This window comes from Protopterus annectens, chromosome 5.part0, assembly GCF_019279795.1.
Source record: "Protopterus annectens isolate FY-2018-M chromosome 5.part0, PAN1.0, whole genome shotgun sequence".
Taxonomy (NCBI): domain Eukaryota; kingdom Metazoa; phylum Chordata; order Ceratodontiformes; family Protopteridae; genus Protopterus; species Protopterus annectens.
The window spans coordinates 1,562,682,666-1,562,754,754 of record NC_056735.1 but is presented as its reverse complement, the minus strand read 5'-3'; positions in this window follow the sequence as shown (position 1 = coordinate 1,562,754,754).

The window sequence follows — 72,089 nt, the reverse complement described above, 5'->3', positions numbered from 1 at the left end:
GCGGACTGTTCTAATCATTGGTAGGGTGCCACCTTTTCCTATGTCCAGAATGGGATATATTCCAGACATGTATCCAAATGTACTAGACAGCACGGACCCACAGTCAATGGTACGGATAATACTGTTCCTTTCAGCCTACATGTTGCCTTATTGTTGTAGCAGTTTATATGCTCCTTCTGTTTTGTTTACATGCTTATTCTATTTCCTGTCACATTTGGTATGTGAAATACGGACATACCTTTTGTATGTGGCTATTACATGCCTTGTGAGATATGATTCGGTCATATGGTCGCTAGATATGTACATTTATCGTGTATTTTGTTATGGACACATCTGCCCAGCTGTGTACCCTCCCTCACATTATGGGTCAGCTGGTGACCCTAACCATTGGGCTCGACGTACCTACTGACGGCACACTAACATATGATGCATTTCACTTCCACTTGGTATAGCTATCTACACTGCGTTGGACTACGGGCACACGGTTTTCCATGTCATTTGTTCACAGGATAGGGACCCATTATTCCCTACCATGCATTTGTGTTTGCTTCTTCATTTTGTGTTCGCGGGAACTATCTTGCATGCTTTGCATACGTTTCAGTATCCATGGACACTGACAGATGTGATTACTATCTTGCAAGTTGTTATATGCAAGTATTTTAGGTTGCACGTCAACAGCTGGCATTTTCACGCCTCCGTGCGGCACTTCGACACGCCCTATGCACTCGCGCTCCTTTCCTATGCACGTGGCTGTGGCGGCAGCGCGCCTTCATTAATATGCATTTCACGCCGCACTGTTGGCGCAAGCCTACCGCCGGCCTTGCGCCGAGCTTCATGAATCCCGGGGATAATCTTTTAAGAAATTGCTCTACCTCAGGATACTGTAATTTATCTATTTATTAATTTACATTTGTTGAATGGATCATTCTGACTGGTCAGAAATAAAGCTTCTTTTCAACAAAGATCTAGGGAAAAAAGCTCCAAGTAAAGAAATAACAAATAGATAATTACAGAAAGTTCTGGAAAATAACAGTTTACAACTATATACATGAATACATAAATTTGCAAATACATTAAATGATAAATTACATCATGCACAATCACGTAGAGAAATTATGAAATCCCATAGCTGCAGAAAGTGCTGTTTGTAATTACATTTTTGTTCTAGGTCACTGTTATATAAAATGACTGAAATAAAAAAGAAAAAAAGTAGCTAAAGGTGTTTGTGTGTTGTTGCTAAAAGCAAGTATTCGCAGTTGGCTAAGAAGTTATAATTATCAGGTTAGTGAAGGGTAAAGAGAGAAAGAGGATGTTTGACATTAAGGGGCTAAGTGAGAGGAGCTATATTAGGGATTTAGTTTTTTTTTTTTTTTTTTTTTTTTGAAGGGTTTTAGTTTGTTTGATTATCCAGGTGTAGTAAAAAGAATGTCATAATGGCTGAATTATATTTCATACAGAAGATAAATCCTGAAAAAAAAGATAGCAAAGGTAAAAACAAAGTCAGGGAGTGATTCTTCAAAGATAAAGAAAATTCCAGACGCAATATTCTTCCAGAGATACTGATTCACTGAGATTTAGCGATATTCATTTGTTTTAGACATAAGGACATTCTGTCAATACTCTTCTGAACATGGTTTCATAGGTTCATAGGTGTGGAATAGGCTAATGGCCCTGGTGCCTTTACAGGCCTAGCCCATAGAAGTGCCCTGGCATTGTGCCCCCCGACGTTAGTTCCCAGTGCTTCTATCAAGTAGAGCCACTGGAGTGATCCCCAGGATGAACTTTCTATTTCCCATCCACTCAAGATTTCTCTTGAAGAGGGCCAGTGAAGTGCTCTGCTTGACATGTATGAGAAGTCTATTCCAGAGCATGGGCAGTCTCTGGGTTATGAACCTGTCCCTCTAGCATGTTGTGTTGATTGTGGCAATGAGGTTGAAGTCTCTGGAGCATGTGGTGTGGAGGAATTGGGATTTCTTTAGATGTACCATTTCTGACAGAGCTGGGTCAGATATGGCTTTGCATGTCAAGCAGAGATTGCCTCTTAGTAGATGATATGAGACAGATTAGCTGGAGTTTTTTTGAGAGTGTCCATGTAGGACATGTGTTTAAGGTCTAGGATCCTCTTTATGAGTACTTTTATGGCCTTTCCAGCTGTTGCATGTGTCTAGTGAGGTACATGCCAAATGGGGCATTATACTCAATGATTGGCCTAATGAGAGAAGAGTAGACCGAGATGATGACCTCTTTCTTCCTGGATGCAAAACCCTTAGTAATGAGATGTGCCACCTAGAAGGACTTTCTGAGCACAATGGCAATGTGGTGGTCGAAGGAGAGGTTGCTATCAACCTGTGTCCCCAGATCTCTTATAATGTCTTCAGTGTTCAGTGGCTTCCCATCAATGTGTAATTAGTAGGAACTGAGTTTTTCCCAATGGGGTTGACGATGCATTTTTTGGCATTAAGCTTAAGGCCACGGTTTTGACACCCGTCATTAGTCCCGGTAAGGCCTTTCTGTAGGATGTCTACATCACTTGGGGAGTTAATAATGTCTCCCAGCTTGCAGTTGTCTGTGAACCTGGTCAGCCAGAGTCCCTCTGTGTTGGCCTGGACTTCTGAGAAGTAGATGCCAAACAGGAGAGGACCCAGGGCACATCCCTGTGGGACTTCACTCGTGACTGGTCAACAGTCTGACTTGGAGTTCACTACTTTCACACTATAGGTTCTATCTGTGAGCCAATTTGCAACTCACCTAGTGATATAGTGGTTGGTGTCTAGTTTGGTGAGTTTATCAATAATTCTTGAGTGGGGAATGGTATCAAAGGCCTTGGCCAGATTGAGGTAGGCTGTATGAACTGCCATGCTCTCATTAACAGCTCTGGTGACTGACTCAAAGAAGTCAATCAGGATGAGCAGGCATGATCTACCTTTCACAAAACCAAATTACATGAGATCTAGAGTTTGGAAATTCCCTATATCTTTGTTAATTAGGTCCATGATGATGTGCTCCATAGCCTTACATATCAGACTCTTCAGGCTAATGGGGCGATAATTCCCAGGGTCTGTAGCCGCTCCCCTTTATGGGGAGAGATGACTGTAGCAGTGCACCATTCGGTAGGGACAAAGCCTGAGGTGAGGCTGTGATTGAACAGAGCACACAGATGTGGTGCCAGTTCGCTTTGTAGTTCATGCAGAACACATCCAGGGATATTGTTGGGTCCCATGGAAGCTGTATTCTTGGCCTTGGACAATGCAGCTTTAACCTGTGCTGCAGTAATGCTGTATGCCTGGCATTCCTCCAGTATTGTGATTGGTCCTTTGGGGGGGTAAAGTTGGCACTGAATCTGTCAGCCAGTATGGTGGCAATATCTGTTGGCTCAGTATAGGAGGTACCATTGTGCAGTAACTCAGAGCAAACCTGGGTATTGCCACGGAGATTCTTGATATAACTATAGAAGGTTTTGTGGTTGTTTTTAGTGTCTGCCAGAATTCTGCCTTCATAGCTGGCTTTAGCGGTTTTGATCAGGGATCTCAACTTTTTGTTGAGGCTAATAAGGGAGTTTTTCCTGTCTTGGAACTTCACCTTTTTCTGCAACAGTTTCTTCTTTCTGTTGTAGAGTTTATTAATGGCAGGGGAACACCAGATTGACTTCCTTTTTTTGGAGGAGAGCGTCTTAGTTCTGTTGAGTATGGCTAGTTCCATGCATTTATGCACTTGTTTGTACAGTGCATTGGTGTATGATTCAGCACTCATGTATCTATTTTCCATTGACATGGGTGCCGTGAAGTTAGCCACCTCTGTTTTTAGGAGCCCAAAGTCAGCTTTGGAGAAGTTTTTCATGGTGGCTACCTTTGCGGGGGGGGGGTGGATTTCCATGGTGATTAATTTGTGGTTGGATCTAACCAGGGAGGAACTGACTATTGGTGTAGAGAAATGGTTGCCCATTTTTATAATAGCCAGGTCAAGGATGTTGCTTCCTCTAGTGGGGGTAAGAATGAGCTGGTCCAGGGCATTGGAATTTATGAATTCCAGGAAGCGTTGGGCCAATGTATTGGTGCATGAGTAGTTTTCCCAGTTGATGGAGGGGTAGTCGAAGTCACCTAGTATGAGAGTGTTGGATTGGACCCTAATAGTTTCCAGGGTGCTTAGGAATGTGGAGTGAGAGTCTTGGGACATGGTTGGGGACTTATAGCAGGCTACGACCTGAAGCGCTGTCTTATTCACTGTTAGTTGTACCTGAAGTATCTCAAATGCGTTATGCTGGGTTACTAGTCTGGAGGTATGCATATCCTTTATGAATATGGAAACACCACTGCCTTTGGAGGTTTGGTCCATGTTCTGGGGCCAAAAGGTGTGGAATGAGTTATAGCCTGGTAGTGCAGCGGTGCTTTCTGCTGCTTTAAACCAAGTCTCCGTTACAGCACAAATGTCAGTGTTCTCCATTTTGAGGAGTGCTTCAAGCAAGTGCATCTTGAGATTTAGACTTCTAGCACTGAGCAGCATGACCCTCAGATTGCCTTTATTTATAGCTGTTACAGTGGTAATTTGGTCTTTGGAACATCGCCAAAAAAGGCACTATAGGGATGGCAAGAGCCTTAGCCAGTATCCGGAAACCCAGGGGTGACAGATGCAGCACATGTCTGGCAAAGTATTGAGGTCTGTCAGTCATGTCATCCCAAGCAGACAGATACTGGATCCCCTTAGAATGACACCAGAAACTTAGCCTATTATTGAAGTCAATCATTTTCTGCTTGTACCGTGGTATCATTCTGGGCAACGGTAGGATGTTGCTCAGGACTAGGGTCATACCTGCCTGGGCCACATAATCTGAGAGCTCTTCCATGTCTCTTTTCATATAATCCAAGGAGGTGAGTCTCAGGTCATTCACACCCACATGGACAGTGACAGACCCATACTTGTACTTGTTGTGGAGTGACCTGAGTGCGTGTGTTATGTGTTAGATTCTGACTGTTAACTTCTCCTTATTCAACCTAATGAGTGAGTCATCAGTGTGCCTCACTATCGAGTCACCTCTGATTAGTGTATTGGGCAAGCTGTTTTGCCTTAGGGGCTTAGGTTGAGGGGCACACTGTGTAGGTGAGCTATGTGTCTTGTGGTTTGTGCTGTGTTGTGGTGGTCGAGTGCATTTCTGCCTTGGAGGTCTCTGTTGTTTGACAGCTAGGGTCTATTTCACTAGCATTGCTTATTTTGGGCTTTCTTCTTTAAGTACCTATTGTCAGGAGATCAGGAAGAGATGTACTACCTCTTCAACAGGTTACTGACAACAGACATGGGAACTTCAAGATGCATTCCAAAAGAAAGCATTCACTAATATGATACTGTCTAGGACTGGGAAGTACAGTCCCAATGGTCTCTATACTTTTATGGACTGAAGTTCCTTTATGAGTGCTTTAAAAATGGTTACCAGTGTTAACCTACACTGATTATACAAAGCTTTTACAGTAGATAACAGGGAAAACCAACAATACATAGTCAACATGTCTTCTGTTACACACACATTTGCCCTAGCACACTCATGCAAAGATGCACATTCACACATATGCATGCATGCAGTTGTACACACACACACACACACACACACACACACACACACACACACACACACACACACACACACACACACACACACAAGTATGGATCGATAGCTGCTCACTTCTGTGATCCAGTAGTCCAGGATTTCATTTAAAGTGTATGGGGGGGGCTTTCACCCCCCCCCTCTTGCTATATGGTTCTGGCACCTATGGAGGAAACTATGTCTTACTCCTAGATATGCAACTAAATTGGGAACATTTAGAAATCATGCAAGGAAATGTTTAGATAGATATTTCTATACCCCCATGAGGTTTAAAAATGTTCCTAAAGACAAAGGCATATATGGGAGATGTGATAGTTCAGAAAGAGGTTTTTGGAAGCTTATATTTTAGAAATGTACGGAGTTGCTTCAGTACAAAAATAAATTGAACAATATGCTAAATATCATACATGGAAGAGAATTTAACCTCATTATAGAGGCATTTTTGTTGAGTTGGTGTAAAATGGCATGTTCAAAGAGGTGAAAGTATGCTGATTGTGGCTAGAAAACAGAAAACCAAAGCAAAGCCATCAATACGAGAAGGAAAATGGATGATTACATAGATTAAAAACTTGGAACTGAGAACCATTAGAGATCAGAAACAGAAATCCATAGTAAAAAAAAGGGCTGTGTGGGATTATGTAATGGAAATTGAGTCTGAAGTGGACATTAGCATAGAAAAGGCACTTAATGTGATAGGAAGCCACTGCTGCACTTGTGAAGATTTGTAACATAGTGAAACAGAGTGAAAATAAAACATTATGATATCTAGTTAATTCATGATATCAAATTATATTGTAAATAATGAACTTGTGTGTTTATGTGTTTTTCTTAAAGGAATTACCAACAAACCAAAAAGTAGCACTCTGGAAGATGAGAAGGGTCGCACACAACAAATGGCACAGTTGAGGCAGCAAACAATTATTAATAAATTAAATATTAAAAACTGTTTGCTGCTTCAACTGTATCATTTGTTGTGTATAGTTTTGTTAGTAATATATACAGATATAATTCTAAAATGGCTGTGTCAGGAATCAGTGTTTAAATGATAAGTTCAGTATGCATGGGGGTTGCACAGATAGTAAAAATAGAAATGTAGTAATCAGGAAAGTGTTGCTCCATTATAAAAATCTGAAGGACAAAGCAAAAACCAGACATTATAGAAAATGGTTACCTCGGATAACTTATTGGAATGGTAAAGTGTAGCATATCAGGTATTGAGATAATAAGGGACTTTTAAAAGACGTAGATTGATATGAATTCCCAGGTGTCTATCCAGTTACAGCTGATTAAAAGCAAAGTGTTAATTCTATACATTTTGAAATGTCTGCCAGTAAGGTTGGGGGAGTTAATCTGTTACCCTGATAATCCTAAATCCTGTATACATGTGTTATAAAAATAAAATGTAAAAGTACTGGATTTTCTGGTGATTTCTTGCAGTGCCCATGTTAGCTGGTGTACTTGGGCAAGACAAAGAGAATTCTTAGTGAATGCATAATAAAACAGGCAAATCATAGCAGAAAACCAAACCTTAGTTATATTATAAGGATACATTTCCTGTAATTTCATGCATGGAATTACCTTTACTTAAAATGATGTACCTTGTGTCCGATGCTACCTAGTATAAAGCTGAAGATATGGAGGGTTTGATAGAAAAAGAACAGCAGCTATAGACTTTTAATATTCAGACTATTTTAATGCAGAATGAGTTCATAAAACATGGGAATGCAGACCACTTATTAAACAAAGATTTGTTCTTTGAATACGCAGGTGGTTATGACTATTAAAACATTTCAGTCTGTCAAATTAGTTAAAAGGAAATGTCTCGTTTGTAATATAGGAACCATATGTGATGTCATATTTGGCCACAAGGTAGAGCTCTAGTGCAAGAGTCATTGTCTTTTCTGTGGAAAGAAAAATAAGAAGCATTTAAAAATTAATTGTTTACATGCAAAATATAAAATGTGTCTATGAATAATAGTGTGGGTAATATATAATTCTGAAAAAAAAAATATTCATCTAAGTGATACATTTGCATTAAAAGTGAATATTTACAAAGTACTTGAGAAGAAAAAGCTTGTGTTATTTGTGTCTGAATTAATTCACACATCCATAGGCATTTAGTTTATGATCTATAATGTAAATAAAACATTATTCTATGTTCATTCAAATGTTATACTTTAAAAAATAGAGGAGGATGTGCTTTTGCTTTGATATTCCACCCATTCCCATCCCCATTTATGTTGCCTTGCAACTACATATCTTACAAAGTTTCTCCATTGCCTTGTGGCATCACTTCATTTTTTCTGGAGCCATTTTCACAGTTTTCACTAAGGTGAGATATTCCAGGAGGAGCTTTACACTGACGTGGATGTAATTAAGCAGTGTCAGTGACGCAACAGGTAACACGTTGCCTTTGGTGAGAGGGCTGTGTACTCCATTCCTAAACCAAGGAGATGGATTGCTGACACTGGGGTGCTGCCCTGAGTTTATTGTCCTTCAAATGAAATATTACACCGAGGTCTTATCTACTCAAGTCAGTGGTAGCTATCAAAAAGAGCAGAGGAATTTCCCTTGTGTCCTGGTAAAGTTTTCTTTAGAAGTATAAATCACACCTCAGGTCTCCCCTGAAAAGAGGCCACTGGCCTAGAGACACTAACCTGGCCAACAATGGATAAATAACATTTCAAAAGTGCAATGCATCTTTTCTTTAGATCACATAAGTACAGAAATAAGATTTAACACACTATTGATGTTCTCCTTTTCTCCTTGGTTGATCAGGTTTGGAGTTACATTTATAAGTAGCATGGAGTGCTGCAGTACAGCCTTGAAATGGGGGGGGGGTTGAACCCCTCCATAAAAGTATGTTTTGTGTTTGTTTCCTATACAGAACTTAAGTGCTTGCTGTCTTTCTTTTGATGTGCAAAAAACTGGCATTTTTTGTTTTGTGATGTGGAAGAGTTTTGTATTTCAGAGGGGCATAGCCAGGTATACTTCATTAATCTATGCCATGATAATAGAGGAGATAATAAGAGGAGATACACAATAAGAGGAGAAAGCTATTACATGATAGAACAAAATCCATAAAAGGGAAGTCACCCCTGATCATTATTAATAAAAAAATACGAGCACTCATAAAATCAACTAAGGTCAATTTTGAGAGAAAAATTGCCATGGATTCAGAGGACAATCATAAGGCCTTTTTCAGCTATGTTAGGAACCTGGGTGGAAACTCCCAGATATGCTCAGAATTAGTCCAAAATGATACAAAAATCACTGAACCCACAGACATTGCCAACATACTGGCAGACAGGTTCAGTGCAAACTTCACCCCCCTCTCCCCCACTAAAGGAGAGATAACTATCCCAGCTGAGTGTAGCCTCCCAGACATCTCAAATGCGCAAGTGAAAGCTGCTCTCTCTAAAGCTAAAAACACAGCATCAATGGGACCGGATGGTGTCCCCGGCTGTGTGCTACATGAGCTAAATGAGGAATTAAACCTGCACATAAGGCAGCTGTTTAATCTCAGCCTTACCACAGGATACGTGCCCAAGGAGTGGCGTACGGCAACTGTGGTCCCACTCCACAAAGGCGGTGCCTCTACGGACCCTGGTAATTACCGCCCCATAAGCTTAACAAGTCTAGTCTGCAAAGCTATGGAGAGGATCATAATGGAGCTCATAAACAAAGATATAGGGGACTTGCAGACATTGGACCCGACCCAGTTTGGCTTCGTCAAGGGCAGATCATGCATTTTGAACTTGGTCGACTTCTTCGAAACAGTCACCAAGGCCACTGATCAGGGAAAGGCAGTCCATACAGCCTACCTTGACCTTGCAAACACAATACCCCACTTGGGTATTGTAGAAAAACTTACCAGCTTAAATGTAAACCCATATGTCACAAGATGGGTTGCAAGCTGGCTTAAGGACAGAACCCACAGGGTTAGAGTTGCTGGTGCTATGTCAGACTCCAAGCCGGTCACAAGTGGTGTCCCACAGGGCTCGGTACTTGGCCCCCTATTGTTCTGCATCTACTTCTCAGAAGTACAGGCCAACATGGGAGGACTTTGGCTGACAAAGTTTGCAGACAACTGCAAACTGGGCGCCATAGTGGAAAGTGCATCGGACACGGATATCCTTCAGAAGGGACTCACGGAAACAGATAGCTGGTGCCAGAGCCATGGCCTGAAGTTAAACGCCAAAAATGTATAGTCATACCCTTCGGGGAAAAACAAGGTAACCCCAAGCTACCATATAGGTGGCAATCCACTAAGCACAGAAGAGGTTATCGGGGACCTGGGGACCCAGGTTGACAGTGGCCTTTCTTTTGACACTCACGTTGCTAAAGTGGTTAGAAAGACCTTCTACATTGCCCACCTGATCATGAAGGGATTCACATCCAGATCTAGTGAGGTCATTGTTCCCCTGTACTCTTTACTTATCAGACCAATGATCGAGTACAATGCCCCATTCGGGATGTATCTCACCCGACATTTGCAGCAATTGGAGAGACCCCAAAAGTTCCTCACCAAAAGGATAAAGGGACTCCAAAATCTGTCATATGCTGCCAGATTGAAGAAACTCCAGCTCTATTCAGTCGCATACCGTCTGCTCAGAGGTGACATGTGCCTGACATACAAGGCCATGTCCAACCCGGAATTAATGGACATGCTCCACCTCAAAAATCCAAATCCACCAAAACCACTAGAGCAAGCGACTTAAACCTTAGCACGGATATAAATAGGACGTGCTGGAGGATAGATTTATCACTCAGAGTCTCCCTATGCTGTGGAATAAAATCCCGGTCCATGTGAGGCAGAGCACCTCGCTGGCTCTGTTCAAGAGAAATCTTGACCTGTGGATGGGAGATCATAGGTTTACCCCGGGAATCATCTCTGTGTCACTGCTGGACAGAGGCACAACAAACTAATGGGTACAGTATTTTTTCATATAAGGGGTGGCGTAAGCCACAAAACTTTGGGCTAGGCTTATAAATGTCTTAGGGCAGATAGCCTAGTATAAACCTATGAACCTATGAACCTATGAGATACATTGCTTAGAAACATTAATTCATTTTATAAAATAAAATGTGCTAGAATTTAAATTTTAAAAATCCCTGGTATGTTTATCATGTTTTTCTTTTAGTATATTATAGAATTTTGAATGGCATCCTACTATGTTGTAATATTTAGCTGTTTGCAGGTCTGTGTCACAGGTCTTCAGCTGAAGCGAGCCCTGCAGTTATTATGTTGTCCCTTGTCCTTTCAGAATAACAAAGCTGTCCATTGTCTACTCATTCTCCCCCTCTATAGCTGACCCAGATGCTTGAACCCTACTTGTTGATATAGTCAAGAACAAAATCTCCTGTGCCAACAGAGTAACTGAGTGACCCCAAACGTATTAAGAACTTTGCCTATTATTGATGTTATTATTGTGTTTACACGCTGCATTACTTGTCCTGTAATTTGCTCTATATTTATTGTGTCACTGCTATTTATTTATTTATTCATTCATTCATTCATTCATTCATTCATTCATTCATTCATTCATTTAGTTAGGTGGACTGTCACATGGGTCTATTTCCAGCATAAACAAGTTATAATTAAACAGAAAAAAAAAGAACAAAGCTGAGGGTATTACAAAGGATTTTTGACAGAAAGTTTGATGTGTTTTGGTACAAACACATATAAACAACTCTAGGCATATTCATACAGTTATAACAACCTGAAAGAGTTCTAATTAGCTGCAAAAGAAAATAAGGCAAAAAAACACAGATGAGCTTTCTGGTACTGATAATATCAGTAATGACTAAGTAACAGTATCCGTACCTGGAGTTAGTGTGCATATAGTATTAAACTGACAATGAGGTAATTAGTGCGGTGACTGACAGGGTGGAAACAACAGGAGCAAATATATGGGATAATTTTATGCACATGTTGTGTTTGTTGAGTAAAACTAAAAAAGGTACTTCTATTTACTTAGTTTTTCTTAGTTTGAATGATCTTTTGTTGGGAAGTAGCAGACTGGGGCAAGTCTGTGTTGAATTCGGATGGGTAGGGAATGCATTTTATTTGTTGCTAGAGAAATACAATGGTGTTCTACATTAGGGAAAATTAATTAAGTGACAGGCATATTCACAGTTTGTTACTGCTTTTGGCTGAGTTTAACAATATTGGTAAGATGATAGGTGTTATGGAAAAGGTTATCAGATGTTTTTTTAGAATTTTTTTGGAGTTGGTAGAGATTTTTCATTTTGGAATGATACATATTTTAAATAACAGTGTAAATTCTAGCCACAGTCCAAAATATTTAAACTGGTAGATGTATTCTTTGAGAGCTCCTAATAGTGAGAAGGGGGGGGGGGTTGAACCCTGCTTTTGTATACTTAATAGATTAATCTCTGTAGAATGAATTTTGTTTTCATAATGTTAGACTTAAGGAAACAAAGCATTTCGTAGGAAGGACCATGCTGAGTGAGGACTCATTTGCTATTATCTGCATTTGCTATTTGATTACTAGAGGACTAGGTCATCAGCATAAATTGGATGGTTATTAGTAGAGATGTTACTGAAGAAATGAAAGAATAAGAGTGACTGAAGTATTAATAGTACTGGATATTTGCAAAAATGGAAATTACTTTTATCCTTGCTTTTGCCATGTGATCCTAAGCTATGTACCACTGAATGTAATTCATTACACTGTTATTTATCTTTGGATCTGCCTCTATTTATATCCCAGATCATTAGCGGACCGGAGTTCCACTGTGGCGACACCTAACCGGGAAAAGCCGAAAGACACAAACAAAAATCAGGGCTGAAAAGAAATCCAACAGGCATTCTTTTCAGCCATGATCTGGGACATAAGATAGAGCTAGAAAGAAGTCGAAAAGGAATTTTCAAAGGGTAGGTAATGTAAACTTTGAAGAAACTCACACAGTGACCAAGAGCTAAATAAAAGCCACTTTATTGCCAAGCATACACTATTCATATATGCAGTCACATATAAAGAGATGCACAGGCTTTTTTTTTCAGAGCTATATACACAGCTCAGTGCACTACAGTGTCAAACAAATATGTTTTGATTTTATGAATGGGAAGCTGAATGAGAAATGCTGATGTATGTATCCTCAGTTCTGTAAAATTTTTGGTACAGTACCATGTAGGAAACTATTATGACCAGTGGCTTTAATACACTAGTTAGACAGCAGATGTCAAAGAATAGTTCCAAAAGGCATTTGTATTCTGTACATTTCTATTCTGGCAGTGATAACTGGTCCTTGACACATGTTAAATTACCAACATACCAAAAAGTAACACGCTGGAAGATGAGAAGGATCGCACACAACAAACGGCACAGGTGAAGCAGCAAACAATTATTAATAAATTAAATACTGAAAACTGTTTGCTGCTTCAACTGTGTCATTTGTTGTGTATGATCCTTCTTGTTTTCCAGAGCATTACTTTTTGGTTTGGTCAGTTATTTGTGTTGTTTTGTAATGCTCTTACCACCACCTTGATATAGTTGGTCATACTGTACACACAGTGGTGTTACTGGAGCCATACTTCTTTACTCAGGTAACCTCCTGTTCTTGAAGCTGCTAGGCAAATGTGGGGATCTTAAATATAAGGAAGGCAAATTCAGCCATTTGAGTCAAAGAAAGAAGAACGGGAGGATGGTTGCCAGGATATGCATCTGATTGAACAGGTAAGCAGTACAACTTGAGGGATGTGCATGGCACATTTATTGTACACAGCTCCTAAAAGTATAACAGTATCCATGCCATACATACCCTTTAGAGTTCTTCCATTATTTTGAATGGATGCCTGCATGTTTTGTGCATTTTAAAGTTTAAATTCAATAGTTTAAATGAAAAAAATTATACTTCCTGTTGACAAATTATTCCTTCCTCTAAAGGTAAAATGTTGCATCTAAGGTCTTAAAAGATACAGTTTTATGTCATTTCTGCTCACAGATGTTAACACATTCATAACATTATTCAGAAAAAGTTATTTTATTAGTTTTATGAGAACATGTCCAAAAACTTCATAACCTGTAACCTGAATGCACATTCATAATTTGGGAATGTAAATATTTTTTTTCTAACAAAGTGCAGCATAGTTATCTTAAGGTAGTTTGTGAAAGTGTTCAGCACTTTACATAGTTCCATTCTAGGGGATGATTTTTTAGTCATTGAGATTTCACGGTCACTGTAAATCACTGTACTCAAAACCTTTTGTGAAGGGACTGTACAAAGCCAGTGCAATATTTCAAGAGGTGGGTTCCCTTAGCTGGTATGTTAACATATGGACCCAAAATATAGAACACTGGCAAGGTTACAGGCAAACACTACCCAGATTAAATGAAGGTTCATAACTGAGGTAATTGATAACGTTAGATCAGACTTTCAAAAGACTTCTCATAATCTCCTCCTTCTTAAGTGCATTATAGTTATTACACTTTTTGGAAGTCACAGGTGATGTCATAGTTGCCATGCTAAATCATCATTTGAGCTTATACTGTGGAATGAGAGTGCCATAGCTCATGAGGTGGAGATACATAGAAAATATATTGAAAATCTTGAATCAGCTGTTGAGAAGTAAACACGTTATACCCTTTTGTTGAATGTACCATACAAAATAATGCAACAATAAAACATCACTTATCGCATCTCATAGCTATTTCCAACAAAATGAAGATGTTTCTCCAGTCTGTTGAAGAATATGGTCCTGATGGTAGTAGAATCTATATGGGTATGTTCGATTTTAGTGGAATGGTCCACTTGGCGGTATAGGAGATGGTGATGATGCGGTGAGATGTTTTTTACTTGATGTTTTTTGTAATAGCCCAAATGACTGATTTTCTTAATGAAAAGGTCTTGGTGAACAACTTACACTGGAGAAATGGACACCTACCCAGTAGAACTAGAAGGAAGTCAGTTTTTGCTGGGATGAGAAATTATAGTGGGAGAAGGTAGACAGTGTTTGTATTTTTTAAAAGGAGAGAGAATGAAAATGTAAATTATAAAGAAGTAAATTAATTGAGTTATGACAACAATAAAATGAAGGAATTCTTAGCAAGGGGTGGAGTGGTTAAATGTGGAAATGTAACTTTTTAATTCAATAAGTGCTTTGCAATTTTGGGATAATAGTTAATGTTTATGTCAGAAGTCACCATGATATATACATATACAGTGTTTTCTTAGCAAATAATGACTTTTCTTTACTCAGATTCTTCAAGCACCACATACCACAGCCGTTTAGGCTCCCTATTGAAATGTTAGCACTCAAAATGCTGAGTGTCGACAAGCCAAAAATAGACCAAAACACAGGAGACAAGCGAATCTCAATAATAGCTCTTCTCCTTTAAATGCTTTTTGTAGGGGGAGCAAGCATCCCCTGCACATCCATGTGAAGGATAAGCCCCCTCCAACTTATATATACCAACTCTGAGATCAGCATACCTCCGCGAAAACGGAATAGTCTGAGAAATGGCATCTTGGACTTAGTATATGTAAGTCCGTTCTTTCGGCCATCCATTCTCTGTATTTTAGGAGTCACTCTAGTGGGTCTTGATATTTCAAATATTTACCCTCATGGGTGTAGATATCCCTCTGTATCCAGTTACCTCCTGATGCCAAAGTCTGTCTCTACACCAGTTTGGCTTTCCTTGAATATCATGTTACTTCCTTGTGTAGTTCGTCAGATCATTTGCTACATTATTTAGCTAGTTGCTACAAGCTGTGTCATTGTAAGATGCTACTCACAGATGAATGAACAACATTGATATGAATGACAGTGAATTTATAACTTATAGTTTAGACAGTAAGTCAGTGTAGGAAGGGTACTGTTAGCTATGGTATTTGCAGGCTTTACAAAAGCACCACCTAACGCTACTGTTACTAGATAGCTATGTGAAAGGCCATAGATATGGTGACCCAGTAGAAGTATGGTGTCTACCTGCAATACCATTGATCTAAGTGGCATTTGTAGCCCAGGTGCCACAGATACTATTATACTTTGTAGGAGAGGAGTGAGAGACTATAAATGTTTGACTTCAATTGGGAGAGTAGGAGAGTCCTTGAAGAATACTGCCATGTTCTGGAATCTGGAATGTAGAGTGTGGATGGATTCAGATGGGGTGCAAACAAACCAAAGAGGTCATTGCTCCAAGAGGCAAACATTCCGTTCGTGAGCAAACAGTATTCCCACTAGTGAGTCTTCTGCCTGCCCTTTGCATGTTGTACAGTCGGAGCTCTTTTGTGGAGACTGGTAAGGATCAAAATATAAATACCCCTTACCTGTTGAATGATGGTAGTGGGAGCAATTATTTTGACTTTTGTTCCTGTGAAGACTAGATGGGTATGTAGGAGCTCTGCTGTGAGTAAGTTTTGTAGATGCAAGAAAATATTTTACAAAATCATACATATTTACATACATCCATATACACTGCCATCAGATGAGCACTTGTGGTGTATTTCATATCTCTGTTACACCCAGCATCTGACAACTTCCTCTCCTACTTTCTCATCCCTTTTTTTCTATATGCCAATGCTTTCTTAAATGTTTCATTGTGTTTTGCTGTGTGCCATCCTAGTGGAAGTGCATGTCTCCAGTCCACTTTCATTTCTTTAAAGAAATGCCTCCTCGTATCCCGGCTAAATTTTTTTTATTTATTTTTTTTCTGTCTGTAGGCTAATATCTCCATTCCCCTTCCTGTCTTTACATCTCAAATGAATTATTGTTATGCTCCATGTACTGCTTTATATTGTGTGAGTTTAATAGTTTAAAAGCTTTTAAATAACAAAATTAAAGAGAATAGTTAAAAAAATAAAATGAAATTGCAGACACTGTCGCCAAAGACACACCCACAGAAAACACTAATTCAAAGTACTGTCATTCTAAGTTAATGGAGAGAGGACACTGAAAGAACTATAAAAGTAATATAATATCATGTTATGAGGATGCAGTATGTGTATGTGGATCTATACATTTATAACTGCTATTAGAGTACATCCTTTTACCTGTTACATTGTAATGCTCCACTGCATCTTCTGTATCTTACACACATTATTTCCTTGTGTAATTTGTCACAGCATTTGCTACATTATATAGCTAATGGCTACAAGCTGTGTCACCAGGAATATAAAGATTTGTTTCTAACAAAGTCCAGCTTAGTTATCTTTGTTTGGCCACTCAGGCTTCGCCCTCGTGACTAAACCACACCAACCATGGGTAAATCCAGCATTACCCACACCCAGGCGTGGGTTATTGCTTAAATATCTCATACGGCAGTAGCAGTATTCCACTAGTGGGGGACAGAAATAAATGAAATGCACACAAAATGCAAAAGAAGAAGCATTTTGTGGCAGAAAAAGAAAATAATTCAAATACTTAAAAGCAGTCATCAGCTGCAGTGAAAACAACCTGACACAATAAAGCTGATTAAATGGGATCTCAAAAATCCCAATTAATTTATCAGGGAGTAGTTTAAATTGCCCTCAATAACATTACATGATCCCATATTCATGCTAGTGAGCCATTGCTAGTGAAAAATCTTTAGATAGATAGATGATAATGTGGGCCAGGAGAGATTTTTAAATCTTCATGGTGTGTGTGTGTGTGTGTGGGGGGGGGGGGGGTCCATAGGAAGAACACCAGTAGCAAAATTTAAAGTCTTATTATGGGCTAGCTGAGGTTTATATGTACTGATTGTGAGACGGTTACACAGTCCATGCAAAACATCAGAAGGCTGGTTAGCAGGAAAGAATGGAATCTAGCTGGTCATAAAAAACGTTGCTGTTTATAATACTATGCCCTGTTTTTTGTTTTTTTTTTGTTTTGTTTTTTATGATGGACAGGGCATGTGTCATATCTGAGGACCTTGAGGTGGCACATATCATAGCTTCTCACTAAATTTGGTTTGACAAAACATCCCCTGTAGAACATGCATTGGGTGCCCTGCACGCTTGGGATGTACCTTTTTGTATTCACTGTGAAATAGTACACCAGACACGGCACCTCCATTGGCAGAAGGACAGATTACTGAGGAACTTCTTATCTGCATGACTGTTTTCATCAAATCAAAAAGCCACATGTTTTAACTAAAATATTATCTTTCATATTTGGTTGCATATTCAGCAAAGAAAAACAAAATTACTTCAGGCAATAGTAACACTGCTTAATGAATAATGCACAGAGCTTTCTTCTTGTCTATGTTTCAAGGTAATTATCTAATAATCACTTTCACCTTTCAAGCCAATCAAGTGCTTCTAATGATGCTGTATGAGAAAGAATGAACCATTGAAGCTATTCTGTAAAATCAACATTTTAAAAGTGTTTTGATATTGTACTACAATCAGATAAAATCAAATTCATGAGATTCAGCCACTGGGTGGCTTTCTCTCATTTATCTTAATTTTAAAAATAATTTTAGTAACTCAGTCTTTTGAAGAATTTTTTTCCCGACAGCCACAAGGCATTTAAACCTGTGCTATATAACACAAAATGGGTCTATATCATGTAGTTGAACTGTCATAAGTTCGACTATGTAAATATCGAACTTGGAAATTCGAAACGCAAGAAGTTCGTACGCTCAGAACAGCAATTTTTATCCCAGGGAAAAAAATTGCTGTTCCAGCAGAAAAAAAAAACAAAAAAAAACGAACACTTCAAACTCTTTCTAATGTGGGGGGGGGGGACTTCACCCCCTACACCCCCCAACATGGGGGGCTGTGCCTCTCACACCCTCTACGTAAATATACCAACTCCGAGATCACACCACAATGGAGGAAATAGCAAAGCTGCGTAAATGACCCACCAAACTTTTTCCCCTAGAAAAAAATTTGGTGTTCCGCGGCTTCGCTATTTTGAGATTTGGAACTTCCCAGTTCGAAGTTTCGGCGTTTGGACAATTCAATGTTCGGGCTTATGATATAGACCCCACAAAATTATGGAGGTCAAATCTGAATTTGGTGTCCAAAATATCTTTAAGAACCTTTGTAGATTGGATAACTTGAATGCCTAAATCGTTTATAGAGCTAATAAGCCAATCTGGATCAGGTGAAGAATAGGCTGGTTTAATTAAGACATCATACATTTTGCTTTGAGGATATTTAGTACATATTTAAGTCAGACAGTCAGAAATATGAGATTGTACACCTAACACAATTAAGACTTAAGTCATTATAAATGTGAAAACACCACAGTGTTTCCATATGTCATTCACAAATCTTATGAGTAAGCGTGGACCAAGTAGAAAGCCTTATGGAACACCATAATGGACTTACTGTTAGGGGAAGTTGGCATGTGATATAATTCTAGGTATAGGCAAAACTATTGGCAGTAGACATTCATATCTATATAGTTATAAATGTATTGTGGTTTCTACTTATATATTTATTACTAGGCCTAATTATATATTTTTATGACTGTTTTAGGACTTAGAATGGAGTTACATGATCACTAATTGTTGGATGTAGTTTTTGATCTATTAGGTCATTTATCCACTTGCATTTATTTACATACTTTAATATTTTTGACTGGTTTTGAAGTTCTTTTTTCAGTGAACCATATAAGAGATTTTATATGATTAATGAACTTTTTTACCTAAAAGGATTTTTATTTACGTCTAATTATGTTGGTTATTATTTATTTATTTATTTTAAGAATGCATTTTACAGAATTGGATGAAGTAATGTATTGTCTCTTGTGATTTAGTAGCAGAGTTTAGCTATATTTTCTGTCCACTTCTAATGACAGTAAAAGATGCTCTTACATATGTAATTGTTTTCATAATTTTCTCTCAGGACATGTGTACTTAATCTCTGGTATGATCTAGGGTATGGGATTCTGGAATTGATACAACAGTCTCTTGTATGGTCTAAGTTGCTGAGGAATGACATAAAGGTAGAATTGAAATGTTCAACTGCAGAATTTGAAAGAGGGTTGAGCAGGGGTGTGACATCCCTCCTCTGGGCCAGAAATCAAGGTGCCTCAATCCACACCACTAACACTGGTGGGGAATGTTCACCTGGATCAAAAATGGATATGCACAGTATTTTCAGATGCAACTCTCTGCACCAAGCACAATTTCTCTTAAGAGCACAGAGGGAGCACAACCAATCCTGAGGCTGGACTTCCTCCTCAAGTTCCCAAATAAGACTTCACCTTTCTCTCTGAAGAAACCAGTGCTCTGTGTCTCTGTTTCAAGTAGCTGACACACTCACTCTTTAATATTTGATTTTCACACACACACGCATGCGTGAAAGGCTGGCAAAAATTTATCAGCTATGCCCCCTCTGCCCAGACTATAAGATAGATTCACTGCCACCAGCTATGTACTTTCAGGCCCTTACCAGGGTACCCAGTTACTCTTAGTAAAATTAATACTATAGAAATGGTAATGTTTGCAAGCCAAACAGCAAAACTTTCAAGAGCAAGAAGCCCACAGTCCATTGAGTCTGGTGACCAGCCACAGCTGTATCAGCACCAAGAAATCCAAGACTTCTGCTGTTTCCTAAAACCAATAAGTTGACTGAACTTTTATTTCTTTTGCATGTTAATGCAAATAAATGCAATTCTCTCAAAGGTTAAACTATTTTCTAAAATACCAGCCACAATGAAAGGTTTAGATATGTTTAATAATAAATAATAAAATAGAAAACATGAAAATACTGAATATCTATTTACAATAAGCACCAATGTTTCAATTTACAGGAAATATAAAAAAATAACACAGATGGAAAGACTCCAACTATATAGATACAGAAAACAATACTTTTAGCTAATCTCATTATTTTCTTAACTGACTGAAGAATTACAATTCCCTGGTTACTTACTAAAGCAAGGCAAGATGAAGTGGATGAGTGGTCTTTGTTGTCAGGTTCCCACAAACAGAGTGCTGAGTTGCTGAGTGTCACTATCACATCTGTCATTAATATCTAAAATAATTTCATTGCTGGCTATAGAATGACATCACATCTGGTCACCTGATTCTGTGGTTCCCACACTATCTCCCTGACTAGAAGCTGAATCAGAGTCTAGCACAGATGTGTCACAATGCATGCACAGAGCATTGCTAAGGCATCTATAGCCAGAATAGCTTGTAAATAATTCTAATACTTTCATCCTTCTTAAAGAGATTTGCCAGCCATTCTCTGGCACCCCAGGTTAGCAATTAGTTCACTACTAAGGACAATAAGAGCAGGATCCCAAACCAGACATTGCATATCTGGCTGGATTCAGGCCTGTAAGATAAAATCTTTATGGCATAAACCAGGTCATTTAATTTCAAGCTATTTTTCTTAAGGTAAGCTGGGCTGAGCTTAACTCCTTCCCTTCCAGCATCCTCTGTTAACATATATACATTTTAGCAGTTACCACAATACAGCTTGACATACACATATATTTCTTTTCTTTCCAACAGGACCCACTGTTGATCCATTTTTAAGATAAGCATCTGAATGAATCAGTTTAATATACAAATGACATAAAATTCTTTACAAAACTCCAACTAGCTATGCTGGCATATATTACATATGTACTGCCCTACTCTCTGGCATAGCTGGCACTGCCTCACATTGTCACAAGGGGAATCCAGTCTGGATTACTTAACATAAACTGGAGTCCACTGGCATTGAATCTACACAGTTTGGTGACCAGCCACAGCTGTATCAGCACCAAGAAATCCAAGACTTTTGCTGTTTCCTAAAACCAATATGTTGACTGCACTTGTATTGCCTTTGCATGTTAATCAGTTCAAATTGTATTAATTGTACTTGTGTTGCCTTGTTATTTTTCTGTTTGCTGATGTGTTGTACCCTGCTGTACTTTGCCTAGTCTAACTGCTACACCTAATTTCGTGTACCCTGTCTGCTGCATCGGGCACTCGGCTGTATACTGATTACTTGATTCTTTAGTGATTTTTTGTTCCCTGTCTACTGTAGCATAGACTAGATTCAGACATGCTGAATCTAGTACTATTTGTTTGAAATGAGCACAAACCAAGCATTCCTGGTTGGAGAAGGCCCCCCACCTGTACCCTCGTGGCAGGAGAGTGCGGTTAAGGACTAATCTGATTGGTGATTGCTGGTGCAGGGCTCAGTTTTTGAGCACTTTAGTGGCTAATTAGTGTTAAGAGGTTGCTCATAGCTTTGTATATAATCTCTGAGTTTGTGCTGATTGACCCTGTTTTAACACAGCTCCACTGAGTTTGGCGACTAGCCACAGCTCTATTAGCACCAAGAAATCCAAGGCTACTGCTGCTTCCTAAAAACAATACGTATAGACTGCACTGTAACTTCTTTTGCACTTTAAGCTATTCGAATTGTATTAATTGTACTTGGGTCAGCTTGTTTATTTTTCCTTTTGCTGATCTGTTGTACTCTGCTGTTCTCTGCCTAGTCTAACTGCTTCACCTGATTTTGTGTACCCTGCCTGCTGCATTGTACACTTGGCTGTATACTGATTACTTGATTTTTTTTAATTGATTTGTTGCTCCCTGACTACTGTAGCATAGACTAGATTCAGACCTGTTAAATCCAGTTCTGTTTGTTTAAATTGAGTAAAAACCAATTGTTTCTGGTTTAAGAGGCTTCCCCTTACCTTCATGGCAGGAGTCTGAGGTTAAGGACTAATCTGATTGGTGATTGCTGGTGCAGGGCTCAGTTTATGAGCACTTTAGTGGCTAATTAGTGTTAAAAGGTTGCTCGTAGTTTTGTATATAATCTCCGAGTTTGCGCAGGTCGGCACTTGTTTTAACACAGCTCCACTTAGTTTGGCGACCAGCTACAGCTGTATCAGCACCAAGAAATCCGAGGCTTCTACTGCTTCCAAAAAACAATAAGTAGACTGCAATGTTACTTCTTTTGCACTTTAAGTTGTTCAAATTGTATTCATTTGTGCTTGTGTTGGCTTGTTTATTTTTCTGTTTGTTGATTGTTGTACCCTGTTGTACTCTGCCTAGTCTAACTGCTTCACCTGATTTCATGTACCCTGCTTGCTACATCGTACACTCGGCTGTATACTGACTACTTGATTCTTTAGTTGTTTTGTTCTCCCTTGTCTACTGTAGCATAGACTAATTTCAGACCTGCTGAATCTTGTCCAGTTTGTTTGAATTGAGCACAAACCAAGTGTTCTTAGCTGGACAAGGCCCCCTGCACACTTGTGGCAGAAGAGTGCAGTTAAGGACTAATCTGTATAGTGATTGCTGGTGCAGGGCTAAGTTCTTGAGCATTTTAGTGGTTAATTATTGCTAAGAGATTGCTCTTAGTTTTATATATAAGCCTTGATGTTGTGCAGGTCAGTACTTGTTTTAACACAGTTCCACCAAGTTTAACGACCAGCCACAGTTCTATCAGCACCAAGAAATCTGAGGCTCCTGCTGCTTTCTAAAAACAATAAGTAGATTGGACTGTTACTTCTTTTGCACTTTAAGCTGTTTGAATTGTATTTATTGTACTTGTGTCAGTGTATTTCTACCCTGCTGTACTCTGCCTAGTCAAACTGCTTCACCTGATTTTGTGTACCCTGCCTGCTGCATCGTACACTCGACTGTATACTTATTACTAGATTTTTTAGTTGATTTGTTGTTCCCTGCCTACTGTAGCATAGACTAGATTCAGACCTGCTGAATCTAGTACTATTTGTTTGAATTGAACATAAACCAAGCATTCCTGGTTGGAGATACCCCCCTCATGGCAGAACAGTGTAGTTAAGGACTAATCTATTTGGGGATTGCTGGTGCAGGGCTCAGTTTTTGAGCATTTTAGTAGCTAATTAGTGTTAATAATTTGCTCTTAGTTTTGTATAAAAGCCTTGAGTTTGCTCAGACAGCCACTTGTTTGCACAAAGAGCACCAACACGCACCCTGTGCAGAGGTAGATACCATTGGTGGTCATAGACACAAACTTTCCATCTGTTAATTTTTACCTTAGTTCACTGCTTGTTCTCTTTCAGTGGTTCTGCATGACTGTGCTTCACAGTCAAATAAAACCCTCAGTGCAACTTCTATGGTACCAACACTAGTCTCACTCACTAGACCTTCTTTGTCTGGACCTCTTCTCCTGTTCATCTGCCTTACCTGTCCTCCCCATCCTCTTCCCATTTCTGATCACATTAACTTATTTAGTACTATGGACAGACATTTACCCACAGTTTCTCCAGCCAGCCTGGTCGATATGGGTATCCTGAGATAATGTGGCAATTGCCTCATGTACATTGACAACCCATTTCTTCTAATCCACACAAATTCAGTTTGTGAGAGATGCTTCTATATTAAGAACTTAGAATCCAGGCTGTCTCATTCACCAGTCAGTACATCTGTCGCTAAGCAGGTTGCCACCATGCGCACCACACCTCCTGCACCAACCAATCCTACAACACATAAGCCTCCATATACAGAGGTCCTTACCAAAAGCCTACCCAACCATCATTGACCTCCAAAGCAGAAGCACATCTCGCATAATCCATCATAGTCCATTTTGGTGTGAATGACTTGAGACGTACCTCACTGAACTATATGAAGAGAGACATGACTGAGCTATCTGATTATGTGTCTAAGACAGGTATGTCCCTAGCCTTAAGCAGAACTTTACCTCCACCTAGAATGATGCCACAATACAAATAAAAAATGATAACTTCAACAATTGGCTTAGTTTCTGGTGTCATTCTAAGGGGATCCAGTATCTGTCAGTCTGGGATGATATGGTCGACAGACCTCAGTGTTTTCCACAGATAGTCTTCATCTGTCACCCCTAGGATTTATTTTATTGGCAAAGACTCTTGTCACCCCTATAGTGTCTTTTTTAGGCAATGCCACAAGAACAAAATTACATTTTAAAAATACCTTCAAAAAACAACCTCAAGGTTATGCTGCTAAATGCTAGCATCCTAAATCTCAAACTGCACTCACTGGTAGCAGTGCTTAACCTAGAATATTATGACATTTGTGCAGTCACTGAGACCTGGTTTAAGGCTGTGGAGAGCACCCCAGAGAAACCAGTTTATAATTCCTTTCACACGTTCAGGTCACAAACTGAAGATGGGAGAACCAAAGGAGGTTTTGTATCAATATTCATTAAAGATAAATACACCTCTAGATTAGTTAAACAGAATGATTCCCTTGAATTGTTGCAGGTGCAACTGACTGTTGGTAAGATCACTGTTCAAGTCATTGCCAGCTATAGGACCCTCTCCATGAATCAGGACATCCACTCAGCCTACCTAGATCTCCTTGAGTCAATCAGGATACAACCGGACACCCTGGTTTTGGGTAACTTTAATTACCTGTCCATTGATTGGGTAAATTACGTGTGTACTAACTCACTTGCCCAAATGTTCCTGGATTTTATCAACTCCAATGCCCTGGATCAGCTGGTTGACACTCCCACAAGGGGCTCAAACATCCTGTATCTGGTGCTCACCAACAAGGGGGGCCATGTGCAACCCTCGTTAGAGGTTACCATAATACCTGATCCCCCCTTAGCAGCAACCAGACTAAAAAACTTCTCCAAGGACAATTACAACCTCCTACGCTATGGCCTAAATAGCTTCATTGCCCCTCCCCCCTTGACGGAATGGTCACCTATGCTGGGCTATACACCAAAGCATTATATGACCATCTTTACAATTGTATAGATTCCGCCACACTTGTCAGGACCAAAACTAGATCTTCAAAGAAAGACAAACCTGCCTGTTGGGCATCTGCCATTAACAGGCAATACAATAAGAGGAAGAAATTACTAAGAGTAAGTAGGAATGGTGTCAGAACTGGAAACACTCCCTCCTCAACCTCAACAAGCAGAAAAGCTAACTACAAATCCAAATTAGCCTCCCTGACTAAGGACAACCACAAGGCATTTTTTAGCTACACCCGCAACCTCAAAGGAAAGACCCAGATTTGTGATGAGCTTGTAGTTACTGGTACTACATATACAGGACCTATGGATATAACAAACCTGTTGGCTCACAGGTTCAGTGAAAATTTCACCCACCCATCCCCACCACACATACCCCAAAGCATCAATACGACCTATCCCCCACCTAGTATCTCTAAGGAGCAGTTCTTAAATGCCCTCTCCAAGGCCAAAAACACAGCCTCTATGGGACCAGATAATATCCAGGCTGTGTTCTATAAGGGTTAAAATAGGAATTAGCAACACCATTGGGTACCCTTTTCAACCACAGCCTAAGCACTGGCTTCGTCCCAACAGAATAGAAAACATCTACTGTTATTCCCTTGTGCAAAGGGTGCACTTTCACTGACCCTGGGAACTATAGACCCATTAGTCTGACTAGCCTCATCTGCAAGGCCATGGAATGAATCATCATGGACCTTATCAACAAAAATATAGGAAATCTCCAAATGCTTGACCTCACCCAGTTTGGCTTTGTCAAGTGGGAGATCATATCTGCTAAACTTGGTAGATTTCTTCAAGACAGTCTCCAAAGCCCTTGATGAGGGGCAAATCTGTAAATATGGGCTACCTCGACTTAACAAAGGCCTTTTACACAATCTCCTACTCAGGCATCATTGATAAACTCACTCAACTGGGTATCAATCCATATATTATAAGGTGGGTTGCAAACTGGCTCACTGATAGAACTCATTCAGTCAAAATAGGGGACTCCACCTCCTCCAGCAGACCAGTAATCAGTGATGTTCCACAGGGATTGGTTCTGGGACGCCCTACTGTTTGGTATCTACTTCTCCAAAGTACAGATAAAAACCAAAGGCCTGTGGCTGACAAAGTTTGCTGATGACTACTGGGAGCCATCACTGAGTCCCCAAATGATGTAAACATACTGCAGGAAGGACTTACACATGACTGGTATCAAAGTCGTGGTCTTAAACTCAGTACAAAAAATGCACTATCATCCTTTTTGGCAAAGGTAATGCACCTGCAAACTACCATCTAAACAGAAATACCCTAAGCATGCATTCAGTGATGAGAGATCTGGGCACACAGGTTCACAGCAACCTTGCCTTTGATCACCATGTCTCCACAGTGGCAAGAAGAGCATTTTATATTGCTCATCTTATAAGTAAAGGCATCACCTCCAGAAAAAACAAGGTTATTAACCCCCTGTACTCTTCCCTCATCAGGCCAATAATAGAGTACAGCGCCCCCTTCGGTATGCACCTTTCCAAGCACCTGCAACAATTGGAGAGACCACAATGGTTCCTTACAAAGAAAATCCAGGGTCTTCAGCATCTGTCCTATGTGGACAGACTGAAATCACTCTCACTTTACTCTGTGTCATATAGACTACTCAGAGGTGACCTATGCCTTCTATATAAAGCAGTCTCTGACCCCGCTTTAATACTTTAATGGAAATGCTGCACATTAGCAAGTCAAATGGCACATGCGTCACTCACTCTAAGGACCTTAACCTGGTATGTGACATCCACAAAACTTGCTGAAGGGACAGGTTTGTCTCACAGAAGTTGCCTCTTCTTTGGAACAAACTTCCAATTCATTTTAAACAAAGTTCCTTGTTGTCCCTGTTTAAGCATAATTTGAATTATTGGATGGATGACCAGAAATTCATCCCAGGGGTTCCACCTGTTTCTCTCATACAGAGGGGCATCAGGTGCTAATTCTACTGTCTGATAGAAACAAACATTCTTGGGAACAAGGGCAGAACTTGGTTAGGTTGTAAGGCCCATAGGGCCATTAACCTGGTATATTTCTATGATCCTAGGAAAGAATACCAACGCATTTTATGGACTGTGTTCTGACTCTGAACAGTAAATGAAGGGAGTTGGTCAATAATGGTGTCCACTAAGGTGCTAGCTACTGCAGTATTGTTTTATATATATATATATATATATATATATATATATATATATATATATATATATATATATATAAAGATCCAGTAAAGCTTGTTTTCTCTTAGCATAATAATCAGTTGCATTATTCAAATAGCTGTGTGGCAGGATATGAAAACTGAAATGAGAAAACTTTCTAGTCACTGTTTAAATCTCATAACTACCAGTTCATTTCTAATATAATATGTAAACCACTGCAAAGTCTGTACAATATCATTAAAGAAGGCCAATGTAGTGTACAGAAAATATAGAAACTATGGTAATTCTCTGTGATATATTTATATGTATTTGACAAGGACAGGATATTATATGCCAAGTATGGGAACAAATCAAGCACCACACCCACCTGCCCCTTTGGATTGCCTATTTTTATCTAAATATCTTGAATCTGGAAGCACCACAGTTTAATGAATAGAATCTCATGGCATCTGCAGCAGAAGATTTGTTTACCATCATTTGCCCTCAGTGTCTATATCTAAAAGGAGAGATTATTGCAATTGATATATTGAAAAACATTATCTGTGGGTCTATGTTGCTAAGACCAAACATAATAAAGGGCTAGATCATTGGTAGGAGTTCAGAGTGAACTTACATATTATTCCCCATGATACAAAAACTGGGCTAGAATAGACAGAACTTACATTTCACAGGACCAGGTGTATTTAACTGAAAGTTTTGGTACGCATCCAGTAACTATTTCAGATCACGTGCCAATAATAACTAAAAAAGCAGGGTAATGAAATAAAAATGAGTCACTGGCACTTTCCCATTTATTTGTTGAAAAGACAGGAATTTAAGGAATGGATAGTGGAAATAATTCGGGAGTTATTAGACAAGACAGAAATTTCTTCTGAAAATATAGCTAGGAATTTAAAGTGGAGTTTAAAAATAGGGTGGAAATAAAAGAAAGAGACAGATATGGTTAAGGAGTAACAAGAATTATTTAGAGGTACTGAAAAATGTTAAAATATTGCAAAATAGGGGGAATCTCACAGAACAAGAAGAATATGCATGAGTTTAGAAAGATTGCTGTTAAGCAACTGTTTTAGATAATAACTCCAGAGTACAAAAACTTTTAGCGTAATGACTCAGGCAACAAAAAGTAGGAAGAGTTGTTCCCAAGCTTAGGAAGCCTATAACAAGGAAGATAACAAGAGATCCTGTAGAGGTACTAGCAATCTTTTGGAAATTTTATGAAATTATGTATAAAGCAGAGAAATATGCAGATCAAGAAAAGGTACGAATGGAAATGTTTATGGAAGAATTAAATATGCCAAGGTTAAAGGTAGATGAGACTCCATTAATAACAGGGCAGGAGGACATAAAATGGTGATGTATAACCAATCCACAGGAAAGTCCCCAGGAACAGGTGGTATTCCAGTGAAATTCTGGAAGCTAGGAGGGAAAAAACTGATAAAGATCTGGAAGGTTTTAACAGTATTAGGAGAGGAGAAGCACCAACATCCTAGAAAAAAATAAGTGGTAGCTGTAATACCTAAAGAGGGTAAAGACCCATCAGATCCAGCTTCATACAGGCCCATTTCAGTATTAAACCATGATTATAATGTGTTTATGTCTATAATGGCTAAACAAATGGCATAAGTGATGCCAGAACTGATAAATATGGCTCAATATGGTTTTGTGGAGGGGAGGCAAACATTTGACAACATTAACAGAACACCGATGATACATAGGAAAGCTGAATGTAAGAAAATACCACTGTTGTTGGTGGGTCTTGATGGAGCGAAAGCATTTGACAGAGTAATCTGGCAATGTATGAGCAGGGCAATGGAAGCATTTGCATTCCCTGATAAAATTATAAGGTTGATTAGGAGAATATATGAGGGATTGGAGGAGAAAATTAAAGTGGGTGGGTTTCTCTCAGATAATTTCTTTTTGAGCAGAGGAACCATGAAGGGGTGTCCTCTTTCTTCTTTGTTATTGGGCCTATATTTAGAGCTATTGGCAAAGTAAATAAGAGACTCAGAAATTCAAGGTTATAATGGTATGGTAGTCAAGAAAAGCTGGCTATATTTGCAGATGATGATATTTTATACCTGATAAAACCAGAAAATGACATTTCAATGTTGTGAAAAATTTTGAGGCAGTTTCAGATTTTTTTGGGATAAAAAACTAATGAAGAGAAAACAAAGGCAATGCCTGTAAATTATGTACCACACACAAATTGCTTCAGCAATATCCATATTTATGGGGACGAGATAAAATGACGTACTTAGGAGTATGGATTAAAAAGGATTCTGGTATAGCAGCTAAGGATATATGGGAAGAGACTAAACAAAAGATAATACAAAAATTGAGGAACTGAAAGCTCTGTTATATGGATATGGATAGCAAGATACGAACAGTTAGAATGCTTTTAGTCCCTTTAGTTTTATACACAGGTCAGGCATATTTTTTTATCAACCAGAGGAGATGTTGTGCATAGTAATTAATAAAGAGTTGAAGGATTTTATCTGGGAGGGAAAGACGGCAAAAATCAAGTGGGATAAGCTGATTCTTCTAATTGAACAAGGCGGTTTAGGATTACCAAATTTGAAGGGGTACTTCAGAGCTACACATTTAAGTCGCCTATACATAGCACAAGTGGAAAACTACAATTCAAAGTGGAAAGAGATGATGAAACAGGGGGAAGCACAAAAAACAAGGAGAGACTGGGATTTGAATCCATTTTAACAAAAACGGAGAGAAAGACAATAAGGAGCACAAATAACCAAATGAATTGCCTTAAACACCACAAAGGAAGCTTGCAACACTGTGGGACCACCAAACTGATTACAGTGGATACTCACAACACAATAAAAACCCCAAGGGGAGTTCAATAGACACGGTTTATTGATAACGCTACCAACACAGTACGTTTTCGACAGAAGTCTTCATCAGAATCAGTACAACAGATTCAATTAACAGAGCAGCTTATATATACCATCCAATTAACAATTAAACTACTGTCCAATAAAAATATACCATCAGTTGGTACTATAATGCAATTAATCAACAATCTCATCCCTAACCTTCTTACCTAATAATACAAAGTCTCACATAATGTAGCAGGTATATACATATGTATAAAATAGACATAATTCAATAAAAATACACTGTATAAAATCACTATGACTACATTTAAAATCATAGATATAAAAATTTTTACGTCACAAAAAAAGATATCAATATATATGTCCATGGAACAATACTGCCACCTAGTGACCAGGAGTTAAATACATGGGATATTTCAAAGTTTGGCAGATCTCAACTTTAATACTGGTTTAATAGAGAGAAAATCATTCAAATCAGGAGATTTATTACATTCTAAAATAATCTGCCAATACAATTCCTTGTATTCCAATTTATCCTCCCACATACCTCCCCTAATATCCTTGGGCACAGAATCCAAGATAAAAAAGAAAAATGCCGCCTTGGAACAAGTTAACTGGTGCCTATACAAAGCGTTATTGGTGTTCTGTTTCTTAATTTCATAGGTGTGTTCATAAATCCGGCACCTCAGTTTTCTTTCTGTTTTCCCCACATAGAAAGAGGTACATTGGTCACATATGGCCAAATATACTATCCCATAACTATTACAATTAAAAGTTCCCTTACTAGTAAGCAGTTTGTTTCTAGCTTCCAAAAAGACCTGACCTTTGTTGACTATCCAGGGACACTGTGAACAAAAACCGCATTTGTAGGTTCCATACCCTCGAGGACCTATGCTCTTAGGCTTTGGACCACTAAATTCAAAAATCTGTTTGAAGTTAGTGTCCTTGCGATAAATAAATTTTAAAGGCATTTGTTTATTAATGGGTAAATCCGTAATTTGGACAAACCTGGTCCATTCTCTGGAAATCATTTCCTTGATGGGTCCGGAATCGCCTGAATAATCCAGTATATATGCCCTATCCCAATTATTGGGAATATCTTTCCCCGAATCTTCAGGAGAGGAGGGTGGATTTTGTCCCAAAATCGGGGCAAACCTATCCCGTCTTGCTTTAACCACCCCTTCCAAAACTTCCTCCAACAATGACATAGGGTAACCCCTATCCACCAACATACTGAGCACATGGTCACATTCCTTGGAAAAATCCTGGTCATCAGAGGTCATTCTACTAACCCTGACCAGTTGTCCCTTTACCAAATTTCTCTTCTGACTGTAAGGGTGGGCACTCCTATAATGAAGGTAAGAATTAGAAAAAGTTTTCTTACGATGTATACTAGAAGAAAACCCTTGATCAACCTTCCTAAGTGAAACATCAAGAAAATACAATTGTTCAACATTGGTCTCAAAAGTAAAATCTAGAAAATTAGTTGTTCCCTTCACATAATCAATAAATTCATAAAATCTTTCCTCTGTATCAATCCTAAAGATACAAATATCATCTAAAAATCTCTTGTACAGGGACCAGCATTTCTTGTATGGACATTCCAAAATATAAAGCTTCTCCCACCAGTTCAAAACAATATTAGCATATGTTGGCGCACATTTAGCACCCATTGCAACACCCTTGCTTTGCTTGAAAAATTCCCCCTGGAAGAACATATAATTATTTTTCAAAATGGTTTCCATAAATAAGAGACAATTGGTAAAATCATCCTGATAGAATGTGCCATTATCAATCATAGACTGTTCCAGCCATAATAATCCAGTCTCGTGAGGAATAGAACCAAATAGATCAACTATATCTAAAGTAACAAAAATCATGAATTAAACAAGGGGGTAAGACTCTTGCATCCCCAGTATCCCCACATTTTTTTATTTATTCTCATCCCAAGATCAGTGCACCTCCAAGAAAGTAGCAATAACAGTTGTACATCTATCAGAGCTTGCCTTGCAATAACAATTTTACATGTATCAGAGCTTGTCATTAATCCAAAGTGGCTGTCTCTCAAACTGAAAATAACAAAAAGGGGGAGACTAGGAGGGATGAGATTACTGTCATGCATATATTTGTTTCTATTGTTTTGGTACTTCAGTTTTATACATTTTCTTGGATAGGTCATTAAGTCAATTCTATGATCTTTAGGTCATTGTGTTTTAATTCTTTAAGCAGTTCATAAAAGTTACTTTGGTGAAAAGTCATTCATAGTAACTTTAATCCACCCTCCATTGACCCGTTGGTGACTTTGCTGTTTTTATGTTAGTTTTGCAATGCTTACAGGTTTGCTAGGTTAGAGTTTTTAGGTTAGGAATTTATGTAATCTTTTTTTTTTTTTTGCTATCACATTACAGCTGAATGCTGACAGAAATGGTATGCATTTGTGTCATTATGGGATCATAACAGCCCAGTCTGAATTCTGCATATAATCTAGACCCAGAGGTAGAAGAATGCTGGGGTAGCAGGTAAGACACTTCTCCACCAAGTGAAACTGTATATTTTGTGGCTACCCAGTTAGTTATGTTTTTTATTGGGTTTGTCGATCAATGAGTAAAGCTACATACCATGCTGTCTGGTACAAACTGGGATGTAATAACTCAATGTCAGAGAGAGTCATCTTATCTATAGTTGCTTGTTCAGCAGAAAGCATTAGAGATTGACATGTTTACTATATTTTTGTTATGTGGTGACTGAGATCATTCTCTCAACCCCGACTTCCTAAAAGGTGATCTATTCTTTTGAAAGCCCTGTCAATAAATGTCTGACAAAATACTTCTTGTGATCAACAGCTGAAGTAGCCTAAGTTAGTCTGCTAGGGAAGTGACATCCATGGTGTGGAAGATTCTAAAGTCATTTGGCTGGCCAGCTTTTTCTGTTATCTGTATACATGAATCATTACTGCTGAGATAGCAATGAAACCAGACATTTGCTGGAATGGTGAGTGCCTCTCACAACTGTACTTTCTTCAAGGAAAAGCAATTGCTCAAGGAAGGAAGGTTAATACCTTAATTTGTTTGCAACCAGTTTGGCAAATAAATGATCAAATTTAAAATTAAATTATCATGTACCTACTGGGCTATCTACAGATGTCATATAATATAATATAATCATATAACTGTCCTACTGTGTGCTGTTAGTATCACTGTAATTTATCTGTCATCTACACTTACTTTTCAGGTCCTACAGTCTCCAAGCCCACTTTGTAATATGAAGTCTAACAGGAAACCATGTACTGAATTCACCTAACTGAGCTAATATAGAGATCGACAGCCAGTTGCCACCTTAAAATACCTGGTACCTTATATAACTTCAGTGTTTAATTAGTATGGGAGATGGCGTGCTCCTTAGCAATACTGCTCTTAATTATATGTATATAATTAATTATATTAACTAATTAATTATATGTATATGCCGACAGTAATAAAGAGAACTATTTACTGATAGATGTAGCTTTCACATTGTTGCTGACTTTCCAATTTAAATTTTAGACAATAGTCTAAACTTTTCTTAGCATCTAGCTACCAAAGTCATCAACTCTTCAAATTCTCCTGATTTAGCTATGAACTCAGCTTGATGTCAAAGTCTGACAGCACTAAAAAGGGGAAAATTGTGAATGTAGCATTTTATCAATAAACAATGCTATGATCACACAGACATGATATAGCAAATATTCTTGCAGAATACTTTTGTGAGGACTTCATAAAAAGCAAAGAGCTATGTCTGGATGCTTTAGGGATGGGGGGGGGTCATCCTTTATATATAAATGCAAACATGACAACTGCTGCCACAAGTAAATTTAAAAAGTCAAGTTCCATGGGACCAGACAACACACCTGCTTGTTTCCAACACAAACTCAAGAAAAAAATAACTAAACCCTGTATAATTATGTTAAACAAATGCTAGTATGTTCATATGTTCTTGGCCTATGTCAATGGATTATACTAATACCAATCCACAAAAGGAGTCAGGTTCACATCAAACCCAAACTATTTTTGACCCATCAGCCTGACTATGGAAAGAGTCATAATGGAGCTTATCGAAAATGATATGAAGGACCCCTTCTGTTAGATATGGAACAGTATGGCTTTGCAAAGTAGAAATATTGTCTTATGAATTTTGTGACATTCTTTAAACAAGTATGAGCAGCCTTAATGAAGAATTGACATTGCAAGCTGTTATCTTAACCTTACCTAGTATTTTGACATAATTCCATGTTAAAGAATAATTGACAAATTAAAAACAAATGTCAATTATGTGTAAATCAGTGGGTAAAACATTGTTAAGCAACAGGACAGAGCAATTCAGGGTGGGGGTTACCAGTCTATCCCAAAAAGCTATCTGTGATGTCCCATAGGGCTTCGTGAGCCATGGATAACCAGATGTACTGATAATTACAAATGGGGTAACATAATTACTTCAATAAAAGATACTAAAGCTCTCCAAGATAGTCTACAAAAATGTACACTTGAAGCATCAATAAATGCAGTAGCATTAGACACTGCAAAGATTACGTACATTTTGAGTACAAATATAAATGGTAAAGCATGATAATTAAAATTCTGGTGACAGTAGTAGAAAACAATTTAGACTTTAGAATCATTTAGCTTTTGAATGCCAGATGGGCCAAGGATCTGTTTTTGCTGTACAAACAATAAGGAGACTAGTAAGTGCAACAACTTGCAGCTTTTTTTAATGTGTATTCTCACATAATTTAAACTTGGACTAATGTATATCTCCCGAAGTAAAAACACATATTTTGCAGCCCATTTAATCCTAAAGGGCATGTCCAGTCACTCTAGGGAGATCATTGTATCACTTTATAAATCACTAATCTAACCCATTATTGAATATAATGCTGTATTCTGTAGCCATCTGAAAGAACTTTAAAAGGTGCAGTGATTCCTTTCAAGAAAAAATATATATGTAGGTTTGGAAAACTTGAACTATTCAAAAAGGTGCCAGGAACTGCCATTATATTCTGTTTCTTAATAGTTACTAAGCGGTGACCTCTGCCAGGTTATAAAGGTAATATTTGGGTATAATTCTTTAGGAAAGTTCATGCCTGGAACACTTTGCTTTGGGGGTGGGAGTGGCTAATGCCAGATCAAGGGAAATTAATACGAGCTATAGTTATCAACAGAAGAAAAAAATGTGACAGATATTTTACAAAACACATGCTAACACTGCAGAACAAGTTCCTCTTATAATCAAAAGTCAGTCATTACCTTCCTTCAAAATAATCTTAATATGAATATGTAAAGTAAAAAACTATTAACAGAAGCTTAGGTTAGTCAGGCTTCTTGAAGGCTAGTTGATCACAGGCTTCCCAAATGAAACTATGAACATACATTCTTCTGCTAATAAATTGACATTCATGTTACTCAGTTAGAAAACAGTGTCATCACATAAAACTTGAAAAGAAAAAATAAACCTCACCTTGTTTTGCAGTCTTGGACAATAGCCATTAACCAGGGTCTGCTGTACCGTTAGGTTATTTTTCTACCTCAGTATCTTCCTATGATCAAATATAAGTCATACACAGCAGTTTCACTACAGTACAATCCTACTGAGCTCAGCAAAAAGTTGTTCACCATAACTGGAAGTTGTTCTGTTTGTATGGAAAGGTATTTCAGTACATCTGTGATGAATCGGCTGTTAAGGGGGATACAAATCAATAAAAAAAATTGTTACAGCGTGGTCAGAAAGCTTCCTCTCTAAGGCTCTGATGAAATACCTGGTAAGGTTGATGAGTGACTTTAATGTATCATTTACTTTCTTTTTTTTTTTTTTATTAAATGTCTGAATTACACAACCATATCACAAAATACAATAGTGGTAGGAGCAAAAAGATAAAAAGACAGTATGCCAGCAGAGAAGGGAATTTTTATAATGTGAATAATTAGTTCAATGCATAAAGACTGATTGCATAAATATAAGTGACTATAGCTAGTTAATCAATAATAAAGTTACAGCGAGTCAGCATTATAACTTACTAGGTACAGTTGAATTAATAAAATAGTCTATGTAACTTGCAGGGTCAAAACATTAAAATTACAGGCCCAATTTACAGCATACAAAAACATAAATTATGTTATTTATTTACAGTTAACAACCAGCTAAGAAACAAACAAACAAAACATAATGCCAAAAGAATGCATTGAATGCGCAGTGAGGTAAGGTGATGCAGGGAACAGTTCAGTGCAGGTGGAGATAAAGGTGAAAGCAAGGGAGTATTAAGCAAAGGTATGGAGCGGCAATGGACAAAAAGCAGACTGTCGCAGTTGACACATTCAATTCACAGAGCATGACCTACTACATCTCTCTCTCTGTAACAATTATGTAATGAATTCATCCATAACCTGCAGATAGAAATGGAGCCTCAAGATAAGTTACAGGAAGAGGAAAGTGGTAGTAAGGAGTGGAGATGACAAGAGGAGGTAAAACGCAGTTAGGAGGAAGTTCAAACTGCAGTGAGACAGAAGGAAAGATTAGGATGGAAGCTGTGCATATGCAAGTGCAAAACAGTGATTATGTTGGCAATTTTATGAGCTTGGTGGCCACTAGACACTTGGAATTGCTGACCTTCGGCACTTGCCATTTAATCCCTTATTTGAAAATGTATAAGATAGTAACTCTGACATCTACAGGGTAGCCATTCCATAGTCTAGCTGAGGATGCTGTACACACTTTTAGTTTCTAGAAATCAAAACATTTCCAGGTCTTTCATATGCACACAAAGATTTCATCTGAGGGTCTGCAGTCCCTTGTCTCTAGATGCTTAGTAAGTTGACTGTGTGCCTGCAGGGATGAGGAAAATGCCTGATAGTGGTCATTTGATGCTAGGCAAGGTGCTATTGGGATATGAATCAAATAATAGTTGAGAAGGAAGCAGTGATTCTCTGTTTTGTCTTATGTCCCTGAAAAGGTGCTAGAAATCCATGGTTAAATTGCCTTATGGAATTAGAATAACACTCTCTCCCAAGAGAAGGGAGAACATGATGGGGGTAAGGTGCTGCTCTCTGGTATCAGTGTTGAGACAGGCCTTTATGCTGCATATATCACTGAAATGTTCAGTGCAGCATTGGTTCAGCAGGGTCATCAAGTATTTGAAACAATGAAAGACTTAATTTCAGTCTCTTGCAAAAGTCTTGAAGTTTAGTAGGAATGCCACATTCATTGTCCAACTTTTGCTGCTCAGAGTATCACATTGGTGTTGGAGGGACAGAGAAGACGATTTTTATCTATGCAGTCTTCAAGGTGTCAAAGACCTTTGTGAAACAGCTTTTATTAGAGTAATTTGTACATGATACCAATACTGTAGTATTGTTAGCATTATAAACCCCTTCCATTCCTCTGTAATGCATTTACATTAGTTTGACATTTACAGATAAGAGCAGTGGGCAAATAATTGACTACTGGGGGTCACCTTTAGCAGCTATGGCAAAGATGACTGTACACCATGTGACAACACTGTGGTTCTTGTCTGTGAAGTAACTCAAACCCAAGCAATAGAAAAGTAGTTGAAATTCAGTGCAGAGAAATGCTTTGGGTAAATGGCTATGTCAAATGCTTCTAAAAAAATCAAGTAAGAATACACCAGTACCACCATTTTCCATTGTTTCTTAAGATAACACTGGAGAGGTCAGTATGCGTTATGCCCTTCTTACGTCCTAACCTAAGGCCATGATGAATATTGAACAGAGCTCGATAAGCCTGACATATAGTTGTGACTAACTTGTCACTACTTTTATAGACAAGGAAAGCAGCTGCCAAAGTAAAAGGACAATGTCTTCTTTTATTGCCATGTTTATGCTCTATATGACATAATGCTCATTGTCAATCACACAACTCTGAAGGAGAAGACCAACAACAAAGATGGTGTAACCTCCCTTGCTCTCCCCCTTAGTTGGTGCCTGCTCATAAGACTTCTGAGAGACATCATCAATGTGATCTTACTGAAAATATGTGCTATTTTAAGGAGATAGGTAACCCCTTTCCAAAAAAAGGCAGGGCATTAACAGGGAGTTGTTTTGAAGTTCAAGAAAGTAGATGCATCTGTTTCTCCTTTGAGATTACTTTGATTTGTTAATACTCTGTTGTACTGTAGGTTGGTTATCATTTTATTGAGCATAAACATTTGGTAAGCACCCCTTTGCTCTAGATTACAGCCTTTTGGTAAGCACCCCTTTGATCCAGATTATAACATAGGTAACACACCACTTCAACATGAAAATATCATGAGTAACCTGGGTACTTGGGAGGACAGGTCTCTTATGTTTGACCATCAGAATGCAACAGTGGATAGGAAATCCGTTTTCCTTGCACAGCTCATAGAAAAGGTATTTCTTCCAGTCCTCAACTCCTTGCACTCTGCACTGATTAGATCCATTGGTGCAAAACTCCTTTGGGATGTACCTTACTAAGCATGCCACGCAAGTGGAAAGACCTCAGAGGTTTGGAACTAAAAAAAAAAAAATGGCTTAAAAGGCCTGACCTACCAAGAAAGATTGAGAGCTTTGCCCCTATACTCAGTTTCATATAGACTCCTTAGGCATGATCCAGTAGCCCAAGAAATCTTACATTTCAGTAATTCAAACAGTCCTACTAACACTGGGGACAGAGATCTAAAACTACTCCAAGAAATAAATAAGATATGGAGGAGGGCTAGATTTCTCAAACATACATACACCTTCTCTGGAACAAACGTTTTCTCCATGCTAACCAGTGTGATACACTATCTCCCTTTAAAAAGAAGCTGTACAACTGGATGGGCATTCATAAATTCACCCCAGTATGACTGGCCTGGCCCTTCTTGAGTAGAAATGGGTAAGGCCTAAGAGTGGGTACTGGCCATGCAGAAATGGCCCGGTGGTACCTTATAATCTTTTGAGCCTTCCCTTGATCTTGCTTCTTTGGAAGTGGAGTAACTTAATTTCACTGGTGATCTATTTGTATGCATGTTCCCTAACTTTGTGAATGCTGAATGCTGCAGTGGTATCACAAATCTCCCGGGTCCTGATACTGACGTACTCTAACGCAGATGCACTGAAGCCAGAGCAAGAATAAGGCTCCATTGAGTGGTGGGTAGCCAAGAGTTTATTAAATGCTCAAGGAGAGCAGTGCAACTTCTGGCAAACTTTCTATGCAGTAATTCTGCTTTTGAGTATCTCCAGACTGAGAAGGATGGTAAGTATTACTGAAAGTATCACATATGGTGCCTTCCACATCCACTTTGAAAGAGTAAGAGGAGTGAAAACCCAGTGCTGTTTGGCATTCTTGTCTTAGGCTTGGTTGGGAAATTGTGGTTGAAATTACCCATAGTGAGAGATGGTGGTCAAACTCTTTGTGTAAAGATCTATTCATTAACATTGACGTCTTCATCATGAAGCATATCACTGGCTGGATCTATGTCAGATTATCAAAGTTCCAAAACTTCAAAATTCATATGGCTGAGACCATATGATTGAAGTTTTGGAACTTCAAACATTAAAAAAAAAAAATTCTATTTTTAACATTTTTGCTGGGGGGGGGGTGGCAGACCACCCTGCAACCCCCACACCCCCTGCTAATTAAATATACCAACTCCAAGATTGCACTACATTACGGAAAAGGCTAAATTTCCCATTTCCTATGCAGTACTGTGACCTCCATTCAAAACGTTCGAAGTTTCAAAACTTCAATCATATGGTCTCGACCATATGACTTTCGAAACTTCGATAACCTCATAGGGACCCCACTGGTTATATGCATGTTGACTTATCTGAGGACACTGGTTAGAAGAGTCTGGGTAGGAACAAGCTTGAGGTGGGTATGCTTCAGACTGAGGTTCTTGTTCCTTTAAGATGAAAATCCATGGTGGGAAGGTGGCCTAATGGTTAAGGTGTTTGCCTTACAAACACAAGGTGCAGGGTTTGAGTCTCACAAGGGATAAATGGCTTGCAAGGGCAGTTAGCTTAGTACTAATCTATGAACCTATAATAACCACATTCTTTCCATCTTCAAAATGAATTTGAGCAAGAGGTATAGTTAAAGGACAAGAATGGGATTATGCTATTAACTGCTCAACTTCTCTGTCCTTTTTCTCCCTATTTACTGTCCCTGTTATGAATAAACAACAATACAGCATTTAAAATATTTTAAATTGACTGTTTCTCTCCACTAGAACAGTACCTTACTGTACTGTGTTGATTTCACTTTCAAAAAACTTCTGTCCCACCCTGGAAAAGTCTCCAATTCACTGATGTCATCAAGGCCACTGGATACAGGTAGTTTTCTGGCCATGTCCCTCCCAAACTGACATCACCACTACAATCCTAAAAACCCACCCATGCTGTGATGTCACAACTTCCTGGTCCTTCCCCTACCCATACAGAAAGTAAAGGCTTGAACATGGAAACAGTACATGAGTCAAGTCTCCTGCTGTGAGCTGTCAATCACAGTAGGTAACAGTTCAAATTACCCTTAGCACTTTAACAGCTAGGGAAGTTAGGTGTAAAGGGGGATGGGAGATGAGTCAAAATAGTACAAATTCAGGCTTCACAAATGACTGCAGTTTAGCCATTCTAAAAAGAAGCAGCAGTAAAAAACACTTTGAAAGTCTGTTCTGTGGCATTTGCACTGTTTGTGTTTTAAGTAGTCATTGAACGGGATGAAATTTTACTTAAAACAAACTAACTGAAAGACAGCAGTATTTGCATGTAAAATCAGTGCAGTGATAGGAGCTTTAGGAAGAAAGAGTCCTGTGCAATGTAATTTTTTTTTACAGATGAGCACTGCATTATGGGATACCTATAGGCAGATTAAACAATCAGAATTATTTCAAGATGTCGGACCCCATGTGGTCAGACTCAGAAATTGCATATAAACATATTTAAAAACCTGTTAACAGTCCTAGAGTGGTGTTAAAATGTAGGAAACACCAAACCATGATGAAATAAACATGTTTTTTGAGTTTGTGAGTGCGGTTCTCCTTTAAGGAGAACTTTCTGGAACTGTAGAAGGTAATGTGTTTTCTTGATTTCCTTTTGCATGTGTATCCTGTAGAATATTTAGCACTGCAGATTAATAGTGTCATCTCTTGTGGCTTGAAGAATAGTCTAGAAACAGACAGAACAGGCAGAGTAAAAGCAGATTTGTAGATTTAGCCATGTTTTGATTTATGATTCCAGGATTCCAAACTTGTGTACTCTGACCACGAGGGTTTCTTGAGGGCACCTTACTAATCTGAAGGTTGCAGTTTTTGAAGTCCTGGTTATACCTGTGATGTTGAATGGAATTTTGGAGGGCATTTAAACATTTTTTCATACTTTATTTAGTAGAATAATAGAGTTATACTAAAAATGCTTATATGATAAAAAAAGTATTTTAGCATTAACAGGCTCTAAAGCTCTTGAGTTTTCAGTATTCTGATTTCTATTTTTCAAGAAAAATATTAGATACCAAATCATAGAAGTGACATCCTTTGTAATACAATTTTTTATAAAATAAGTTTCTATACCTTTGATGTAAAAGAGCGTTAATAGTCAATGGTAAATGCAATGCACATTATGCAAACAATAAAACACTGATCTTCAAAAATCTGTGAAAAATGGAAAATAGAATTGTTTACTGAACAATAAATGATCGTCATGGGAATTTCTTCTCATTCTCAAATGGATATGCAGGTACATATTTCATTCTGTTGCTTGTTCACAGCTGTTTTTGCCAACTGTCTCACTTCTGATTGCCATACAATGAGATATTTGTACTCTCATTAGAAATGATGCTACAGTGCAAACATAAAGAGCTGAAATGCATTTAAATAATCACCTGATATTTGAACAGTGCTAACGCTGCAAAAGTTTTTTTTGCCAAGAAATGAATTTAGAGCAAATGATAAATACGAAGATGTAGTATAAACCAATATATATATATAATTGTGGAATTTCTAACGCAGTTAAGATGAAGACTGTAAGATAAACATTTTTACAGTAAAATTACATAGGTTACAGAACTCAATATAATTCTGCAATATAGTGAGAGTATGTATGCGATTGTGTGTACACATATATAAATATATATATAAAATATTTACATGAGTACACACACACACACACACACACACACACACACACACACACACACACACACACACACACACACACACACACACACGGTCAATATTTTTTATATTAAAAAAGTCATATTTTATATTAATTTTATTGCCTTGCTAAGAAAGAAATGCTACAAAGGAGGACCAAATAATCCCCTGGACACCCTGAGAGTACCAGGTAGTTAAATAGTTACTTAAGATTACATATCACAGTACACATTTGAATTCTGTAAAAAATAAATGTTTGTCCAGCTCGTTTCATTTGTTTCTACATACCATTTTGGTTATATTGCTAGCTCAAGTGATATGTGTGGCACAATATTTTATTTATTTTTCTATTTATTTGTTTGCATTTGCTAACCAAAATGATAAATTCTACTTGTAGATAAGCAACGATATTTCATAATACATGTAGAGAAGAAGCAGCAGAAAGAACAATCTGTCTGATTTCCAGTGATATCCTTATTGTGTATGCGCAAATGTTAAAAATCCAGCCTTCTATTACTATACACTATATAGTTGCTTAGTCTCTCCTGATGTCAAAGATACATATAGTTATCATGTTTTATGCACACTGTACTCATCCTTATAATTTGTTTTGAACCCATTACCTAAAATTCTGACATGCTCCAGAAATCGTATCCTCCAAAACCACATTTTCAATAGCAAAAAGATCCAAACAAACCAGATAGCTACACACAATATCAAAAACATGAGAGAAATGTACCATTCTGTGAAACAATAAATGGTACTATTGAGGCTTATCCCTTATAAAATAATTTTGCTGCCATGTTCCACACTGAACACACATATGTATCAGGTATCTTCTTACTGCTTCAGCTGAGCTACAAGAATTTCCTTCTTGAAGGATCCTTGATTCCTTGAGTTTTTCTACCAATCACCATTTAACCAAAATCTTTTGAGGGCCTGAATCTGGGGATAGTGACCCCGCCTTTCTGACATATGCCATGATGTAACATGCTGGATACATAAATATGTATGTCCCCAAGCCCAGCAGTTAGTCCTTTTGGTACTGGTGACTACTGTCTTGTAAAACAAGAAATGATAATGAACATATTATGACTACATAAACAATTAAAATGCAAGCATATACTTGCCTGACTTATAGGAACTCCAAAACCTGAGGCTGGTATAAGAGACAGGCACTTGCAGGAGGATCAAGGAAGGGTATCTCGACCCATCAGCATGGGCTCTATCAAAGACTAACTGAGATTATAGGAAAGCATTTGTTATACCTGATATCAAGAACCCTCCTCTACAAGTCCTTTGTTGGGTTAGAGTGGAAGAGGCCAAAAAGACTACAGAAACACAATGCTCAGAAAGCTGACTTGCCTTGAATCACTGTTTTCTCAAATGAAGTCCAACCTTTGGAGCCACAGTCAAGACAGTAATGCTTGGCCTAGATGTGTAGTGAAGGCTAAGTGAGTGTGGCTCAGATGTTAGCTATGTAGACATTCTTGAAGCAAGCACTAAAGGTGACTAGTCCTCTGCTTAAGTGAGCTACAACTGCACTATTTACCAGTTTGTTAGGTAACTGCTGATGGCAAAAAAATGCTGTTGGCAATCAATTAAAAAAGTGTCTGTTTGGCATCTGTCAGCCCTTTCCTCCCCAGTGCAAAGATGAAAAATTGGTCTGTCTTCCTAAAATAGTGTTACCAATTTCAGGTCACTTCTGAGCTACTCATGTTCATCCGGGATACGAAGAGGAACCTTCTCTTCCCTATTTTTTTTAGCCCTGTGATGAATAAAGTTGTTCAAAGACAATTCTAGAGCCACCTTTGAAAAGAAATGTTCATATCGAAGCCCTCAGACACTATACATTTACATATATATATATATATATATATATATATATATATATATATATATATATACACACAACTTGTGACCACCAGAAAATGCACTGTCCAGAAAAAGAACTTCAATTCAACTGAACAAGCTTGTCAAGCATGAAGTTCAAATCCCATGAAGGAGTAAAGTCTTTCAAAGCTGGATGGAATTGCAGCATTTCTTTAAAGCTGGTTGACCAAATGGTACAAGGTCACAGTTTTGCACTTCACAAGGTCGTGATGTACAGAAATAGTGAACACATGCAGTTCGACCATGGAATAACAGACAGGTATCTGTGAAAAGTCAAGATCATTTGTAAGTTGATTAACCAAGGTGGCACAGGGTACTATTTCACTCAATTTGAAAACAGTTTCCACCTGGAGCCAGATATCTGCCACATAGAATGGTTTATAGTAGTCTCAAGAACCTCTGAAAGTCCAAAAAAGAAAATCAAGCAGGATCAAAGTGCATACATCTGAAGCCAGGCTCTGAGGTGAAGCTGTTGAGCCACAAAATGAGATATTCTTGGCTTGGATATAGGCAGTTTCCTGAAAAGTTTAGGACCTGAAGGCCAAAAACATGTTATTCTTAGCCAACAAGGAGCAAGAAGAAAGAGTTTTTTGTCTTTCTTCCCTGAACTTTGCAATGAAATGTGGAATCAAAGGGAATGTCAGGAATGCATATAGGAATCTTCTAAGCATGAGAGAGAGGATGTATCTATCTTCCCCTTTGCACTGCTGAACTGAGCAAAGGGTGGGGCTGTATTCTCATGAGCAGTAAACAGGTCATCCTGAAGAGTATGCCACTTGTGGAAAACCCTGACAAAGTACAACCTCCATATTCACAGAACCAGAAGACTAGAGGGAGAAACAGGGAGTCTTCTGTCCCATTCACTTCCTCAGGAATGTGAAATGCAGAAATAGTGATGCCCTATCTATGGCCACTGCTAAACATGCATAGTCTTGTCTCCAAAACCATCAGTGCTTAGAAGATTACATTGAACTCCAAATGGCTGATGTGGAGTCCATTCTACAAGGGACAACTACCTTCCCTGCATCAAGTAATTGTCAAAGGGACACCCCAGCCTGTAGGAAAAAGTCCATCATCACAAATTGCCAAATATTTGGTTGCAGAAAAGAAATATCCACCATACATTTGGTAGAGATTGTCTACTCCTTCAGAGCCTCATTAAAAGGAGTTGCCACCAAAGACCTGTGAGTGTGTGGTGCTTTAAATCCATTTGACAGTTCTCAGCACATTGCAATACCTGCATCCTCAGCTGTGCCAAGAGTATCCTGGAGGTCATGATAGCTATTATGCCCAGAAAGCACATCACAGTGCAGGCCTACAATCAGTGCTGCACCTTAACCAAGTCAGCCAAGACTGAGATGTCCTGAGCTTTCTGCAAGGGTGACAACAACTGACACTAGAATATGCCCAGCTCTACTCTGACAAAGGCAGTCCTATGAACAGGCATCAGAAAGCATGTCTTTCAATTGTGACTTCCTAGGGACAGCTACCATGGACGTGTCCTCCTTAAGGGACATTTCCAGTTAGTCCTAGGATTTCCAGAGACCATTCATCTAGTTAAGGGGGTACGTCAAGATTCTTCTCCTGCAAAGTTTTGGTCACCACAGCCCATACTTTAGCAAAGACTCTAGGTGCTGAAGAAAACCATATGGCAGCAGTTTATCCTAGAAGTGATTTCTGTCCAGAGTGAATTGAAGAAATCTCCTTTGTGGACCCCAAATACAGATGTACAAGAAGGTGTCCAATATATCCAGCAACATTATCCAGGCACCATGTAGAAGCAATAGCATCTAAAATGCATCTAAAACTGCACATAACAGATGTGTTGACTGAATTTGCTGAAGTCTAGAATGAAGTGGAACTCATCTATCTCCTTTGGGTCCAGAAAAAAAGGTGAAAGTAAAATTCTAAACCCTTTACAGAAATAGGATAGCAATAGTCTCCAAAGGTTCTTGAGCAGTAGAATTTCTTCCTTCCCCAAAAGCTCTACTATGATGGACTGATTGCTACTAGAGCTCTTTGTTAGGGAAGGAGTGAAGAGCCAAAACATGTCCAAGAATGATCACATCTAGAACCCACTGGTTATTGTTTTGATGGTTCTTCAAGCTCTGATGAACTCTGAAACTCTCCCCTCACAGACAGTCCTAGAAGTCAGGACTACAAAAGATCATCTATTGGGGTCATCCTCTTGAGTGACTTATATGGCACTTTGGTGAGCAAAATGGCAGAATAGTTCAGAACCTTCTTCTGTGGTTGGTTAGACTTAGATGAGATAGAAGTAAAAGTGAAAGAAGCGGAATTATAATGACCACTCAGAAGTGTGGCCTCCTTCCTTCACAGGAGGTTGTTAACCAGGTCCTAAGTGTGATGGCTGAAATGCACTTCCTGTTAGAACTTTGCATCAAAATTTGTTTCCCGAGTTCCATCTTAAAGGAGGACAAGCTAAGCCATGCCATCTTGTGCATATATATATATATATATATATATATATATATATATATATATATATATATATATATATATATATATATACACCTGAGGCAGCAGCAGCTTTAACCAGCACATCTTTAGGTTCAAAGTTGTAGTAGGATATGTGATGGCCAATGCTAGCAAATGTAGGCAGTCTGTAAAAGGTCATCCTTAAACCTGCACTCCCAAAGTTCTTCAGTCTTTTCCTGAATCTTTCTAACTTGTCAAGATTGGAACAGGACAAGTGGGATGAGTAGTTGAGGGCCCTAATCTCTTATGTGGCAGGAAAGTAAACTGTCTTCTAACACCTATCCAAATTATTGGATTCAGTGTCACGTAGCAAGGAAGAAGAGTGGTGTGGTCCCTGGGACCTCTGCTGGACTGAAGAGATCACATAGGATTCAAAACTAGGATTATTGCATATTTGCTTTATCTACTCAAGTGAGGATTATATAGGGATGTGCCCTCTTAAGGGTCAGAATACACTCCAGGCTGTTCAGATAATTTCCTTAATATCTATCTCTATAAGGGGAATAACTCAGGACTCCTCGGGTATCTTCCCCAGAAAATTTGCAAAAACACTTCTGTAGGGGCAGAATATTAATTCAAGTCCATTCTGGGTTGCTTTTCATGAGACTCAGAACCTTTCAAATTGAGGGGGCAGCTGAGGGGAAGTGAGAGGAGGGCTCATTATATCTGCCCATTTCAGAGACAGTGGCCTGTGGTTCCTCTGACTTCTCATAGGAGCTACAGTTTGATGCAGGCTTGTGTCTCTTCACCTGTTGGAGTAAGCTTGTTCAGAGTATCTTGAAAGAAAACTCTTGCTCATCTGTCTCCTCTAGCTTACTTAGCCTCTGTTGTATAACTTTAGATCTCATAGCTACTTAGGGCCTCTCTTGCAAGAATCTAAAACCAGTTTGCAATGCTCTAACCACTCCCTTTCTACCCTTGGACCCAAACTCTGGAGGGAAATCTTCCCTCAAATCTTAAATACTTCTCTAACTCCTACTTTTGAGCAGAACTTAAATAACAGTTCACAGCACAAGCTGCTAGTAAATGTTCTGCTTCAGGTCACATAGCATAGTGTCTCTAATCTCCGACACATACTGCCTGTCATTTTCACTATGGCATCTCTTCTCTAACTCCTAACATCACTACTCTAACTGATGTAAATATTGAACATAGGGGTTTCTGTTGACTACCTTCTTGAATCATTTTTTTCTATTGTATATTATGGAGATTGTGGAGAAGTGTATCCATAAGCAACTACTCCACCATCTAACTGAAAATAACTTACTTTCCAACTGTCAACATGGTTTCAGACCCTCGCACAGCACTACCACTGCCCTCTTGTCTTTTACTGACTATATTAACAGGCACCAAAACCTGAATAACCTTTCTTCTGCTCTATTCATCGACCTGTCCAAAGCGTTCGACATGGTAAACCACCAAATTCTCTTAAACATCCTGAAATCTCTGTCATTAGGCCCACTTTCCATAAATGGTTCCAATCCTACCTTGACAACCGACAGCAAGCAGTACTTTGGCAAAACACTTTATCCACCCTACTACCTGTTACCTTAGGAGTCCCTCAGGGGTCCATACTTGGACCTGTTCTTTTCTCTATATTTATTAATGACCTTCATCTAGCTATCCCACAAGCCACCTGCATACAATATGCTGATGACTCAACACTATTATGTTCAGCTACATCATCCCATGACCTTCATGCTCTCACCCAAAAAGTATTCAACATAGTTGAACAATGGTTCTCTCAGCATTGCTCCTCTTGAACCCTAAAAAAACAAACTCCTCCTCTTCACGCCTACTCATAAGTCCTCCCCTCTCCAATTCTCAGTAACATCTACCAATGATACTATTATATCTCCTGACTCTACCACCAAACTACTCAGTGTCACCATTGACAATAATCTGAGCTTTGACATCCACATCAATAATACCATAAAGACTGTTAATAAAAAAATCGGTACCCTCTATAGGATAAAATCCTTCCTTTCCCCCACTGCTAAAACTACTATTGCCCACACACATTTGATCTCTACACTCCTTTATGCCTCTCCCATTTTTACTAATCTCTCCAAGAATAACCTCAACAAATTGGAAATGGTTTATAATAACATAGCACGATTTGCTACAGGCAATCCATTCAGAACCCATCATTGCATTAACCTAAAACAGCTAGGATGGTTAGAACTACAACACCTGATTAAATTTCACCAACTCACCCTTGCCCACAACATTCTTTATAAACCATCTAATACTCCAAGTTTATCTACCCTAATCACCCCCTACACAAATCTGAAGTCCTTACGCTCATCTCATAAACTAGTAGTCCACACCACTAAACCTAACAACAGAGCTGGGGATTCCCTCTTCTCTAATTCTGTAGGTAAATCCTGGAATCTTCTCCCTTGTGACCTCTCCTCACTCACCTCATTATCTCTCTTTAAAAATAGACAAACTTCTCCTCAAAACTCACTGGCTATGCCCCTGTTCCAAACCAGACTAGTCATCTACCTCTACTAATTTGTCTAACCTATCCAGTGCTTACTAGCCTCTGCTACTTTTTTTTCCATCTTATCATACTTTTCTTATCTACCCCTTTTCTTTTTTTATATCCTCTTTTTACTTTCTCTTCTTAAGTAACTCCTTTGCTACATTACTACTCACCTAACTTCCTTTGTTTACCTATGACCTAACCTGACATGTCTCCATACCTGAAATTTCACTGTTTTATGATTTTTGTCCTCAATAATATATCCTGTTACAAACTCTGTACCGTTAATTACTTAATACCATTGTTGATGATTTTATTTCCTTTTTAAAGTTGCTATTTTTATTAGTATATTGATATTTTTTCTGTGTTGTTTGAACTTGTACTATTTTATTTAGACCATGTCTTGGAGCTTATCTCCCTGGGCCTCTACTGAAAAAGGACATGTATCCAGCTAGACTAGCCCGGTCAACAAATGTAAAATAAAATAAATAAATATATTAGCTATATGTTTGGTTTTGGTGTGCTTTTTTATTGTATAAATTATTTTTGTTTTTTCTTACATTTGATGTGTGTTCACATTTTCGGCTGAGAGTGAAATTGGTTCACTGGGATCAGTGGTCTACCCCAGTTACCAAATTGTACAAATAAATGTGCACTGATCGAAACCGACTGTGTTGAGTGAAAAGAAAAAAAATGACAGTACACAAGGCAATTGATGCAATTCAAAAAATAAGTAGCTGTAGCACACTTTTACATTGTCAGGAGAAAGAAGACTTTAAACTCTTAACACAATTATTAATACATAATGTAATACTGCATAAGTTTAACAATTGTCATAAAAAAATTTAAAATTTGGAGGAATACAAGTAATACACCACATGTAGTTAAGATGTGGGAGTTAGGTTATTAAATGGCATGTCCCTTGGTGGAGAAGGTGCACTGGGCTTGCTTGAGGAGGTACTGTTCAAGTTGCAGTCTGAAAATGAAATACGAGTTGGTTTCTTTTAGGAGTACAGGGGGTGATTTCTAATTGTGGGAGCAATCATGGGGAAGGCATGTTTTGTAAAGTCTAGTTTAGTTCTTGGCATTTTGAGTGTAAGAGTGCTTTGTGACCTGTACCTTAGGTTGTATGAGGAGGCTTTTTTCAGAAAGTTTGGCTGCAAGGGGCAAATGTGTCAAGATTTAATAGCTTTTAAACCTTTTAAAAGCTGTGTATCAACCGTTGATACCAAAGAAACAGGCATACAGTTTGCATCATGAAGAACACCCTTGAAGGGCTTACAGCACTTTCCTATTGTAATGTGTATGGATCCCCTACCTTGGAGCATGAGGCCTTAAAAATGTGTCCCACTGATAGTGCCATAACTACTTTCTTTGCTTGTCACTCCTGTCTGACACAGTAATCTGACAGACAAATGTTACCAGATTCAAATCCCTGTCTATCATAATACACACTCCACAGACCTGAGTATTGAGTGTGTTTACCACAAGAGATAATGGAGCTTGTTACAAATAATTGAAATTAATGTGTAAAGTAAGAAAGGACTTTTGATGATAATTTGTGCAATATTAATTTGTCAGAATGATGACAAGGAGATACATGTGTTAATGTTCACACAACTGTGAGCAGTTTAATATCAGTGTTTCTTGGCCAAGGAAGCTTTTTTCATTTTTGTACACACACGATGCTAGACTTTAACCAAACTCTATCTGTGCAGATATGCTGTACAAGTCAGTATTCAATTCATGTATCACAGGAAGAGTCACAACACAACTTTCACAGAACAACTGTTTCACTGCCATGACATTACAAAATGTGTTTATATTTCTTTGTCCACTATAAACATGGATACTAACAACTTGATGCACTGTTGTTTGTGCAATGTAAAAACATTTATATAATGTTGCCTTTTTGCTGGAATTTAACAGCAAGCTATGTAAGTCCAGTGACTACCAACATGTGTATGAATTACACGAGCCACAGTGGAAGTCTTTACACAACAGTGAAACTCCACCTATGAGAAGTCATTACATCAAATGATTGTGTTGCAAATGGTTTGTATGATAAAAGAGATGAGAAGCCACTCCCACTGTAATAGTGCACATTACAACTGTGGTGGATGTCATTCATGCATAACAGTATGAGGACACACAATGCTTGCAGTCAGTCAATGTGGGTTTTGAACATCTGACAGAAGCTACACAATATTGTAAAGAATGAAAATGCCATGGTACAATTGTTGCTACAATTGTGAGATATCTGAGTATTTGATGGCATGGCATCATGTTATTGCTACAAGGGATATGTGTGCAGTAATTTCTTTAAAAGACTCATATTTCTGTTTGTAACACAACACTGCCTGTTGCTAGGTATTCTCAAACACACGTGATGTATAATGCAGTTGTTACTATGACAGCAGAATGGCAGTCATACACAGTGTGTAGACAGCCACAGATTCAAACACATGCCTTGCTAAGGCAACAACATATAGAACATTGTCTCATTTCCTCACACCACATGAGAAGCATTAGTAATTCTCTTAGGAAAGCCAAATTTAATCAAATGGTATCATCAGTTTCAGCTAAAGTATTTCTCTGTGAGAAATGAGCAGAATTTCTTGTAATAGAAATCGCCATAATACATGTACACAGCAGATAGCTGGGTGACAACACTCTTACCAACCTGCACATTCACAGTCATACTGATACAACTGAGTCTAAGGAGTAATGGTTGGATCTAAACTGACTACATAAGATCACAAAGTACAGAACATTGAATCGCATGTGCTACAAGAAATGTTGGTGTACAATTTTGACAGTGCAGATTTAAAGGAATGACATTCTCATTGCTTAATAGGGTGATGTTAACACTAAAAAGGAAACAAAATGGTTGAAAAGCACAGTAACACTGCAGAGCTACACATCATGTATGCATTAGAACTCTTTTCTACACAGCACAACAGACACACACACAGTAGTCAATCATTGCTGGATTCAAACCACATACCTATTTAGTTACACAGTTTAGAGAGCACAGTATCAACAGCCGGCACAGCAGGATGTCATACTACAACTGTGAGGTAGTTCTATTTGAAAGCATGGCGTAATCATTGCATTTCCAAAACTGTGTTTTGCCGGGGGGGGGGGGGTACAATTTATAGGATATCCCTCTGCTAGAGAAAATGTCTCCTAAATGGAAGGTTGCATAAGGGGTGTTGTAACGAAACCAATTGTACGTGACAGTACACACACAGTCGCACTATTTAAGTAATGTTGCATTCAAACCCCTGCCTTTCTAGTTTAGAAAACACAATATTACCTGAAAGTCCCACAGAAGAATCTGACTTTTATAGTCAGAAAGTGCATTTATGTAAGGATGACCTCATCAGTGTGTTGTGGAGAAAATGAGATGGACAAGGGGAGTCTTCTCCAGGTGTAAATGTTCCTGCTGAGTTGAAGTAGATACAGCAATTCTGTTGCTGAAGTTATATGTACATGACTCTTGAAGCACACACACACACACACACACACACACACACACACACACACACACACACACACACACACACACACACACACAGTCACATATCCAAATTCAGCATTATTGAATTCAAACTACCTAACTACCTAGTTACAGAACCTAGAGAACACAATATCAACTGGAAGTGCCATAGGAGAAGCCTAACTTTTATAGTGAGAGAGTGCACTTATGAAAGCATGACCCCATCAGTACATTGCAGCGAAGCTGTTTGTGGCAAAAGTGGGATGAGGATCCTCTCCCAGTCTAAATGTTTCTCCTGAGTGGAAGTAGATACAGCATGTCTGTTGAGAAAGTTGTATGTACCTGACATTTAAGCCACACACGAGTTCACCACTGTGAGATTCAAACCTCTTGGCTATCTAGTTACACAATCTAGAGTACACAGTATGAACCTGAAGCACCACAGGAGAAGTCTGACTGAAGTGGAGAGACTGCACTTTTGACAGGCATCAGTGTGTTGCAGAACAGATGTTTGTATTAAAATGGGATAAAGTGCAGTGGGACCTATGTCCCAGGTTAACATGTTCTCCTGAGTGGATATGAACACCGCACATCTGTTATTGAAGCTCTGCTTACCTGACACAAGAACCACGCACAAGTTCACCACTGTCAGATTTGAACCAGCTATCTAACTAGTTAAACAAACTAGAAAACACAGTATGAATCACAAGTTCCACAAGAGAAGCCTAACTTTAAATATGTGAAACTGCACATTTGCAAGTAGTAAAACTTCACAATTTTGAAGATCAGCTAGTGTGCAGGTTTTGGGATAAATGCATATGTCTGGACAGGCCAACGTAACAGCACTGTGCTTGCCCCATATAATTGCATACTTCTCTGATAGCATCTATATACTGTCATTTATGTACATTGAGTTACTGTAAATGACATGTACCTGTTCATAGTATGGAATGTCATTGACAATCACAATTATATAACAGTGGATTGTCAAGCAAGCATTCATAACAGTTCATACTTGGATGATTGCATGCAAATAGTAACCATTTGTCACGATAGCTGCAGTACCTCATTCCTTATATGCACGATACAGGCATATTATGAAACACACAATGGACCAAGCATGTTATTGTTGGTGGAAACATGGCTTATGGAAACAGTTTTGAATTAAGGAGGTTTATTTGATGACACAGAAGGGGTGGATAGAGGTGGAAAGTTGAGGATATGAATACATATACAGACATACTAAGAAATTAGTTTATGGTTCATTTCTGCACATATTTTTGTTGTATTATCCTGCATTTTCCTGACCTATATAAATTTACAAAGTCAAATCAAATCTATGACTTTTCCTTATACCTCCAATTGCCAATGATTTTCAAGATATTCTCAAGGGCAAGGATGACAACCACAAACATTAACATACAGAAATGTGTATATCCTTTGAAACTCTCTGTACTTCAGATGTATTGCTGTGTATAATAATGTGTTTCTAGCATGGACTGAAGATAGTGCAGGAGAGTAGGCATATGATGAGGACGTAAAGAGGATACTGTTGTACGACAACATATGCAGCACACTTACACAAATAATATTAAGCTCCGAAAATATCAAATAAATGTATGACATGCATCTATATTCAAACCCTTGACAGTATAAAATGGAAGTGTAGAGACAAGAGGGTTATCCCAGCTCAACATTTGGGAACTCAAGAATTGTTAAATTTCACTACATACAAGGGAGGAATGATGTTTAAAAGAAGGCACAAGAAAGGACTTAAATGAGCTATGTAATGATTGACTGAAAATGATTGGGTGGATTATAAGTGATGTATAATGTTTCCAACTGGGAGTGTGTCAGTATGGTTTGTGGTGTAAACTCCTTGTAACCAGTATAGTGTCAGTGTGATTTGCTCTTTAAACAAATTGTGTTCTTGATTGAATTTATTATCCAGTTGGCTGCCTCATTTATTATGTATTTTGAATTTTAATTAAATAAGGATGTGTTTAGCAGTTTTGTGTCACACTGAAGAAGGAGTAATCCAAAAGCTTTGTGGTTTGTAACTTTGTTGCTATTTATCGTTTTACCTGTTTTAAAATAAACTATTTGGACGTAACTGAGATGTTTATTTTGATTGTAATCTAGTATTTACCCTCAGAACTGTCATCACTGTCTTTATGTCAGTTGCCTGTGTCAGTGCCAGATGTAGCATCAATTTATCAATACAACACAGGAGCATTTCAACCCTGCTGATTCAGGCACCAAGGCCCCTCTCCATTATACCCTGTACCAGCCCTGTCAAGCCCTGAAGGGTGACAAACTTTCCATGTCCCCTACTACTGCTTCCAGAGGGTACCACTGGACCAGCAGACATGGCAGAGCTACATGACATGGGTGGAGCTGGTAGGGCAGGAGTTGTGGAGGCAACACTGACAGGTTGTGACCCAGATGTGCTAGGTGTTTTTGCTGCCTGTGGTGGTGCCATAACAGCCACCTGTGTATGTATGGCAGGATGAACTGCAGTGGTCAGTCTGGCTCCTCGTGCTGATGGTTTTCAGCAGCAATGGATATATATATATATATATAGAGAGAGAGAGAGAGAGACAAAAAGGAGAGAATTAGATCAATGGCATTTCACATTATTTTATTTCAGTACATAAACCAATGTGTGAAATAAATATGTACATCTTTGTGAAATCCAAATATGATAGGAAAGCATTAATGTCATACAATCACTCAATCACAATGGTATGATATGACAAAAAGAAGCATACATTTGACTGTGCCATATCAGATATATGCTCTCAAAGTTAATAACTGTATTTGTAAAAACTGAATTTTAATATCATGCAATATTGCAGTTAAAATCTTATAAATACTATCCTGTAAAAAAATTAATATTTGTTTCTGGGTATTGAACCCACATGCAGTTAAGATGATGTACTCATTGCCTAATGCAATCACCAAGAGCTATGTAGGCTTGATATAAAAGAGAAGGTATGCCTTAGCAAGATGATATAGAGTAATGGACTGAAAAATCCTTCTCTGCCTTGCATTCAGACGTGATGCATACTTACCTCGTGCATCTCCAAGCAAGTTGGTCTCTCCTAATGCACTTCATGGTTTTCTGCTATCTCTTCTGCAACTGTACAGTAGAGAAACGAAAAAAATATGTAAGCAAAACGAATAACTGTCTTGGTTGGGTAATCAATGCTATATTGTAGACTGTTGATGGGTCAATCTGCACAACTGAGGGAGTGTTTGCAATCTTAAATTCATCTTCCCTTTGGCTCAGGAGGTCCCGCTTATGCCTTTTCATGTCACTGTAGTGGTGACAACATTGCTCCCTGGTGTGTGGGATGCCAGTTCACAGGAAACATCTTTGGCCAAGCAATTCCAAGCCTTAGACTTGGTATAACCTCCCCTACAGCAGCCTCTGGCTGTATCTCTTGATGATGAGTGGCACATAAATGTTGGACTCCTTAACACCCCACCTCTGTCCTCTAAATGGAACACCATCCCTACTTTTGCCAGCCATGCCTGCAGAAGACAAGCTAAAACTGTGTCTGAATTGATGCCCAATTCAGTTGCCAAATTTACCAGCTTATGCAAAAAGATACACAACCTTGCCAGTTGCACTTGTGCAATTGAAAGCTCAGCAATGGCCTGATAGACACATTGGCAGTGATCATATCAAAAAGCAGGGAATATATGAAATATGGCATTGAGATTTGGTCATGTGTGGTGCTCAAGTTATTAACACATTTTCCAATGTTAAACACTGAAATGGTTTATAGTGTTTACTATAATCACATTGGTTGGAAGACAAATGGTATACCTTTTGACATACTGGGCTGTTGGAACTTAAACACTAGTAAGATTGAGTAGTACCACCTGGTAACTGAACCCATGAGAAAATAAAATGGATAAAATGCTAACTTTTGCTTATTAACTGCCAGTACCACAGGAGAACATGTGTTTTAACATAACAATTAGAGGTATACTAACTTAAGAATGAATGGAGATATACTTCAGAGATGCCTGTATATGTGTGACTTTAAATAGTCATGGGACTACATTTCTATGTAAAAGACAGTATTTGAGGTAGTAAATACATTTCAAATGCATGGAGTTGCATCACCTGAGTAATACATGTTGGGGTATGTTACATACATACTTCACAAGACATAATGTATATTTATGATATGTGATGTGTCATAATAATTATAACACAACTATTGCATGCATAATATCTATGCAAGTGTATTTGAAATTAAATATCATCATTGTCATGTTTAACATAATTTACACACATTACATTGGCCGTATGTAGCAAGCTTTAATGATACATTTCTGCAATAAACATAGTTATGATATTCATTTTTATTTAGTAAAAAAATTACCAATGCAGCCCAAGGTGAAATTCACAACGAGTTTAATCATCCAAGTCTAAAATATCAAGGTCTACAATAACATCTTCTGGAACCGACTAAGCGCTTTCACCCAACCAAGGGCATCTCTGAAGATGGTTCCAGAAGATGTTATTGTAGACCTTGATATTTTAGACTTGGATGATTAAACTCATTGTGAATTTCACCTTGGGCTGCATTGGTAATTTTTTTGCCAGTTTTTTTTTCCGATTTTCTGTTTCATTTTTATTTAGTATTACTTTCATAATTAAACTTTCAGACAAAGGACATTCTGACACCCTTTGTAAAAGTGCACCTGTAAACTGGATTTGTACCCTACAATATGTGACCTCTTTCTCTAGGCTCACTTCAGTTACACCTTGTGCCTCAGAGACAAGTTAGCTAATAGGTGGGATTTCTTCAGTCAGTACTGTTCAGATTGCTGATAAAAGTGCACTGGCATTAGCCTCAATTGCTGTATTGATGGAATCCAAAATTAAATTTGTCATTTTTTACCTTAGGAAGTGAATTACTGTTCACTGCTAGGGACAACTGCCATGCCAGTCAAAAGTGCACAAAAGATGAAGAGAGAAAAAAAAATTAAAAATGGAAATATTATGAGACAAATAGTTAAAATGTACATTTATGATTTTTTCTCAACTTTGTTGTCTTGCAACATAAACATATGCTCCTTAAACATCACCACATTGAAACAAACAGCACCCTCTCTGGATTTGAACCACCAAACCAGGACATTAACAACACACACTTGAGATTATTATCACTATTTACCACAGGCTACAGACATAGTAGGAAGAAGAAAAAGATTATATACTCTCCAGATGTGACATTGTATCAATTCACATTAAAGGTGCAACAGAAATAAGTCCTGCAAGTTGTCCTTTATAATTTGCCACTGGATGCATGGATGAATAGGATGTTGGCAACAGTTAAGCTAATATTCCCTCACACAATATAAAACAAATGTTTGCAACACTGCAGCTCTTTTCTTCTCTTTATTTTGTGAGCATCATTCCCTTATCAATGATTTTCTAACAACACTACATGTCATTTAATTGTTTTTGATAGCTGTTTCAAAGAGTACTGTACTTCCTTAGACTATCAGACAATGTTTTATTTAGAGACACAAAGTGTGGTCATAAACAATTCATACAAATGTTAGAAATGTTTCTCTCCTAAGTCAGCCAGTGTACTCACAGACTTTCTTGTAGGTCTCTTCTCTCTACCACACCCTGGTAAGTGTACATCAAAGAGGACTGACTGTTAAACACTGAATGTTCCTGCAGTCAGACTAACTATTCACACTTGGAAGCGTTAGCAGGCAACATTTCTCAATTCTTGTTCTTGCAGTGCTAGAGAGTGTGCACTCAATTGTGTAGGCTCTTACACCATGTTTACCTGCCCTGCACTTTCTGCAGATTGTGAAACTCATGAATGCTAATAAGTTCACACCTTATTTGCATATTCACAGTGCTCAGGTGGCTGAATCAGCACTATATAAAGGTAATTGTGTAGGTAAGAAACTTGCAGTACAAGAAACTGTTTGGATCCAGACAGGTCAATACTGATATTTGCTTTCAAATCTTGTTTTTAGTTTTACAACTGACTTGCTGCAAAGGTATGCTGCTGTTTTTACAGATAGTTTTATTTTAATCTGGTGGATTACATTTCTCAATACACCTTTTGGTTTATTGTTTTCCTTTTTCTCCCTCACTGTTGGCATACCCATGTATATCAATTTATATAACTTATTAGAAATGTCAGGGGTTTTTGCATTATTACCCCACAAAATGTATTAAGCATGTGATTTAGACCTGCCTACTCTCCACACAAGTGGATTTCCCATGAAAGTTTTATCCATTTTTACTTGAAAAGTGTTCATTAATTTTTTAATGCTGCAATGTACTACAGACTTACACAACTGTTGTGGTTTACTTTTTTTTTTTTTCCTTTTATGCTTCATCTCATACAGGCCTATGGCAGCCAAGACATCTGCATACCACTGCAAACCACTATATAGTTACACAAAGAATGAAGTGATCATCCAGGCATAATGCCAACACACCTCATTCCTCTTAGAGTGAGGCAAAGGTGACAAGTTATCTCGTGACTATACCTATGAGCAGATCATCAACGATGTCAATGTGGTAGGAGGGCATGGCCATACTGATCCAAAAATAAGACATAGGGCCAGTAAGATGATCACACAGGTGAGATGTAGGTTGGCTGCAATTGCTTGGGAATATATGGCTATGGCAGTGGTTCTGCTACTGACCCACCAATTACTGAAACAGAGGAGTTCCGGACAGCTCACCACATGGATCACACAGAATCATTGATCTTGATGTTACTGTTGACATGGACGATAAGCCAAGTGTATCAACTGGAGAACTTCCGGGTATACAATATAATTAAATAATTCTCATTTTGTGTGTGTGTGTGTGTGTGTGTGTGTGTGTGTGTGTGTGTGTGTGTGTGTGTGTGTGTGTGTGTGTGTGTGTGTGTGTGTGTGTGTGTGTGTGTGTCTGTGTGTGTGCGTGTGCGCGTGTGTGTGTGTGTGTGTGTGTGTGTGTGTGTGTGTGTAGATATATATATATATATATATATATATATATATATATAGAGAGAGAGAGAGATATATATATATATATATATATATATATATATATATATATAGAGAGAGAGAGAGAGAGGTTGATGCAATGAGAACAGTGGGGTAGAAAAGACACTAAGAGAGAGAGAAAGAAAGAAGGGCACACTAAACTAGACAGTACACTTTTGTATGACATGTTTCTTATTGAACAGTAGTAAAGGAGATTGTTTTCTGTTTCTAGTGTCATTTGAGTTGTGATGCTTATCAGACATGTGTCATTTCCCTTTCTTATGTGTAGGCACATCTGGTTCTGAGTTTGCACAAGCACCTGCACCTGCACATGGTTTGCACATATTTTTTTATTTTTATTAATGTACATAAATTAGAAGTATGAATACTTGAAAGTCATGTTTGCTTTGCATTCACATCTATTATTTTTTAAAACACATTTAACATAACATAAGTTTGATCTGTTTGTATTCTATATCTCTCTTTATTGTGTTGATTACGTGTTATCATACATGATCATGCCAGTGGCACTGTGAAACTCCTAATGCCTGATGTCAGAGTATTGGTAGCCTCTAATGAAGATGGTGGTGATGAAGAGGCACAGTCTTGGGGTGCAGAAAGTCAGTCTGACATTGAGGTTGTGCCTCCAACATCCCCAGCCCATATTTCTGACACAGTTAGTATGTCTAAGCATACCCATGACACACAGACTTCAGACATAGGACAGGTTGATGGTGACACAGTTAATCTGGGTAGTATGGTTAACCAGTTGCATAACTGGTTGATTTTCTTTCCTAATCACTGTGAGGGTGAAGTACCACACAGCTGGGTTGTTAGAGGTGCTCAGAGGATGCCTCTTGTCCACCCTCCTCTTGATGTTGGCATGTCAGTAGCTGCCAGTCAATGTATGCGAAGGGCCATTATGGAGGTACTAGCATGTTTTACCTGGGCCTCAGAAGAGATAGGGTGATTACTTTCTAAACATTGTGCATTTTGACTTGAGGAACTGCTTGAACCATGTGGGTAACTCCTTGGACAGGATGAATGACAGACTGGATCAGGAGGTGTCTGTAATGGAACATCTGCTGGAGAAGGGTCATAATCCATGTCACCAGAGACCAACTGCATTATTTGGTGTTAGCTGATGTGCCCATACAAGAACCGCTCCTATAGAGGCACTACTTCCTCTGCTCCATCAGTGAATGTGGTGTCCACACCCAGACATGGTAGGACACATGGCCATGGTACTAGACATAGTAGTGATGAGAACTAGTCCAGTAGACATTGTTCACTTTCAGGTAGAACCCAGACTTCTAGCCAGGGCCATGGAACTAGCATTGCAACTTTTGGCAGAGGTAGTTGTGGTGTTTAGGGATAACAACACTGAACTGACTACTTTACCATGCATGGCTCACACCTGTCCCAGATGTTAATGCTAGCACAGTGCTTTATTGTGTTCATGCAGACGCACAAGCATTCAACAAAAACATGCTAATACCACCTCACATGCACGCGCGCACACACACACACACACACACACACACACACACACACAAAACACACACACACAAATACACACAAATGTGCTATCTAAACACTACTATTTTCTGATATACATATCTTGCTACTGGCTCTGACAATTGGATACTTAATGAATACATTTTTTGTTACTTGCATAGACTCAGACTTCCCCTCTTGTATCTCCACCCATCTTGTGCAAATAATGATCATTGTGCCCTGCCCTTTGCATGCTTATTTGTGACTTAGGGTTGCATATATGTCTGATGGACAGAGTGGATAGCTAATGCTTACTTACTCAGAAGCTTGCTTTAATGTAAATGTATTGCAGAAGAAATACTTTTATTTATCTTTCCTAAACAGTTGCGAATGATTGGTTATATATTTTTGACCCTCACTGTATTTATGTTAGTATTCCTAATAATGCAGTCAAATATATTAAAAGTATTGTTTATTGGTATGCTTGTGCAAATGATGTTAACATTGACCTGCTCACTGGTTTATATATTCTTATGTAAAAAGTCATACTGCACATCAGAGACATGTTCCAGCTTAAGGACATATAAGTATTTGCATATGAAAGTAATCAATTTTATCCCTCTTTTTTCCATACAGGTTCCACACTTACCTTGTTAATACTTCAGCTACAAAATGTGTCCATGGAGGTTGTCTTTGTTTGAAGGTTCATATGTTCATATGTAGGTACTAAGCTATTGGTCCTAAGGCCTATATAAGCCTAGCCAAAAAGGTACCCTGGCTTTCTCCACCCAAGAACATTATTTTCCTGTGCCCCTGTCAAACAGAGCCCCAAAGGTGATCCCCGGGGTGAATTTCCTATTTCCCATCCAATCATCAAGCTTGTTCTTGAAGAGTGCTAATGAGGATCTTTGTTTGATATAGATAGGTAGTTTGTTCCAGAGTATGGGAAGTCTTTGGGACAGGAATCTATCCCTCTAGTATGTTCTGTTTATTGTGGTGACAATGTTTAGGTCCCTAGAGTGTGTAGCTCGGAGGGATTGGGATTTCTTTAAATGGAGCATGTCTAACAGCTCTGGGTTTGACATAGCTTTGTATGTTAGGCAGAGATTGCCTCTGAGTAGGCGATATGTGACGGAATATAGCTGGAGTTTTTTTTGAGACGGTCTGTGTAGGGCATCTGTTTGACGCCAGTAATCCTTTTTGTGAGGTATTTCTGTGTCCTTTCCAGTTGTTGTAGATGTCTTGTGAGGTGCATACCAAAATGGGCATTGCACTCTATAATGGATCTAATGAGTGATGGGTAGAGGGGAACTATGACCTCTTTTTTCCTGGATGAGAAACCTTTTGTGATGAGGTGTGCCATGTAGAAGGATTTCCTGACTACTGTGGTGATGTGATTATCAAAGGAGAGATTACTGTCCACCTGTGTCCCAAGGTCTCTTATCACACTTTCGGTGTTAAGTAGACTACCACCTATGTGGTAGCGCATGGGTACAGAGTTTTTACCAAAGAGGATGACAATGCACTTTTTGGCATTGAGCTTGAAGCCATGGCTTTGACACCAGACATCTGTCTCAGTGAGACCCTTTTGTAGGATGTCCCTATCATTAGGAGTTTCAGTTATGGCTCCTAGTTTGCAGTCATCTGTGAAATTCATTAGCCAAAGACCTTCTGTGTTAGCCTGTACTTCAGAAATGTAGATACCAAACAGGAGTGTACCCAGGACTGAAACCTGTGGTACTCCACTTGTCACTGGTCTGAAGTCGGATTTGGAGTCTGCTACTTTCACAATGTGGGTTCTGTCAGTGAGCTAGTTGGCAACCCATCTTGTGACATAGGGCTAACAAAACACAACCATTACATGGTTATGTAAAAGTTGTGACTTTCGCAGGCATCAGTTGTAACATTTGTATGGTTAGGATCTTGGGGTTTCACTTATGTAGTAAGAGTGTGCGTGCTATCCTTTGCCTCTCAGGCAGAGACAAGGCATACTGTGCATTCCTATGTCTACAGACACTATCTGCAGCTGTTGGTTCTCCCTCAGACTCCTCATCTGTATCTGTTGGAGCTGCTGGCTCTGCCTGTGGTCCTGGAAACTGTGGTCCTGCCACTTGTTGTCCTTGTCGAAACTGTTTCATGAGAATTATATTGTGCAACATGGCACAGACTGTTAAGTATTTGGGCAGAGGTGGCTTGGTCATACCATAGGGCACCTCCAGATCTCTAAACACCTGAACCTTCAGCTGAGCAAGCCAAATACACTTCATGACTTCTGACTCTAAACCGGTTACAAGTGGTGTTCCCCAGAGCTCAGTCCTAGGACCCCTCCTGTTTGGCATATACTTCTCAGAGGTACAGGCAAGCACAGGAGGACTATGGCTGACCAAGTTCACAGATGACTGCAAACTAGGGGCTATAATTGACTCTCCAGCTGACACAGACATCCTCCAAAAGGGACTCACTGAGACAGATACCTGGTGTCAAAACCATGGTCTCAAGCTAAATGCCAAAAAGTACATAGTCATCCCCTTTGGAAAAAACAAAGTACCCATAAACTACCACATAGGTGCTAGGCCCCTAAATACAGAAAACGCAATAAAGGATCTGGGGACCCAAATAGATAGTAACCTCTCCTTTGATAATCACATTGCCAAAGTGGTTAAAAAATCCTTCTATGTGGCCCACCTAATCACAAAAGGGTTTGCATCCAGATCGAAAGAGGTCATTGTGCCCCTCTACGCATCATTCATCAGACCCATCATAGAGTACAATGCCCTATTTGGGATGTACCATACAAGACACCTGAAACAACTGGAAAGACCACAGAAGTACCTCGCCAAGAGGATCACTGGCCTCAAGCAGATGCCTTATGCAGCTCGACTGAAGAAACTTCAGCTGTACTCGGTTGCATACCACCTACTCAGAGGTGATCTCTGCCTGGCATACATGGCCATGTCCAACCCAGAATTGATGGACATGCTCCACCTAAAGAAAACCATATCCCCTCAAGTCACATGCTCCAGGGATCTAAACCACACCACAACAATAAATAGGACGTGCTGGATGGATAGATTCCTGTCCCAGAGACTTCTCATGCTCTGGAACAAGATTCCAATTTACATTAGGCAGAGCTCCTTCCTAACCCTCTTCAAAAAAAACCTTGACGAGTGGATGGGAAACAGAAAGTTTACCCCAGGGAAAACTTCAATGGCTCGGCTGGACAGAGGCACAGGGAACTAATCTAAGTGGGCGGCGAAAGCCAACACATTCTGGCTAGTCTTATAAATGCATTCTGGCAGATAGCCTAGTACCTACCTATGAACCTATGAACCTATAAATCCCCTGAGCTGTGTGTAACACCAATGGCTGTAGCAACTAACCTCTCAAACTCCATTTAAGAAGACTAAACATAAGTATTTACACCTCTACAGTAATTGTTTTACTCTTGCCAGCATTCCTTTATATGGCAAGTCTAGACGCAGGCAATGTATCAGTTAACGTGACTCTAAATGCATATTAAAACTAGTAAACTCCAGAAAGGCTTTGTTTTAAGCACATTAACTTTACAACCAGACAACATCCAAAGTCCCCAGAGAATGGAACAGCAAAGATAAATCCCTATTAGGATTGTATAAATACATAGCCATGTCATCAACATAAAGAGATTAGATAAATAAATAGCAAGGTCAGCAACATAAAGGGAAAGCTTACAGTGCTGCCCAGATAAACCAAGCAAAAATACAGCTTTAAGTAATTAATTAATTAATTAATTATATTTTTTTATTTCTTACCTTTGTTTACTGGGAAATTCCACCTGGACACAGTGGAGAGATGTTCCATTTGCAGAATAAATGGAAAGCAGTTATACAAGATTTGCATAATAAATGTACACACATAGAATAGTAATAATATGACAGGTAATTAAAGCATGACAGTTAATCAAAGCAAGAATACAGTAAAATGTCATTTAATATTGAACTTAGAAGAGTTGAGTAGTTTTCAAAAGGAATCAGCTGTAATTATGTATTAAGTAGGAGGCAATGAAGGAATTATATAATGAAGATGGTTACAAATTATAGAAAGAGTATTGAGGAGGCCCAGGCAGGGGACCCCGCAGGATTTTTTTGCAAGGGGGGGGTGCAAACCCAGACCTTCCCCAGTCAGCCCCCCCCCACACAGGCATTCCAGTGTCCCATTACTTGGCTAGTTCTCCCCAGTTGCCATAAACACTGTTCAAAACTCTCAGTGTGTATACTATTTTACTTCTGCAATGATTACAGATATCTGGATTTAATTTACAACTTTATTTCAAATTTTATAGCCCAAGCACTGATAGACATTTGCTAAACAAAGCAATAGTCTTACAATGAAAACTGACTTAGCATTAAAACTTGTCTACCTTTGAAACGCACATTCACTGAAACAGCATTGAAATCCACATTCAAAGAAAATGCATCTGGCCAGTGGCAGATTAAATTTACCTTTGGGCTGCTTTCAAATCATAGGTCCCTTGCACACATTTTAGGACCATGCAAAAGTTCTTTAATTCATCTTCCTGATTTTCTTAATTATAATGTATAATAATTGAATTATATCCCTTGTATAATACAGCACCACTTGTTAGAGTGTGTTTTAACTTTATAGTTTTGAACATTTTTCCAGTAAGCAATGAAACAAAACATTTGAACCAATAATGACAAACTGTCAGATTCAGAACATTTCAACCAAAGACCACTCAAACTTCTGTTATTACAATCCACCAATATCAGTCAATATGCACAATCTCTGCAGAAGTAAAAGTCGTCTGAATAATTCCACATTAAAGAGCTCTGAAACTTATGAAGAGGTTGTTGCTAGAAAATAACTTTATATTTCAGTGTTTCATCTACAAATTCAGTGCCTGCTGCCTTTAAAGAATAAATTGCCTGTTACAATAAAAAAATGGTAAGCTGGTATATTGCAATAGGGAATGGGTGACAAGCTGAAAAACAAGTTCATAGTTACTAGGCATCTCATCCAAAGGAGGACATCTTCAGGACTGCAGCACCCCCCTCCCCCCGTTAAAATATACAACTACATGCTGTTGGTGTAGAACCTACAGCCCTCTACATTAAAATGCAAGTATGCTACCTGTTATGCTACTAACACTGCTTTGAAATTCTATACCATGATAGTGATACCATTTGCTAAACAAAAAAGTTGCACATTTTAAGCAGACGTAGCCTGACCAGCAACTTGAAAATAAATTCCACCTGCTAACTCTAACTAGGGCAATTTACACTCTCTCACACATACACCTCAACCTCTTAGTGCAAGAAATCTAGACAAAGCTTAAAATAAATAGGGACAGATTATAAATATTGCTGTCATGAACTTAGAAAATTGCTAGAATAACAGGATTTGTGTTAGTCTGTATTTTTCTAAAGGATATGATGTCTAAAACTCAAATGTCTGTTATTATTTAGCAATGTCAATCCATTTTAGGAGGAATATGAGGCAAAAATCTGGATATTCTTCAAAAACATGGACAGCTGAGGAGTATGCTACCTTCCTCCTACACACACACACACACACACACACACACACACACACACACACACACACACACACACACACACACACACACACACACACACACACACACCTCTACCTTTCCCTATCTACTTCTGACATGCACGCATACACACCCTACCTTGCTAATTCTTACATCCACACACCCCCTACCTATGTCTTACACACACACATACATACACACACACACACACACACACACACACACACACACACACACACACACACACACACACACACACACACACACACACACACACACACACCTCCTAAACACTTAACACATACACACATGCACACATCTACCTCTTCTTGCACCTTCGTCCACAGTCCAAACATCTTATGGAATTCAAATTCTACATGGGCGCAGAAGATGAAGACGTAAACCATCAGTCGCACAGACTGGACGCAAAAGACGTTCTTAAAGAAGAATGTCCTTAAAAAAAAAGTTTTTAATTAAAAGAAAATGAATCTCCCGGCCAGCCAGTTCCAGGGGGTTGCAAATGCACCACCTTGCAACTACCTGAGGTGCCCTTGGGCCCAGGTATTAGAAGGATCTAGTGAAGATAGAGATAGTGATAGAGAGGGGTAGGGGACAGCCAGGTAGTTAGAGATCATTAAGAAGTAGTTGTATTCTGGCCAGTTAGATAAAAGAGCGGTGAGAGTTAGTAAGGGTTTGGAGTAGGGGAGATGGAGCTTATCCAGGAACATCATATGTACAGAGCCAATAACTATGTAGATAGGACTTCAGTTGAGTTTTAAATGATTTTAGGGAGTGCTCTTGTTGTATTGCTAGCTTGATGGAATTCTAGAATTTAGCAAAGTGGTGGGATTGTAGTGATTTGCAATCAGAATTGTTGGGTTTGGATACATGTAACAGGTGTTTGTCTGATGAACATAGTGGCCTGGAAGGGTCATATATTTGTAGGAGGATGGAGATGGTTGGACAGTTGTTAAGTTTATATACACTATGTAATGGATTTGAGTTAGTTGTGAGAATGTTAGATAATGTGGGAATTCCAGCCAGTTTAATTCCATTAGGGTGGTACAGTGGCAGGTTTTATTTGAAAGGTTGGTAGTGAATCATGCTATTTTGTAGTAGCACTGCTCAAATTTGTTTAGCAAGGCCACTTGGATACTGTTGAGGATGGGCTCAGAACACATTAGAGTAGGCAAGAGGAGATAGTAGGAAATGTGTTTTCGTTTAGTGACTGCAATGAACAGTTTGGCTCTATAGAGAAAATGTAGATTTGGTGTAACTTTCACTATATTTTGTATGTGTGTGTCAAATTTTAGGTCTCATCTACAAAGATTGCTTGTAATTTACTATGTGTGACAAGTTCAATTTTTGTTTTGATAGATGAAGTAACTAAGAAGGTTTTGTTGATTGTAAGCTGTTTGGGAGTAAATAGGATTAGTCTGGATTTATCTGGGCTAAGGAATAGCTGGGCAGATGTCAGCCAGATTTTTATAAAGGAGGACTCCTGGGTATGTGCTTATAGTTTGTTGGTGTCTTTTTCGATACAGATAACTGTGGAGCCATCTGCATACTGTACTAGGAATGCAGTTTTATAGGCTTTATGTAGGTCATTCATGAAGGTGAATGGGTCCCAAGACTGACCCTTGTGGTACATTGACTGGAATGTGGAGGAAGGATTAGATGTCATTTTGCCACTTGACTGCTTGAGATCTGTTTTGGAGGTAGCTGTGGAACCATGATATAGCAGTGATGTTGAGTCATAGGTTATAAGGTGTGTGTAGGAGAATGGAGTGAGAGACCATGCCAAAGACAAGTTAAGGAAGAGGGAGACACTAGGTTTCCATCATTTCTATTTATGTTTACTGTGTAGCTGAAACTAAATAAAGTGGTAGAGGCACTGTGATGGGGTGGAAGTCATGCTGAGATTAATACAGAAGATTATTTTGTGTGAGATAATATAAGAGTTTGGATGGTATATGCTTCTCAAGTATTTTTGATGGGGGAAGAGGCTGGCAATGAGCCTGTAGTTTGAGAGTTCAGGTGAATGCTCTCTTTCATGGAAGGGAAAATGTGTCTTTTGTTTTAGAGGGCAAGGACATATGTTTCACTGATTGAGCAGTTTTTTTAGAAATGAGATGGAGTAGTCTATTGCTTCCACATCTATCTTAAAGAATTTGTCAGATAGGTCTTTGGGAACTAAAAAGGTAGCTTTCAATTTAAATAATAGTTTTTTTATGTAAATAGTGGGGATTATTTGGAAGGAGATGTTATGAGCATGAATGGTTGATGGTGCTGTTGTCTGGTTGTTGGTATTAATGGAAATTTTGAAGTAGTGATGAGACTGACAAAATATAAGGAAAGTTGAACGCGTCATCGCAGTTGGTGCAGTTGTTGCTAGTGTTAAGTACAGGAGATGGTTGAGTGGTGCGACCGGGATTGAGCAGCTGGTTTATAGAGGATTATAGTGTTTTGGGATTTGTGTAGCCTTTATGTTGCAGGTCAGTATAGCATTTTTTTTCTATTTTAATATGATTTTTGGTTTAGTTACTGAGTTGTCTGAATTTTAGGAAATTTGTCAGTGTTATATTGGATAGTCATATATTCTAGGCTCTTTCTCTCATAAGGTGTTGTATACTTCGAGACATCCAGGGTGCAGGTTTAAGCTTAGCTCACTTTTTTCTGAGTGGAATAAGTTCATTTAGGATGTTTAAGAAAGAATTGAAAAGAGCTACTGAGTCATCCAGTAGAAGGTATTTTAGAGTTATATAGTTTTAGACAAGAGATTAAGAAGTCTTTGTTGTGTGAGGTTGCGTACTATGTTGAAGTGTTGCAGCCTTTGAATATTAGTTTGCTTTCTTATTAAGTAGGTGGGTGGGGGTGATCAATTAGGCTATCTGGAAGGGTACCTAAAAGATTTTATGAGGCACAGATGTAAGAATCAAGTCAATTAATATTCCCTTAGTGTTGTTTTTATTATAATGGGTAGGTGTGATGGTTAGGTGTGAGAAATCATAAAGACTTATGGATTGGTTAGGTGAGTCGGAGGAGAGAGAGAGAAAGAGAGACAGTCAATGTTAAAATCACCCAGTATTAATTAAGTTGTCTGCAGTTGTTTGACTTGGTATAAAACTCATCTGATCTAAGTCAGGTGAATTAACTTGGGGCAATATCTGGCAACCCTTTGGGCTAGAATGACCATGAAGAGATTGTAGTCATGATTTTGAATAGGAATGGATTGATAACAGTCCCATTGGGTCCTTCTCTGGTTTCAAAATAATCAATATAATAGTTTTGTCTATGATGGAGGGTCAATTACTTTAGCAAGAACATGATTAGCTAAGAGGGTGAAGTTCCTTATGAAAATATCTTTCTCCCAAACATAAACTTCCAGAGGGAGGCTGTCAGGTCCTGTGTTTTATGCTTTGTGCTTTCATAAACCACTGTTTCTTGTGGAGTTACTTCCACTATTACCTTGAGTGCTTAATCTCAAGTCAGTTTTGGAAGAGTTAACCGGGCTAGATAACCTAGCACTTCCTGTTTAAGGTATCCCTGAAAGCATTAAGTTGGATATAATACTTCATATAGTTCTACAGGACTTCTCCCAGAATAATCACTATGTCCCCTGTCTTTGGGTCAACAGTCTTATTAATAGGTCTGTTGGCTGACTGATGAGTCAAGGAGAAAAACTTCTGGTTTGAGGTTATCTCCAATCCCTTCAAATTCAAGTCCCTCTTGGCTTGATCTGCTTTATACTGGAGTAAGCTATCACTATTCACTCAACTATTTATTTGATTCTTGCCTGAGCTACAACCCTGATATGTAATCATCTATTGCTCTTTTAATAGTTATTTCTGATAACTTCTTAGATTCCCCAAAAAATTCCAAAGTGTAGCCCCCAGTGAAGCCCACCAGTTACATAGACAGCTTCTCCTTGAACAGACAACATTCCTGAGGATTTTTGGACCTTTCTGATCCCACTAGCACCCACCCATATTGACAAAAATCATCTTATTTTGAATTTCCATCATGGGTGGGTAGATAAACATACATCTGGCGAAACAGCTGCTGCCCTAAGCTATAAAATATGAATTAATCAGCAGTCAGGTGCAACCCCACATCAAGAACATGCTTTAAAAAGTCTTCTTCACCACTTCGTATGCAATTTAATGAGGAAGAAGTCAGCCCATGAGTCCAAATCAGTCAAAAATTACTGACCAGCTTTAACTGTAGCCACAAATGACCTCTCAGGTCCTTTCAACAAACAGCTGATCAGTTGGAAAAGGACACACAAAACATAAAAGGAATTGAGGACACACTCACAACCTACTCTGATCAGCTTCAAGAGCTGGTGAGCAACACCAATAACACCAAGCACAGGCTGACCAAAACAACGGCCATGGTAGAGGCCCTCAAAGTGAAGTGCCAGGATTTAGAGATCTGGGCAAGAAGAAAAATGTTAACTTTACTGGATAAAATAAATAGCCTGAATACAAAGAGAGTTTGAGCTTTATGTAGAACAAAATAGCAGGCTGGTGGTCCTTATTAAGACAGCCCATCAGATGTTTTTCCCTTAACTACATGGAGGACAACATTTTAGTCAGATTTACAGTGAGGGTCAGGGCAGTACTGTAGCCTCAAGGCAAAATAATATCTCTCAATGTAGTTAAAAGTTTCTTGCAGAATGATTATTGCTCTAAAACCAGGAGGCTGATGGTTGCATTTCTTCCAGCAATTCACCATTGCAAAAGGTCATGGATTAAATTCAAGCTGTTATAGCCTGCAATTTTAAAATTATTGCTTCCGACTGGGACAATTACTTTTCTGATCCCAGAGAAGATGAAAGAAAAACTAGACTACCTTTCCAATGTAGACAGCACATTGGATGGAGTTTATCACCGTAGAGAAAAACCCACTAGTTGTGGTAGAATTTTGTCACCCTGGGCAAAGAATAAAAACCTGGAGTCATTTTTCTTTCTTTAATCTAGGATGAAGGTTTTGGAAAAGGTTCACTTTCTCCACAGTGCCCAAATATTCCAAAATCCATGTTACTTTGGGCTGGCTATGAATGCATATCTTGGACTGCATTCCGTTTTATTGCTACAACCTGTATAGGACTCATCCTGATATCCCTTATAGTGACCCTAAAACTGTATATCAATGAATAAATAAGTAGTATTTTTTTATTAAACAATAATCTGCCTGTGAAATGTATTTTTTCATGATTGGGAGTTCATTTT